The sequence below is a fragment of the Lacerta agilis genome, chromosome 9 (assembly GCF_009819535.1).
Source record: "Lacerta agilis isolate rLacAgi1 chromosome 9, rLacAgi1.pri, whole genome shotgun sequence".
Taxonomy (NCBI): Eukaryota; Metazoa; Chordata; class Lepidosauria; order Squamata; family Lacertidae; genus Lacerta; species Lacerta agilis.
The window spans coordinates 54,146,855-54,218,943 of record NC_046320.1 but is presented as its reverse complement, the minus strand read 5'-3'; the positions used below and the strand labels follow the sequence as shown (position 1 = coordinate 54,218,943).

The 72,089-nt window shown below is 42.2% G+C and overlaps 1 protein-coding gene across 2 annotated transcripts; it reads right to left on the bottom strand.

The window, feature by feature from the left end:
* Window positions 1–15,695: 15,695 nt before the first annotated feature.
* On the bottom strand, window positions 15,696–49,246 carry EMCN (endomucin). Of its 2 annotated transcripts, XM_033160744.1 has the most exons (12): window positions 49,171–49,246; window positions 46,246–46,293; window positions 42,134–42,229; window positions 38,221–38,286; window positions 36,992–37,096; window positions 31,970–32,020; window positions 30,988–31,083; window positions 24,758–24,782; window positions 22,190–22,251; window positions 18,482–18,560; window positions 17,852–17,928; window positions 15,696–16,044 (listed from the first exon to the last, which is right to left on the bottom strand). In XM_033160744.1, the coding sequence occupies exons 1-11, from the start codon at window positions 49,229–49,231 to the stop codon at window positions 17,901–17,903; spliced, it is 717 nt and encodes a 238-aa protein (XP_033016635.1). In that variant the 5' UTR covers window positions 49,232–49,246; the 3' UTR covers window positions 15,696–16,044; window positions 17,852–17,900. The 2 variants fall into 2 exon arrangements, with proteins under 2 accessions (XP_033016635.1, XP_033016636.1); XM_033160745.1 differs by lacking the exon at window positions 18,482–18,560.
* Between the last annotated feature and the right edge of the window lie 22,843 nt (window positions 49,247–72,089).

The window sequence follows — 72,089 nt, the reverse complement described above, 5'->3', positions numbered from 1 at the left end:
CTTAATATTATCTGTATGAGAAGGCAGAAGTTGTCTCGTCTGAAAGCAATGCAGAGTGGAGAATGGTCCATTGGAGGGACGGGGCGCTGCCCAACCAACCTCAGGCAGCCTTGTCTAGCCTGCTTTCTTACTTGCACCTAGTCCAAGGGGTAGCATTCCTCCTCCTTAGACTTATTGTTCCCCTTGCAGATCTCAGCATGGAGAAGGTTGAGGACAAAACTAAAACTAGTTGGCTGTGCCTTACATTGGCTCTAGCTCCACTTGCCATTGCTTATTCCCTGCTTTCTACCCAATGGGCATTAGACACCACTGGGAATTCAACACCCCTCAATTCTAGGTCCTTGTTTTCTCTTCTTGGGAGAGATCCTGTCTGAACAATAACTGAACATTTCAGGGTAGGAAACACTGAGGTGCAATAAAAGCATTTAAGATCAATATTTTAGGAATGGGCAGCATGCAGCAAAACGCTTCATTGCTATATTCCCCATATCAACCATTGTTATTTTATTTGCTTAACAAATTTCTGTCCAGCTCTTTGGGTAGAAAAGAAACCTTGAGGAGTGGCTAGCAAAATTAAAAACATAAAATAATGTAAAATCGCAGCAGCAAAGATGAAAACCAAAGTCCTAGATTAAACTGTATAAATCTCAACATCTTAAAAATCCCGGGCAAATGAACTATGTGCTGCAATGAGTAATGCAATGCACTGTTTGGGGAATGTGTTCAGTAAGGAAGGAGAGGGAAGAAAGTAAGTTACTGGGAGCAGGGAATTTTAAGGTAAGGCAGAGTGGGGAGTTGAAGGGAGCCTAGGAAGGTGGGTAGGAAATTTATACAGTTGATCCTTGAAACAGAGAGAGGAAGAGGGTCGGGAATAGAGGGGAGCAGGGCCGGCCCACACATGAGGTAAGTTGAGATGACTACCTCAGGTGGCAGGATCCACAGAGGCAGCAGATCCCAATGTTAATTTTTCTTCCACCTTTGTTCCAGATGTAGATCTTCCCTCACCCCTTCTTCCGCGGTAGGGAGGGGAGCACCATTTTGGGGTCTGCCTCAGATGCCAAATTGTCTTGGGTCGGCCCTGGAGGGAGTAGCTGGGAGTAGCTGGTTGGGAGTGAATTTGGAAGACACTTCTGTTCATTCCTAGATCATCCACAGCTGCTAAGTAAGTAACAGATCATTGTTCTTCTATCAAGTCCCAGAATTGAAGCTCACATCTCTCTCTAAGCCTTAACCAAATCATGGTGATCTATTCATTCATAGTCATCAGGCAGCAAACCACAACATTGTTTTTAACAACCTCTAGAAAAACCTGATTGCAAGGTTCTATGCAGAACATGATGGAATTAATCTGGTTCTTATCTGCTCTTTATACTTGACTCCATGCATGCCCCCCATGGCTTCAGATTTTTTCTATCTATCATCTATCTATCTATCTATCTATCTATCTATCTATCTATCTATCATCTATCTATCTATCTATCTATCTTTCCTTCCCATTTTCCAAGCCTCTCTCACACCAGCTACTCTGGACAGAACGATATGCAAACTGGATCTTTCCTACTGTATATCTTAATTGGCTTCAATTTACATAATTTAGCAGGCATTAAAACAAATCTGGTCTATAATGATGCAGCCAGAGCAGGTGCGGTTTATTTATTTATTTTATTTTTTAAGAGAAGCAGCCAGATGCTGTTTGGAGATCTGTATTTTGCTCTGTGTTTTGGGTATTGACATGGTTCAAAGTGAAAACCTCAGCATCTGGTCCCTAATATAAGGGGTGGGTAACCGTTTTCAGGCCAAGACACACACATTGACCTGTTGTCAACCCTCTGGGGAGTTGCATCTCAAAATTGGTGTGGCCAAATGACCTCCATAATCCCAGAGAGACTTCTTATTAATATAACATACCTGAATAGTTTCTTTTTCCTGTTTCTTGGGGTGGGGGAGCTTCTGGGTGGTGGACAATGTTGAGGCAGTATAAAAATGATGAAAACAAATAATAGGGCAACAAGCTGTTAAATTTGGACCTGGAAAGTTTCAGTTTAAATTTTTAAGCAGCAGACCTTCCCTGTGTCCCTGTTTTCCAGGGACAGTCTTGAATGTACAGAAGCCATCCCTGTTTCTGATTTGATCCTGGAATGTCCTGCTTTTCTTTAGGATGTCCCTATTTTCTATGGAGAAATGTTGGAGGGTATGGAGTTATGTGACCCCCCTCAAACCAGGGAAATAAGTGACTATACAACTTTTAGAAGACATCTGAAGGCAGTCCTGTATAGGGAAGGTTTTTTGTTTTTTAAAAAATGTTCTCATCAGGCTACTATGCTGTGCATAAGATAGGATAACCATGCCACTTGCCCTGATCCATAGGAATTGATGGAAATGTATTCTATAATGTTCTTAGGAAGCTCCTAGTGGTGTGTCATTGATCAGAGCTACACACACATCTTACTCAGGAACAGGTAGGTAGCCATGTTGGTCTGCCATAGTCAAAACAAAATAAAATAAAAAATTCCTTCCAGTAGCACCTTAGAGACCAACTAAGTCAGTTCTTGGTATGAGCTTTCGTGTGCATGCATTTACTACTTAACCGTGTTGTAGCTCATGTTTCAGTTTAATTTTCAAGAGCCCTGCCAAAGATACTGAGGGCAAAACAAGTCCCCAGCCCACCTGCTGCTACATGCATCTCTTATTACTGAAATTTGCTGTGCTATTTTTATCGTACTTTGCAGCTTGGCCAAACGGTGGTAGGTGGTTGTAGGTGGCTCCTTTTTGGTCTCTGGCTTGATGGCTTAAACAACTAAGATGTGGAAGATGATGGAATTTGGCTGGTTTTCATAGCTGCTTTTTAAGATCTTGTACGAGGACAAGAAAAATGCATCTATTTGCTTGGGCATCATTAATGCCTTACAGAATATTCAAGGGGCAGCGAGGGAGGGAGAGAAATGGAAGAACACTTCAGGTTAACTTGACTCAAACTTTTTCAGAATCAGGATCCAGAGAAGAAAATAATAATAATAATAATAATAATAATAATAATAATAATAATAATAATACCAAAAACATCCCTTTGTTGATTTGTAACTGCTGTTTACACCTGCACCTAACAGTTCGAAAGCATGTCAAAGTGGAAGTAGATAAATAGGTACCGCTCCGGCGGGAAGGTAAACGGCGTTTCCGTGCACTGCTCTGGTTTGCCAGAAACGGCTTAGTCATGCTGGCCACATGACCCGGAAGATGTACGCCGACTCCCTCGGCCAGTAACGCGAGATGAGCGCCGCAACCCCAGAGTCGGACACGACTGGACCTAATGGTCAGGGGTCCCTTTACCTTTACTTTTAACTGCAGTCACAAAGCTATGCTGCCTCTATGCAGATACATCCTGCACTGGGGGACAAATCATATTCAAATGTTTGATTTTCATACCAGTATGTAACAATGCTGATCTTTAAATACTGAAATTTGAGATTTGGATTTCAAGATTTGATAGTAAAATATGAGATCGTGAAGGATCATTCAGCTTCAGATCATTAGCATGAGCTTAAATTGCCCCCTCCATTTGGGCTGGCATTAAAAAGACTTAGGTGTGAACCAAATGCCCCAAATGAGAGGGTTTCTCTCTCACACTATTTTGAGTATCATGTGCTGCTTTTGAAATGTGGCAACATTTCAAAAAACATTTGTAAGTGGGAAGCCTGTTTCTATGCAAGAATCCTGCCCTTTGAAAGGCCCCTAAATTGTTTAACCATAGTATCTCCTCTCTTAGTTGGAACTTAATTTCAAACCCATTTATTAACTATCTTATTGCTAGTGAGCAAAATACATATGCATGGTAATGGCTGTTTGCACTCTTAACACTACAAAAACCGTGAAGCAGGGTGACTGTGTATAAATACACTTGCAGGGAAATTCTAAGACCTCAGTGGCATTAAGAGTACTGAATGGTTATTCTGAGTACAAACAGACTACTTTACAAACAGTACTACTTTAAGTGTGACTTGTGGTTAAGCCATAAAAAATAATGGCTTTGAGTATGAATCATTGGTATAAAATCAACAAAGCTAAAATTAGGTTCCTGAATACTGGACATGAGGATTGTGGCTGATCCTACACATATTGACAGACTGCCAGGTTAGCACTGCTGCTGGTATGAAATTGCAACTGGGTCAATCCTGCTTCTGCCCTGTAAACACTTAACAGCTGAAGTGGCAAGAGGGCTGGGAAAGATATAGCAGCTACAGGCACCCCCAAACTCGACCCTCCAGATGTTTTGGGACTACAACTCCCATCATCCCTAGCTAACAGAACCAGTGGTCATAGATGATGGGAATTGTAGTCCCAAAACATCTGGAGGGCTGAGTTTGGGGATGCCTGATATAGCATATCTGACTGTACCACAGACTTAAATTTGTTTAACAATCATTTCATCTCCCTAGGAAATCTGAGGAACTATAATTCTAAGAGGGTAGGGATATCTGATAAGGAATTCTTCAGCACTCTCGCAAAACTACAGTTCCCAATTTTTTTGGGGGGGGGGTGAATCCCAAGCAGGTAAACTTGTATAATACCAATATATGCTTGTAACGCAGATCTGCCACTAGGTAACATCTTTTTTTGCTGTGCTGGTTAACCATTTTCTTGTGAGATTTCTTTTCTCCTTTTCTGATCCTGCCCTTCTGCTTGACAATAGAACTTTAGAAGAACTGCAAAAGAAGTTTATGCCTGAATCAGCTTTCACTTGAGAAAACCCGGAAGAAGGGAAGAAACAATTCTGAATCTAGGTAAAGGTAAAGGTACCCCTGACTGTTAGGTCCAGTCGTGGACGACTCTGGGGTTGTGGCGCTCATCTCGCTCTATAGGCTGAGGGAGCTGGTTTTGTCTGCAGACATCTTCCGGGTCATGTGGCCAGCATGACTAAGCCAGAGCAGCGCACGGAAACGCCGTTTACCTTCCTGCCGGAGCAGTACCTATTTATTTAATTGCACTTTGACGTGCTTTCAAACTGCTAGGTGGGCAGGAGCAGGGACCGAACAACGGGAGCTCACCCCGTCACATGGATTCAAACCACTGACCTTCTGATTGGTAAGCTCTAGGCTCAGTGGTTTAGACCACAGCGCCACCTGCGTCTAGGTGGACAGCACTAAAAATGCTGGTCTGCATGGACTCTAATTGCTCATCTGCAGCTTTGTTGGTATGTATAAGATAAAAGAACAAAAATCATATGCATTTCTATAGCAATTTGCTGATTGCTCAAAGTGTTTTGCCAACACTTTCCCAGGAATCATTAAATGACTCTATGGGCCAATAATATCAAACTACCTACTGGGAATAGGGACATAGCCTTGGCTAATCCCCCATTTGTGAGTTCAGAGTAATCTGAGATTTGAACTCTTAAACTTGGATGTGTCTGCAGAGATGCCCCCCACCAAGGAAGGGTGATTGCCTTAGCAAGGAGTGGTTGGTAGCTCTCCGTTCCTCAGGCAGGCCCCAAAAGGTAAACTTAGTCAAAATCAGCACCTTGGAGAGAGCTCAAGGTAGGAATGCTCAAGACCACAGAGATTGCTACAGATAGACATCCAACTTTTCTCAACGAGATCCTGAAGCAACTGGCTGAGTTTTAGAGCATGGCTAGGTAGCCATTGCCTGGAAGCTGCTGGTTCAACTGCCTTCTGCAGTTGTTGGAACCTTCAAGGTTTCCAGCTGTGATGATCTCTCCTCTGGACTCTTTTGATCTCCCTAAGAGTCTGTGGTCAAGCCACCAAAATCTGACAGCAGAAGCATCTTTTTGGAGCTCAAGATTCCGGTGCCCATGGCCTCACATGGGATGGACCAGAGAGTGGGTCCGTTTCTTCTTCGGAGCTGAAGTTGCTGGAGGAGTGCTGATCTAGGGTTATCATTGGATGTTAAGTTCCTCCTGCATTCATTGGAGCCTCCCCCTTCATATACCACATTTCCCAAAGCACCCAGAGCCCCAGGAGCAGGTGAGGGGCTGTGGAGTATTGTAGAGTGAAGGATGTGTTGAGAAAGCCCCATTCTGTGAATGTGGAGGAAAGCCACACTATGCTACCTCTCTGCCACAGAACTGTGATTATCTGTTTGGGGAACTCTTGCCAGGAACTTCAGGCTCCAGTTGGCTGAAAAACAGCTGTTTCATCAACAGAACGACAAACCATTTCTTCTAAATCAGCAGCCAAGGCTAGAGGATGAGAAATTTAATTGAAAATTTCTTTCACATACAACAATCAATAGTTCCACATTGTGAAAGCTGTTGCAGAGATAAATCATCCTCTGCGTCATCTTTTATTACAGTCACGGTGTAGTCAATTAATTTTTTTTTAATAAAACAAAAAGCTTTGCAGCTTATCATAGTGTTGGCTCAGTACTTATCCCAAACTAGATGGCAGGAACTGAGAAAGCAAATAGAGTGGATATGGGTATCTCTTTTTACAGGCCCCAGTGCAATATCTGCTGTGCACATTGGCCTTCTGGCATCACCACCTGCGGAGCCAATCACCTGGAAAGACAGGGGAGCATTGTGGGATGTAGTTGTGGCTGTATATGTACAGAATGGGGAGATGCATGCTCGACATGAATCAACTACCCCTCAAAACTCCCACCTGGATGCACCCAAACAGGCAACGTGGTAGCCTACTCTTGACTGCTGTTGAATTCTGTTAAAAACCCAGTTGTAAGTGGAAATTGTAACAGTGCTACTGGAGAATAGTTTCTCAAAAACAACAACAACCCATGAAGCGGAGCAACTGAATACAAATGCACATGCACAGAAAATCAGAGAGCTCAATGAATGGGGAAAACTGTTTGCATTATGAAAGGGGAAGTGGTTCCATTTCCTTTGTTACCCTATGATTGCCCTGGCTGATGGGAGTTGTAGTCCAAAACAACTGGAGGGCATTGGATTGCTGAGAGCTGCCTTGTAGTAACTTGATATAACTAGCTCAGTATTTCTTAACTAACTGGCAGCAATCCTCAAGGGGTTCAGGAAGGGATTTCAGGCAACTCTCCCTGGAGATGCCGAGCATTGAATCTGGGGCATGCAAAGCATGTACTCTACTACTGAGCTATGGCCCATATGTTGCATCTCTCCTCAATGGTCTGGGATTTGTATTTTCACAGTTCTAAACAACTGCTGCAGATCATTATTCTGAATCTCCAGTTAAGGGGATTTTCCTTTTCTCCCACGCCCACTTCCTCCCCTGCATTCTGCACAGTCTGACGAGCACAGGTGAATTTAAATCTTTCACAATGTTCAGATCCTTAATGCTGCCTATAACTCTTTGGTGCAATCCATCAGATATGCTGTTTGTATATATTCTAGAATAATTAATGCAGCTTCAAAAGCGCGGAGAAACAGCCAATTTGCACATCAGACCAGGATAAGCAAAGGCGGAATGCATTTGCATAATGGCTACCACTTGGCTAGATTTAATGTTGGCTCTGAATACCAACAGCTTATTAATGATCCTATTCCTGAAGCTGCTGCTGAAAACCGAATGGGTCTGGAGTCTCATCTGAACATATTTGAAGGCCCTTGGACAAAAATGTTAGGGCATACCAGCAACCCCTTCCTTTTCTGAGCACTTCCCACTTAGAATATATGAACATTTTTGGGAAACAACAGTGATGGGTGCAGCTGTTTGGGTTGATTTCAAACCAGCTTGGTAATTTCAAGATTTGTTGGTCAGCATTTTTTTTTGGGGGGGGGGGGGGGCTTCTGTTTTCCCTTCTGAGAGTTCTGTGCTGGCTTGCAGTATCCGTATCATAGAATCATAGAATTGTATAGCTGGAAGGAACCACGAGGGCCATCTAGTCCAACTTCCTGCAATGCAGGAATCTCTTGCCCCATGTGGGGCTTGAACCCACAATCCTAAAATCAAGAGTCTCATGCTTTACCAACTGAGCTATCCCATCAATACTGACCAAAGTCAGCCCCATAGGAGCATTCAGTTTATGCTCTAGTTAGTAGTAGACCAGAGCAAGAAGGTTCTCTCTCAGGTCTACTCCCAGTCCCTGCACCCCCGTGAACATCAGCTGACCAATCCAGTTAGCTCCTGGGATGGGCCCTGTGTTACAGCACAACCAGCCACCCTCTGGGTTAGAGTAAGGTCCCAGAGCCCATGGGGCATGAGGAATCTTATCCAGCTCTTGCTCTGAAAGATATCTCTAAATCCCTCATCTGGTTGTTTCAGCTTGATTTGTTGTGGAGGAAGTCTAGACAAATCATGCCTTTAGAGAAATGAAGGGGAGACACACGTCTTCTTGAGAATGAACGCATTTTTTGCAGCAGCAGACAAGCTCCTTCCATTTTCACACGAGAAGTCGGATCTATCATTTCCTTTAAGTGCTCTCTCTCTCTTTCACTGCAGCACAATGGTGTATAATTTCTAATGATGGACATGAATAAAAGTATGAAATGAAAACTCTGCGATGCCTCAGAAGAACTTCTTGAAGACTAATTTAAGCATTTTAGATGGACGCTTTCAGAAGGCATTGTCCCTGATGGAAAAGGGGAAATCCCCAAAGATCAGCCAGAGATAGCTAATAAACTAAAAGCTGTAGCTCTCGTGTGCAGAGCCCAGAGAATTCGCAGACTGCAACCAGCTTCAACAAAGGTTGAAAGCGAATGGAAACTTTTCAAGCTTGAGCACCCGACCCCAGCTACTCATCCGGGTTCCATCCTCTTGTAAAAAATGGTGAAGATATTGTTTAAATTGTAATGGGTTGTATTCAACAATATCCTACTCAGATTAGACCCATTGAAGTGAATGAACCTAAGTTGGTAATATGTATTAACTTCAATGGGTCTGCTCTGAGCAGGAGTGTTGTTGCTTACCACCCTATGTTTTTAACAATGTGCATGAGGTGCCTTGGAAGGGTTTGCCCTAAGTGAAACCATTGACATATTGGAAATGAGGAATATTTGGGACCGGATTAACAATTAGTTTAAATACGTTATAGAGATGGCCCCCCTGCATAATGGCAGGGGGTTGCCTTTTTTGGGTAGTTCATATTTCCAGGTAGCATGCAAGTGAGACAAAGACCAGCTTTATACCGTTTGCTTATTATCACACAATGGTTGCAGCTTATTTACAAATACAGGAGAAGTCTGCTGGAGAATAAGACAGCAGCTTCTCTGTGAGTCAGCCCCATTTAATTCAATGGCACTCATTTCTGAGTCAACAGTGATAGGATTGCCCTATAAATGTTCTTTCTGAGGTTGATGAACGAATGCTGGAGGCCAGGTCTCCATGCGTTAAGCACAGAGCTTAAGTTCAATGGAGGCTTGAACATTTTTATTTTGCCTGACTGTAGAAATAAAATAAAATTCAAAACCAAAGGGGGGGGGGAATCAACTTATGTGGAGAAGCCAGTGTGCGAAATAAAGCAGGATTATCGGTTTGCAACAGATGTCACTAAGATAGCGGAACATATCCCTGAAGCAGATGCCTTATTATTGCAAAGACCTTTCTCTGAAGCGATCTTAGCAATGCAGTAGGGTACTTCTTAAGATCAGGAAATACTTTCTGGAACGGCATTTTTTTTTTTTTTTTTTAAACTCCCAGAATGAGTCAAGTAAGCTGAACTGAGTAAAGGATGATTAATGGAGAAAGACCTTCTTTGCACTGCATGTAACTTTTGATAGGAGTAAAGTATGCTCTCAATCAGCTTACTGCACATTCAGTCTGTATGCAACCATGATCCCATGCATATTCATGTGCAAGTCATCGCCATTAGTCCTGTGGTGCATACTTCCAAGGATGCATACATATAGAGCTGTGGCTTTATGGCAGACCTCTTGTGTCATGGCTGATCGCTTGATTAATAGTATTGGATGGCTGGCAGCTATTAGATATAAGATGCCCTACTGCATTTTTGGATGGGTGCCAAAGGGAATAGCTAAGCAAATCCCTTCTGCTTGGTAGCTGATTTCTGATCTTCCTGGTAGCTGATATTATTGTTGATTGTAATTTCATGTGGCTCATTTGCATTGTATTGACTATTTTGTGGACTAGGTACCCTACACGGATCTCAGTTGACATAAGCCAGGATGGAAATATTTTACAAAATAAATAAATTTGATTACAGCTAGGGAAGGAGGAAGGAAGAAGAAGTTACCCTTTAGTGTACCTAGCAGTCAAATAGATTCTTAGGTCTAAATGCTATTGCTTTTAGGGAATTCGGTGTTGTCTACCTTGTTGTTGTCAGTGTGCATCTCCCTATTCAGCTTGAATATTTGTAAATATTTCTCTTGAGGTTTTGAAGCAGAGGCTGGATGGTCACTGTTGTAGCAAGGGATATCCTGCATCAGTAGAGGGTTGAACTAGATGACCTTTTCGGGCCTTTCCAACTCTACGATCCTGGGATTTCATGCAGATATTATGCACATGCACACAAAATGAAAATTTATTTACTTATGTTGTTTCTCGAGCATCTGTTGCAGGGGTGGGAAAACCCTTTGACTCCATGGGCCAGATCCTTATCAGGATGAGCCTTGATAGAATGACCCATCTGTCAATCCCCTGATCTCACAATGATGGCACCATTTGGTGCTTTGAATGCCCAAACTTGCAACTTCAAAGCACTTTGCTAGCATCAAGGTGCTGCTAAAACAAAGGTTTCCCCCACTGCCTGTAAACCTGCAAATTTGCTGCTTGTTGTACACATTACCAAACTAGATGGGACTGTTCATCTGACTCATTATAAGGCAGGTTCTCCACCGATATTGCCATTTACTGAATTACCTCAAATGCATAAATATGATGAATGACAAATTAGAAATAATCACATCTCCCTCGCCACAAGGCTACTATATGCTTAGATAGAAATAATAGCAAAATGCTCAGTTCCAGTTACATTGCCAGCCGCTGCAGTTACCAGCAATTCCTGCAAACTAAAGGTCAGAGCCTGCATACTGCACCATCTAGTGTTTAGCGAGAGCATCTTCAGGTTGGCCCGCCAATAACTCAGTTTTCAATGATAGCCAATGCCCTGCTGAGATAGCTGGATCTCATTCATTGGAAGATTAACTGACATGAACATAAGGCTGTCACCAGTATTCACTTGGAAACAGCAGATTGCCCTGTGTCTTTCTGAATGTTATCAATGCAGAAGGCAAGAGAGGGAAACGACACACCGGAAAATACGTTCAAGGCCATTACAAGCCGTTTCACTTCACAATGAAATGAACACACGCACACTCCTTAACCCATCTGTTAATGAGACTGTCAATAAGCTTTTAGTATTGTTATATGGCAGGGTTGAGGAGGAGGTACTAATGAGATTGATGGCTATGCTTAGGCCTGTTAAGAAAGAGAATGAAGGAAGGAGCATGAACAATACACATTCTGTAATCCATTTTGGGTCCTGCATCAAAAGACTGCAATGGCTGTTACTTTTACGGCTAGGAAAAAAGTACGTGCAGGACCCCGGCAAGCAATTGCACAGAAAGCAATGAATTTTGTTGCCATAGTTGCTCTTTAAAAAATACTGCCCTTTTTTATATATCTGGCATGACACAAACATTTAGCATGCAGGTTTTGCATACCTGCAAAATGCCTGGCACCTTGGGAAGAGCTGTCAACCTTCCTTTTTTTTTGCATTGGGAAATGGCCATAGCTATCAACTTTCCCCTTTTTTTGCAATGGGAAATGGCACTGGAATAAGGGAATTTCCTGCAAAAAAAAGGGAAAGTTGACAGCTATGAGATGAAAATGGTATGCAAATGTGCAGCAAAGTGAGTTTGCCTGAGCAAACATTTAATAAGACTTCATAATTTCCCATTTCCGTTTTCCCACCCCAACAGCAATAATGTGGATTTTATTGACTTAATTTAGATGTCTGTCTCTTGGCTCAACAGCTAAGGATTTGCAAGCCTTATAGGATGTCTGGTGTAGGGAAGGCTGCTGTGGAGGGCATATTCATATTGGGGTGGTTCACCTTTGTGAACCAAAGGACATGTATGCAGAATTGGAAAGGTAAAGCTTTTTCCTTCTAGAGTTACTCTAGGACATGGGTAAACAAACTAAGGGGGCCGGATCTGGCCCAATCGCCTTCTAAATCCAGCCCACGGACAGTCTGGGAATCAGCGTGTTTTTACATGAGTAGAATGTGTGCTTTTATTTAAAATGCATCTCTGGGTTATTTGTGGGGCATAGGAATTTGTTCATTTCTCTCTCTCCAAAATATAGTCTGGCCCCCCACAAGGTCTGAGGGACAGTGGACTGGCCCCCTGATGAAAAAGTTTGCTGACCTCTGCTCTAGGAAATGTGATCAGCTTAGGTCATTGTCATACACAGATACAGCCAGGGATTAATTTGAACTGAGGGCCTTATCCTGATGCCTCTTTATGTGACACTCAGCACTGGAAAACTGAATTAACAGCATAAACTTTGCCTCTGCACATGTACAGAAACATTTTCTGAGAAGTTTGGTTTTTTTGGGGGGGGGTGCCTGGGTAGAAAAAGTGAGAATGGGATGTTTGTGCAAATTCTCCAAATGGCAGAAATTCCTTTGAAGGAATGGGAGTCTCTTATCAATGTTCAGTTCCCTTAACAAACTACAGTTCCCATAATTCTTTGGGGGAAGCCATGCCTGTTTAATGCAGCATGATGATGTTTTAAATGTGTAGTGCAAATGGGGCCAAAATCGTCTTCTGATCCTTTAAAGCGCTGCTTTTGACTAGTATACTGAACTGCCATAACCCAATAATATTATTTGTTATAGTACCTTCCTGGATTTGTGATGTGATGTCTTTATAACTGCATGTGCAATGCTAAGGTAAAAATAACATTGCAGGGTTCGGCATAATGGGAGATGATAGGCTGGTTTGAAAGGATTCCAGTAGAGTTAAAAAAAAAAAAAGATACCATAATAGCAGAGAATGGTAATGCTACAACATGAACCTATTGAAAAACTTTGAGATGCTTTCGAGGAAAGTACTGTGGATTGGATTAAGTATACCAGAATTTTTGTAGCAATATTTAGATACAACAGAAAACTCCAATATCCTACCTGAACACAATGGTTGCTGGCTTTCTGGAGCAGCTCTATTTAAAAACATCTAATATTTATTTATCCTTCTTCAAGTATAATCCCTTAAATAAGGTTTGGCTTCTGTTGAGATAATCTGTTCAGTTCTGAGTGAGAAATCTTTCCGATTTTGTACCCTTGTTTGCATAATGCTTGCAGTAGACAACAAAGTTAGCTGAAAGTGTAGATAAAACTATAGGGATTACCTTCAAGCATTTGCAAATTGTCACATCCGTGCCCTTTATGTGAGATTTGTAAGAAGCTCAGTGACAACTAAGCTGAAAAGCAACAGAGGATAAGGAGTTTCCAGCACAATAAATCATCCTCACTTCTCAATTTCGAAAGCACTGAGGCAGGTTTGGGTGATTATAAAACCAGGAGGCTTAACCTTTCCCATAATGACAAGAGAGTTGAAGTCTTAACCAGTTCTGCCTCCCATACAGCACTCATTATCAAATATTTACCTGCATTGCAGAAGTAGGATCCAGGTCTAAAATTCCACAAGTGGAAAGGCTGAAGATTATCAGGATTTTCAGGGTGCTGTGCCGAAAGCTGCCCTCATAAATTGCTGTTTTTATTATTTAAATTTGTATACATTACCACACTATACCCTCAGGTCTCAGGGCGGTTCTCAACAATATAAAAACCCCCCAAAATTCCTCTGCAAATAAGCTTTTGTTTCCCTTCCTGTTTCTAGGGGCACTGACAAAAAACCTCCTCAGCCACCTCAAATGTAAAATAAGCACAACAAAACCTATGTACCTTGCACATGAGATTTGCTTCAGAATTTTCTCTCCCCCCTGCTAATGTTCAAATGCAATTTCTTTTTCCCTCATGAATTGATAGAGAATGGTAAGGGGTGAGTTGCAGAATAAACTTTCCACACCCACCAGTCATCCAAAGTGCCCCATCTTTTATTTAAGTAGATGGACACATGAAGAACTCAACCTTCATCTAATGCTAGTCACCTGTTGTACCTGCAAACAGAGCAAACCTGGGCTGATCTCGGGCTCCCAATTGTTCTATTTGGGGTTGCAGCCCACTTGTTTTGGTGTTTTTGAGTGAGTTGATCAGTTGCTTTCCTTCTGCTCCCCTTTCCATGCCCTCTACTACATATGCCTGGTCCATATTTAATTGGCATAACAGAATCAACAAAATCAGCAACCAAAGTTGCTCCTCATGAACAAATCCAAATACGTGTGGGTGTGAACTACTCTGGTCTAATTCACATGGGGGAAATGTGGTATAAACAGCTAAATAATGCTCTTAATTTAGGAAAGACCCAAGTGGAACCCAAGCTGAGGACCATCCTCAGCACCTCCCCAAATTCTCCAATACTCTATTTTTAGTGCATTTATATCCCATCTCATGGCTTTGAAGCACAATTTGCACGTGTGATTTATTTCATTCACTTGCTCAAATGGATCTCTGTACATCTTTTTTTTGTTCCTGCCATATATAAGTAAATAAAATTAATGTATTACCCCCAAGCTTACAGAAACTTTGTAATTTTAAAGGATAACACAGCTTTAGAATCCAGCGTGCCTTGGTCTATTAGTTCAAAAGGTCATTTTTCCACCTTTGCCCTTGGAAAATGAAGCTCAGCATTGCTGAGATCCAAAGACTGGCCTGTGGCATTTTCAGTCGATCAAATAGCAAGGGATGTCAATCTCTCATCAGTCACTGAGAACAATTAAGTTTTAATGAGCTCGAGCTTTGAAAAGCTTTATCGAAGGAACTGGAACCATTTGTGATATTGGCCCAGCTGACAAATCATGTAAAACTTGGACTGAGGTAACTGTAACCCTCAAGTTGTCGTTGGGCTCCAACTTCCATCAACCTCAGCCACTGCAGCCACCATGGCCAACAATGAAGGATGATGGGAGTTGTGGTCCAGCAACATATTGATGGCCGCAGGATCTCCAATCCTGCATTGTGCCATAGTTTAAAATACTGTAAACAGTGGTTTCATGTGATGAGGCAGCATGCTCTTTCCCTGCGGAAGTTCTTCCCCACTCCTGCTGCCGCCATGCCACAGATAAATCAAGCCATAGCCTGGCTTGTCATGTTATCAAAACCTGAGCTCATACTTTGTTTCCTCCAAACAAACTATGAGTGGTAAGCCACGAATGAACCTTGGTTACCACTCATGGTTTGTTTGAGGGGAAACTAACCATGAGTACAGGTATGGATGACATGATAAGGCAGAATTTGGCCTGCTTCATCCACAGCATAGCAGCAGTGGGAGAGGAGTGTCGTGGAAACTTTGGAGTAGCGTGTACCCGGCATGTTGCTAGTTCACAATAAACCATGGCTTGTTTTTAAACTCCGGTTTATGTGATATGTGAAGCAGTTCATTATCTGAAGAATTAGATATGTGCTTGAAGAACAGTTCAAATAAAGCAGGGGGGAATTCTCCCCTACAAACACCCACTCCATATGTGGTACTCTGCCCCTGATCACACAGCTTTCTCAAGAGTCCCCCAACCACTGGGAGCTCCATTCCACAAACTCCTTCCTTTTATGGATGGAAAGTTGGGACACCAGTGTGCAGTTCTGTCTACACAAAGCCCTCCATGTGGTCCAGTGTCTGTGGTATGACTATTTAAAAAAAACAACAACTGGAAGTAAAAGAAAACATATTAACTCCCCCCCCTTTACAGGCAGAACATTTTTTATATATACAGAATTTTTCACCAACAGTCAAATATCAATTTGACATTAGTATTATAAAATGTGAACATTTCAGTGCTTTTACATACAGGGAAATCAATAAATATGTACTATACACCAGTTAACAGAGCCACTATAAAAAATATAAAAACAGCAGGCATATAAGGGGGGAAAGTGGCAATGTGTAGATAAAACTATTATGAAGTAAGTGTGCACATTCTGTCTGTAGATGTGGAGACGCCATGAATCCACACTGTTCCATTGGAATGTCTGCTTTGGTGAGTGGCTCCTTCCAGGAGGAATTCATGGAACAGGATATCTTCACACCTGAAACACAGCAATGTTACACAGGGTTATTTATTCCAGAAATATTACCGTATATACTCGAGTATAAGCCGACCCGAATATAAGCCGAGGCACCTAGTTTCCCTACAAAAACCTGGGAAAGCTTATTGACTCGAGTATAAGCCGGTTCACCTTTGCTGCTGTGGAGGAGGAGGAGGAACGAGCAGCCCAAAAGCAGCCCTTTGGGCTGCTCCTTCCTCTTCCTCCTTTGCCGCTGTGGAGCTCACCCTGTTGCGGGGTTTCGAACCGCCATTCTTCTGATCGGCAAGCCCTAGGGCTCTATGGTTTAACCCACAGCACAATGTTCCCTTGTGTTATACAGAGAAGGCTGGGATCCTGTCCTGTTTAAGCAGGATCCAGGGAAAGTGAGCACCTGTGGGGTTTTAATACTTCCTTAACTGATAGGCTTTCTGTCTTCTGGGGTCTAAAGTTTGCATTTATGTGAGCAGTTCAGGAATGGAATAAGCTGCCTGGGGAGAGTAAAGAACCGCTGTTCTTGTATGCTTCTTAAGGAATGGTTGACTGGGGTGAGCGGGTGGCAGCGGCACGAGTGGAGAGAAAGGGCTTCTTTCTCGCCGACCCCACTGCCTGCCTCACTCGAGTATAAGCCGAGGGCAGCTTTTCCAGCACAAAAAATGTGCTGAAAAACTAGACTTATATTCTGGATTCATAAAAGGAAGGTCAGCTAGGCTGCTTTTAGGGTGCTAAAACAAAACGAGCCCCGTGGTATCAAGCTGCAGTTATAAAGCTCAAATTCTCACATGGAGTTGGTTCATTTGGAGACATGGGCAGTACTTTGCAGAGATGTAAATTCCCACCACTCTATCTTATCTTAACATCTAGGACAAGTGAATGTAGAAGCCAAGTCCTTCCTAACCACAACCTAAGAACCAGTTGAGACATTACCTACACCAGGCACGTCCAACTCCCAAGAGACTGTGATCTACTCCCAGTATAAAAATACTGGAAGTGATCTACCCATGGATGGGGGAGAGGCCAAAGTTCTTGACCTCTTTTTTTGGTGGGGGGAGCCAAAGTTAAACCACGACGCAGCAGTAACGACTACTTCCGTATGCAAACTCATCAGCAACAGACGATTGAAGACTGCCCATTAGATGCAACAGGAACAGAGCACAGGGGGCGGGGCTTTCACTCCATTGTTTTTCTCTTCCACCGATCAATAGGGATCCTGCGATCAACCAAGATCAACAGTGATCATCGGGGGATCAACCTGTTGATCACGGTCGACCGGTTGGACACCCCTGACCTACACCATGACAAACTGTATACTGGTGGCAAGTTTTCTACCTCCTGGCTGTACTGCAAGAAATTCGTTGCATAAGTTGGGTGGGTCATCACACTTTGAATTCCTCCACCTGTGATTCACACCCATGCCATTGCCAGTGGGAGTGAAGAAACTCATTGTTTGATGGTCTCAGCTGATGAAGTATTCTGCTTCATGATACAGCTGGGAGGTGCCATGTTACCTTTATGCAGTGTCTTATGAGGCCCAAGTTCAATTCTGCCCAGCTTCTACCTAAAACTTCCACAAACAACCTTCCATTTTCTCTCTCCAGGGCTTGCAAACCCTGATGCTCCAAAGCTCCAAACAGCACCATATCCACCTTGCCATCGTAGTTCAGGAACCCATAGCAGAATTTGCTCCAAACCTTTTGAAGGTTTATCTAAGAAAAGGGATCTCTGCCTTTCCAAACGGAAAACATTTGATTAGCACTGAAAAGAAGAAATATCAAGGCCATGTTTAGCAAATGGAAGGTCTTGAACATACCCGTTTGTTGCCAAGGTGTGAAGAAGACGAATCATTCTGCTGCCGAGTTCTATTCTTCCCTTGAGAAGCCTGATCGCCTAAGAAATAGGAAGTACATGTCAATTAATTGGGCACAAAGGCGTAATCACACCAGAGTTTGCTGTATTAGCCATGGGCCATTGCAGTCAGTGGAGGGGAGCCACAGAAATGAGAGTTATCCAGAGAAATGTGGCCCACATTTTAATCTAGTATGTCTGCATTGCATATAGAGGCATAATTAGAAATGAGTTCTGCTACTCATTTGTACAGTAGTACTAAAAAGGGGTGGGGGGCGAAGGTCAATATTTTCCCAAGTATAGGTATATTCCACCACAGCTCAGAGGTATGTTTTGGACTACAACTTCCATCATCCTGTATAGTTTGTGATGCTAGCTGGGGCTGATGGGAGTTGTAGTCCACTGCATCTGGAGGTCTTACCACCTTGGCTTCCCTTGATGTAGCTCTACACATATATATTCCACCGCCATGATAAGTGTCTTCTGGAAGTAACTTAAGCCCAACCTTCATGGCATCAATTTAGACCAAATTTCTAACTACACAGTCAAATGCATTGACCTTGTTTGAAATCTTGTAACCAATGGGAGTACTCACATTGGTTTGAAGGGCTCCAAAGGTAATGACATGCCTAAAGGCAAGTCATATGAGGAAAGAGTCAAGAAACTGGACATTCCTGGCCCAGAAGGAAAATAAATGTTAACGGGGAGTAGATATATACCAGAGATGTAAAGCATAATACGAAATCTTATTAAACTATATTAGGTGAAAACCAAATCTGCTTAGTACCATCAGCATACAGAATACCAGAGGCTACAGATCATGAGCAGGAAAGTGTTATTGTGCTGACATCCTGCTTGTAGACCCATCTGGTTGGCCATAGTGAAAACAGAATGCTGGCCTAGATAGGCCTTTGTCCTGATCCAGTGGGGTGCTTATTATGTTTACAAAGACATTGCACTGTTTCTTGAATCACAGTTAAGGAATTCAGGCCCCACACAGATATTGGTAACATATCTGGTGTATTAACAAGGTTTTATGGAGCTTTCTGGCAGGGCTCTTAATGCAGACCTGCAAGAGTTCTCCCCATCCCCCAGATCAAGGAAAAAAGAGAGAGGATGGGTTGTGTTTTGGTTCAGGGGAAAATGCACAGTTAATTCACTGTCTTGAATATAAAGCAGGTACTAGATGTGCCACCACTCAAAGATGACTGACGGGGTCAATAGCCTATGTTATCTTATGCCAAGAATAGGGACGGGTGAATCTGTAATTTTTCTCTTCATTTCTAATACTTCTAATCTGAATCTGAAGTTCAGTTCTCCACATTTCTACGTCAGTGGTTTTTTTTAAGTCGTCACGAAAATTCACCTTCATTTTTTACGCTAATTTCTCCTAATATGCAATTTTGCCTAATATATTTTGCAAAACAATTTCTCCTAATATTTGTGTGTTCTGTATACACAAATGCATGCATGTTGTTGTGCTTATTTACCCTAGTATATTACTTGGTGGGAGAATAGCACTGCCAAATTCAGAGAAGTGTGAATTTCAGAGCATGGTTGTGTTTTGGTTCATGCTTTGCTTTGGAAAAGGTGGATGTAATGATCACCTTTGCATGAGAACTGAATCGAATTTCATTCGCATCCTGAGTCAAGCAGCGACTGTGTGAACCAGAGCAGAGATAACTCATAACCATAGTTAAGTTTTCTTAAACCATGGTTATGTGTTATATCTACACTTCGACACAGAACTGAGCTGTACCTTTTGGGCAGTTGCCCATCTTTCTGTGCATTTCCTGCTGTTATTGAACTGCTTTGACCTGGGTTGTGTACAGATCTCAAGAAATTAGCCTCGCTCCTTCAGAAGACACAGATAAAGGTGAATGTTATTACACATATGAAAAAGGAATATCCAAGGAGGATTTAGAGGGAGAAGAACCTCTACTTTCAAGCCCTTTTCCTGAAAAAAACCAAAAACCTGAACATTCTACAGGACCTGAAAGGCAAAAGTGGATTTTATACTTATGGAAATGTGTGTGAGCTGAAAAGGTATTAAACTTCTGAAAATTCAGCTGCAAAGTGTATTAAATATGAATCAAATTAGCTGGAGTGTGAGAGGGAAGTGGGGAAAAAATAATGTTTCTCGAGTGGTTATGACTCAGTTCTCTTCCAAATATAGTATGCATACAACATTGTTCAGTAACGAGTTTATCAAGCTTTTGCTCTGCAAAAAGAGGACTCAGAGCCAAGGTGGAAGATTCAGAAGCTCCCAGAGGCATTAGAAGCTCATTCCCAATTTCCTAAAAAAAAAAGAATCTGTCAGTGTGATTCTCCTGTTGCTGCAAGTTAGACATCACCAAGGCTAAGAGGAATACTTTGATGACTCTATAGTAGTGTTTTTTGAACTGCGTTCCACCGAGCCCTAGAATTTTGGGGAGGCTTTATTAGGGATTTTTCAGTGGGATAATCAATCTTAGGGTCTGGTCTGAAGGGACCATCTTGCTGGAGCTCAGGTGTGGGTCTGGTCAGTGCAGGGATGAGTGAGTCCCTGGGAACCACAGGTATACTTTCTTGTATTTTAATATTTGATGGAAGCCGCCCAGAGTGGCTGGGGAGACCCAGCCAGATGGGCGGGGTACAAATAATAAAATAATTATTAAATAAATAATAATAATAATAATAATAATAATACTGGTTGGACACAGAGGAATGGTAGGAGGAACCAGCTGGAGAACCCCCAAGGGAAGAAGCCTGAGGAGTGCTGGTGGGACAACAAAGAGGTGAGAAGACTCGGAGCATGTGTTGGAAGCTGAGGAGGCAACAGGGTTTAGTGAGCTGGGAAAGTCTGTGGCAGAAAGAAATCCAGAATCAGAGGCAGAAGCTGAAGAAGGAGGATGGGAGGAGAGAGGCCAAGAGGCAGAGATGAATCAGGTTGGTGAAGAGTCACAGGTGTCTCTACTTCCCTTGTCTCCCAGAACCAGGAGTGCCATGAAAAGGGTGGAGGTGGGTGATGCACAGACACAGTCTCTGATTGCTTGGAAAAAATCCTAGCGAGGAAGGGACTTAGACAGCTGTGGGGAGACAGGGACCTTCAGTCTTAGCAACTGCTTCATGGGGGCATGACCTACTGAATATGACTTGTTTTGCTTATGAGGCCTAACACTCCTGTGCAGGTCGTGTTTTTGCTCATAAAGAGTTAACTCCAATTTGCATGGCATGATTTACTGCTGGCTCACTCCTGACACATACCTAATTGGTTTCCGAATATCTTCCGCAAATCTAGCCCTAGGCTAAAACCTAAAAGCCTAACTAAAATCTCACCGAAATATCTTCCGCAAACTAAACCTTAACTAAAGGAAAAAACCCATCCAGCCCATCCAGCCCGCTCCCAAAACCCTTAAACTAAACTTGACCTAACTGAAATCCAACTAAACAAAAACGTAAATGAATGTGCCTAAGCGGGGAGCCTCAGCCTTTTATTTAGGAACAGATGTGACATCACGATCGACACCCCAACCAATAAAACCACTGTTGCTGCCCTCCAAAAAGGCGGGAAGCAGGGTTAACGTTCATTGATAACTTTGAAACATTACCGGGACTACAAATTAAAAGCGGATTAATCTTATTGGCAAACCGACTGTTCATTCTTACTTTCACATTCGCTTTTACGCGTAAGGATACTAAAAGTAGTTCTCAATAACCATTAAAATAAACAATTAACCGCGGATCTTTTAACGGATCCACGCAGTGTATTCCGACACTGACCCAAGATATTTTATTGCCTCAGGAAAAGGGCAAGATGGCGCCCCCTCCCACAGCATCTGCCCACCTGAGGCAGCAGACTCACTCTGAGTCTGGTAGGGCCAGCCATAGAGGGAAGGGATTGTAACTGTAAGTAAACAGAGAAAAGTATGACTGCTCTTCTCCTGTAATGGGGAGCCTCAGAGGTGTACTGGGCATGTTGAGGATGTGCTGTGGGCTGAGCTTCAGTTTTTTTGAGATGGGCTCCAAACCTCTTGCCCCATTCTGTAGCTTTTGAGAAACTTACTGGGTGAGACTCTATTCACCCAGCAGAGGCACTTATACACATAATTTAGAATATGCAATTTTAATGCAAATTTGAGTCACATGGGTCTCTGCGCCGAGTGCCACAGGGGTACACTCTTTTCATGCCCAGGCCAACTATGAAGTCTAATAGGAATGGTAAAAGAAAAAAAAAGATGTTTCCTTTAAACTTAACCAATTTTTAAGAAACCCACCCTTTACTAGTTCCCAGTATAGGCAGCAATGAGCAATTATGACTTACCACTTTCTGGAGAAGTTGTCTTCACAGAAATAAGCTTCACATTCTCTTTATCCGATGGGGCTCTGTTGGGAGATGTTGAAGGCATTTGGAGACATTTAAATCATGAGGGGGAAAAGAGTACATTTCTAGAAGAGGATTGAATTTAGCCAATCCAAGCAGTACATAAATATTGGATGGCAGTACATAAATATTGGATGGCTGTGGTCAAGTTATTCCAATGCAGGAATGGCCAGGACTGTCTTACCAACTGAAGCTGGTAAAAGAAACTCCTGGCCACAGAGGACACCTGCACCTTCTGGGACAGAGAGCTGGATGTTGCATCGAACAATAGTTATCTCACGTTTTTCAGTGTATTTTTCCTTATCAGAAAAAAGTCCATGGGGGGGGGGAGGGGGATAGATTTGTTGCTCAAGAGCATGGAATCAACTTTAATTGTGCAACCTTAATCTGCCAAACTACGGTTGAATACTGCCCCCAAATAGCAAGAGTCTAGAAGTACCTCTTGTGAAGGAAACAGTTTCTGTATCAATGCATTTTCAAGGTGAATACTCTCTTAAGTTACTGTAACCAGATAGGGACAGTGGAGTTTTGGAAAAACCAACTCTGTCTGAAAGAATAGCCAAATGGACTAAATTCATAATACTATTTGGAAAATACTGTTTGGGGGGGGGGGAATTGTCATTGGGGACCGTTACTGCACTGAAGATCTTCCAGAGGTAACAGTGAGCCGAAAAAAGATGTCAAGAATTTTATTGTTGTATAGTTTGGTATTTAGGTCAGCAGCAGAGGAATATGCCAAACCTCTCCAGGAAGTCCACCTGAATCAGCAAATAAAGGACTTAATAAAGGAAAAGGCAACTTCTTTCTGCACATAATTGATTTTTTTAAATAAAAAAACAGAATATAAACAAGGATGGACAAGGTATGGGCCATTTGAGAACTGGGAACAGCCACCGCTGTTACAGAATTTAAGTGTGTATTGACGATAGTAAGCTACCTGGGACTCTGTCTGCCAAATACATTTACAACATGAAAGCCATTCAAATTATAAGAAAGAGGATTTTGTATTAATGTGAGGAAAGACTTTCTGGCAGAATTAACAGCAAAGGCATATCTGTTAGGGCAAATGGGACACTGTCCCAATAAGTTAAATATGCCCTTCTGCCTCCCCTCTTACTTACTCCCATTCCAAGCAGTGGTCCTGAGGCAGCTGTAGCAGACTGTGAGGGTGGCACTCACATGACCTCCTGGCAGCAGAGTTACTGCTGCTTACTGAGAGGGAGAAAGGGAGGGTGGGGAGGGTGAGGTGGTGGGTGAGGTCCTGGCTGTCAACTTCCTCCTCCTTAGCCTTCTAGAACTCTCAGTAGGGAGGAGGATTCACACAGGGGTCAAAGTGAGAATTAGCTGACACTATCTGTTGTTGGAAGTGAGAGCTGGACCATAAAGAAGGTTGATCGCTGAAGAATTGATGCTTTTGAATTATGGTGCTGGAGGAGACTCTTGAGAGTCCCATGGACTGCAAGAAGGTCAAACCTATCCATTCTGAAGGAAATCAGCCCTGAGTGCTCACTGGAAGGACAGATCCTGAAGCTGAGGCTCCAGTACTTTGGCCACCTCATGAGAAGAGAAGACTCCCTGGAAAAGACCCTGATGTTGGGAAAGAAGGAGGGCACAAGGAGAAGGGGACGACAGAGGACGAGATGGTTGGACAGTGTTTTCGAAGCTACTAACATAAGTTTGACCAAACTGCAGGAGGCAGTGGAAGACAGGAGTGCCTGGCGTGCTCTGGTCCATGGGGTCACAAAGAGTCGGACAAGACTAAACAACAACAACAAATCAAGATCTCTTCCAACTCCATGATTCTATGAATCAGTTATGGAAGAAAGATGTTGCCTGGCTCTGTGTTGTCAGGGGAGTGATAGAAATCAATCTTCTCAGCTGCCCTCATTCTGAAGTTTTATCTCCCAAACAAGCCCACACTGGTTATTACCGAGGCCAATAGCTACTGAATATAGGAGACACGCTGATAGAGCTGCATAAATCTGTGCAGACATCAGGTGTGTTTTGTTCTCACGCAGTGACAAATATGAAGAGGCAATGCACGCAGATCAAGAAGGGCCGTGTCAGAGTGTCTATTTTTGTGAACGGACTTCTGCAGATCTCTTGTCTCTCTCTCATTTATTTATTTATTTATGGGAATGACCCTGACCATGTACTGTAGAGATGTCAAGACCTTCTTGATAAGGCCAAATTTGTATCTCAAAAGAAACTGTCAGAAAGCCAGTGTCACAGTGGGGTTCTTCTGATTTTGAAGAACATGCACGACTGGGTTGCAGGGACAGGAAATGCAAAATAGCTGAACTGCTTCTAGTGGCAGAGTGGCCTAGTTATTTTCAAAACCTGGACCGTTATAGCAGAGGTAGCCAACGCGAGGCTGCAACTCTCATTATGCTGGCTGGGACTGATGGGTGTGGAGGGTACCATCCTGGCTCTTGCTGCCTTCAAGGGACTGCTTCCATAAGGCACCTTTATATTAGCATAGGATGGGAGGAAAGGAAAACAACTTACTGTTCAGTTCCGTTTTCTTGTCTCTCTGAAAGGAAAAGGAAATTCACATGACACGAATATCCCAGTGCTAATTGTCAGGGAGTAAGATTCCTACCTAGTTTCTCCATCACCTACAACTCTTTCACATGCCAGGATTTCCTCCTCCTTGCATATCAGAATAATTGTGCAATGTGAGCATTCACTGAATTTGGCAATAAGGAATGATTTACTTGCCAGGGTTATACAGTTGTAAGCGATTTCTGGAGCAATAAGAATGGGAGCCTAATGACAACCTCTTTTCTGAGTAGGGATGGGTAAATATGTGAATTACAGTTTCTCACAATCCCTCAGGTTTCAAATCTTCAGTTCTCTACCTTTCCATATTAGTTTACAATAAAAAAGGTGGAAGAAAAATTGGATAATTTAGATTTGGAGCAGATAGAGAATATTGGAACACGACAGAGAACTGTTGAAGAGTCTCTCGCTTTTCTGCAACTACATCAGAGAGAGGGCAACATCCGCTTGAGGGGTCTTCCAGAACTGGAAGGGGAAGACCTAAAAGCCTATATTGTGAATTTATTCTCAGGATTTTGGGAGGTAGAAGAAGTTAACGTCTCAGCGCGCATAGTGAAGGCCTTCAGATTTGGCCCAAGAGGTTCCAGAGGAAAGAAAAGTAACAAAACAGTTAGTGACTGTTTGATTGTGTGTCACGACCGACACGATAGGGACTTTTTTCTGGACTTGCATTATAGAAACAACCTGGTGGTAGAGCAGAACAAAGTAATTTTTTATAAGGATATCCCCAGATTTTTCCTGGACAAAAGAATTCCTTACAACGACTTGGCAACTGAGCTTAGAAAAAGAAAAATCCCCTTCAGTTGGGAATTTCCAGAAGGCCTGGCATTCACGTTCGAAGGAAAAAAGATAAGAATAAGATCCTTGGCGGAGAAGCAAAAGTTTTTGGACAAGCATCTGGAACAATTCAAAGGCACACCACTCGACCCAGCACAACTTTACAGGTTCCCAGAGGTATTTCCACCACCGCCGGGACTACCAAGTCTACCAAGTCCAAGCCAGGAATCAGAGAAAGATAAGAAAGGAGAAGCAACTGGAGGAGAAGACTAAAGAAAGGAAAATGGCGCTCAAGTTAATGACATGGAATGTCCGGGGATTGAATCAGAGACCAAAGAGACGCAGAGTGTTTTATAGTATAGAAAAGAAGAATTTGGATATAATATGTTTACAGGAAACCCACATAGCCCGACGTCATAGAAGATTACTACAGAATAAAAAATTAGGCCAAGAGTTCATATCATCGGATAAGGTCAAGAAGAGAGGAGTAGTGATATATGCAAAGGAGAAATACAGCCCAAGACAGCTATTTAAAGATGAAGAAGGGAGATACATCGCAATTGAAATCAATATACAAGGCGAAAAACTTTTGATTCTGGGACTTTATGCACCAAATGATGGAAAGTCAATTTTTTATAAGAAAATACATGATCTGCTGTTGGACTATTTGGATTACAAATTAATTTGCCTTGGAGACTTTAATGGTGCAGTTTCCACATTAATGGACAGATCTCAAAGAACTAAATTAACGAATGATGGGAAACTCCCAAAGACCTTTTTCGAAATGGTGGATAATTTGAATTTGGTGGATTCTTGGAGGTTAAAAAACCCAACAGACACAGAGGCAACTTATTTCAGCGAATCCCAGCAGTCATGGTCGAGGATAGATTATATTTGGATTTCGAACGAATTGGCTCCAAAAATACAAAAGGCAGAAATTGGTCCTAAAACTCTTTCAGATCACAATCCGGTACAGTTAAATCTAAAAATGATTTCCAAGGATTCTTTTAGATGGAGAATGGATGACGCTTTGATGAGAGACACCAAGCTAGTAGAAAGAGCGGCGAAAAAGATGAAAGAATACTTCCAGATAAATTGGAGCTCCGAAGTGGAGAAAAGAATTGCCTGGGATGCAAGTAAAGCTGTAATGAGGGGATTTCTCATTAGTGAAAAAGCAAAAAGGAAGAGACAACAAAATGCAGAAATAGAGAGATTGTTGAAATCAATCAAAGAAAAGGAAAAAGAATTAAGAGGACACCCCAGATGTGTCAAAATCCAAAAAGAAATCAAATACTTGCAATCCCAATATGCCAATATAATGAATCAGGACATTGAATGGAAAGTGAGAATGATGAAACAAAGAACATTTGAATCGGCCAATAAGTGTGGAAAACTACTAGCTTGGCAATTGAAGAAAAGACAAAAGGTAAATGTCATCAATACTTTGGTAGTAAATGGAAAAAATGTGGAGAAACCGGAGGAAATCAGATGGTGTTTTCAAAGGTTCTACAAGCAACTGTACAAGGAGGAGAAGATAGATGAAGCAGAAATAGACCGATTTCTGGAAAAGAATGGATTGCAAAAAGTCCCAGAGGAAAAACTAGCTACTCTCAACCACCCAATATCGACACAGGAGATAGAAGACGCAATAAACAACATGCAACTAGGGAAGGCTCCAGGACCGGATGGATTAACAGCAAAATACTATAAGACATTGAAAGACTGGCTATCGCAGCCGCTAAGAGAAGTTTGCAACAAAATATTAGAAGGAGATAGGGCACCAGAGACGTGGAAAGAAGCCTTTATCACACTGATTCCAAAACCAGACACTGATAAGACTCAAATGAAAAATTACCGCCCAATATCCCTTTTGAATGTGGATTATAAAATTTTTGCAAATGTATTGGCTACAAGGCTGAAAAGAGTGTTGAAAGACTATATACATAGAGACCAAGCAGGTTTCTTGCCAGGAAGACAAATTAGTAATAATACAAGAATTATTGTGGATATTTTAGAAAAACTGGAGAGAAATATAAACACAGATGCGGCACTACTGTTTGTTGATGCAGAGAAAGCATTTGATAAAGTTTCTTGGACATTTATGAAAAAGAATTTGGAAAGGATGGGAGTTGGAGAAAAATTCTTGAATGGCATTAAGGCCATCTACACAGAACAAAGAGCTAAAGTAATAGTAAACAGTGTGATATCGGAGGAGTTTGAAGTTGAAAAGGGAACAAGACAAGGGTGCCCTATCTCCCCTTTACTTTTTATTACGGTCCTGGAAGTCCTCCTAAATATGATACGAAAGGACAAACAGATAAAAGGAATTCGTGTGGGAGAGAAAGAATACAAACTACGCGCCTTCGCAGACGATCTGATGTTATCCCTGCAGGATCCGGAAAGCAGTGTCCCCAGAGCCCTGGAAATAATTGAACAATTTGGACTTGTAGCTGGTTTCAAATTAAATAAGCAGAAAACCAAAGTTTTAGGAAAAAATTTGAGTGCAGAACAAATCCAAAGAATACAGGAAGGCACTGGCCTTAATTTTGTTAAAACAGTAAAATATCTAGGTATCAATCTCACAACCAAGAATTTGAACCTGTACAAGGACAATTACGAAAAACTGTGGACGGAAATAAAGAAAGATATGGAGATATGGACAAGATTGAAACTGTCGTTAATGGGAAGAATTGCCGTGATAAAAATGAATGTCCTACCAAGGATGCTGTTTTTATTCCAAGCCATACCAATTTTGGATAAACTGGATTGCTTCAAGAAATGGCAAAAGGACTTATCAAAGTTTATATGGCAGGGCAAAAAGCCAAGAATCAAGTTTAAGATCCTAACAGACTCTAAAGAGAGAGGAGGCTTTGCCCTGCCGGACTTAAGACTTTATTTTGAAGCAGCGGCCTTTTGCTGGCTAAAGGATTGGTTTAAACTAGACAATGTTGATGTATTGGACTTGGAAGGACATGATAATATGTTTGGCTGGCATGCATACCTTTGGTATGACAAGGTTAAGATCCACAGAACTTTTAAGTCTCATATAGTTAGAAAATCCTTGTATCAGGTTTGGACTAGATATAAAGACTTGTTAGAGAGAAAGACCCCTAGATGGATTTCTCCAGTGGAGGCCAAAGCCTATAAGAGACCGAACATGTCTGCAAACTGGTTAAGATATATGGACATATTGCAGCAGGAAGGGGACTCTTTTAAGCTAAAAAGCTACGACCAAGTGAAAAGTCAGGTCCCCGACTGGCTGCACTATCATCAGATATACGAAACATTCAAAATGGACAAAAAAGTTGGTTTTCAAGTAGAAAAATCAAAACTGGAAACAGAACTGATAGAATCGAACTTTAAGAACCTTTCCAAAATGTATAATCTTCTGCTAGAGTGGCATACGAAAGATGAACTGGTTAAATCGTCAATGATAGATTGGGCGAAAGATGTAGGACATAATATTATGATGGATGACTGGGAGAGATTGTGGCAAAAAGGCATCAAATTCACTGCTTGTCATAGTTTAAGAGAAAATATAATGAAAATGGTTTACAGATGGTATTTGACACCAGTTAAGATAGCTAGGATGAATACCAAAATGTCAGATGTATGTTGGAAATGTAAACATGCGAAAGGTACCTTTTTTCATATGTGGTGGTTGTGCCCAGCGGTAAATGCTTTCTGGGATAAGATTTATAACGAACTTAAGAAGGTAATGAAAGTTACCTTTTGTAAGAAACCAGAGGCATTCCTTCTGAGCATAACCAATGAAGAGATACCCAGTCAGGATAGAGTGTTTTTTATGTATGCCACAACAGCAGCTAGAATTCTATTGGCAAGAACATGGAAAGGCGAAGAGATACCAACGGTGGAAGAATGGCAGATGAAGATGATGGAGTATATGGAACTCGCAGAACTGACCGCCAGAATCCGAGACCAGAGGGAGGAGAAGGTGTCACGGGACTGGAAGAAATTTAAAGACTATTTAGTTAAATCAGTAAAATTGAATATTTGAGCAGAATTAAATAGACTAGCGGCTTTAGTAGGTTTATGTTAGATAAAACTGTTAGGAAGATATTTTTGTGTGAAAGATTTATTTGTTAGAAAATATGCTAAGATTTGGTGTTTAAGTTAAGATTTATATGCGATTAGGTATATGATTAAGTAAAGTAAAGCACATTAAAAATTAAGCAAATGTGAACAGAACAAGATACAAAGCTACCTAGAAGATATATATGATTTTGAAGACAGTGGAGGGAATGGGGGAAGTCCCCTAAAATAGAGAAGATAGTACCAAGAAAAGTAAGAGGATAAGTGTTAGTTTAAAGGTTTGTATATGTTTCTTTTTATTGTAATTGTTCGATTGTGTTTTTGTGTAGTGTTTATGTATTGTATTTTTGTATTGTTAATGTTGGTGTTTATGCTATGTTTTCTCTTTTGTCTTAATAGAAAATAATAAAATCCTATAAAAGTTTACAATTGTGATTTGTAAAAGCCCTCATGAAAATAAACATTTTTTTGTGAAAATTTCTTCTTCTTCTTCTTCTTGTTCTTCTTCTTCTTCTTCTTCTTCTTCTTCTTCTTCTTCTTCTTCTTCTTCTTCTTCAATTATTACCTGCCTTCAGCAGCAAGCCCCAGAGTGGATTAAAACAAATCAAAATTCAGAATAAAAGTAGTTATACCCTTAGTTTTTGGTATGTACTTTTGCCTAGTTGCAAAGTATATTTCCCCTAATACTTATAATTTCTATAAAAAATAGTGCATTTTTGTATGTTCTCTTCATGAATCTATGCATGTTGTCACATACTTTACCATAACATATGTATTGTTGTACACATTGCTTGGCAGGAGAAATGCACTGCAAAATTCTGAGAAGTGTAAATTTTGAAAGCTGGCTGTGTTTTGGTTTGCATATTGCTTCAGAAAGTGTGAATTAGGCAGATATGCCTTTAAATGTGAACTTAATTGAACCCCCCCCCCCCATACCTCATTCCCCCTTGCAGCTTAATATTGCTGATGTTCGGGATTCTAGCTACCCTCTGCAATCAGTCATTACTCTGCAAAGACTGAGCATGCTCAGTCTTCATTGGATTCGTTTCCTGTTCTCCTGCAAACCGTGGATTGTCCAAAAGCCTGCTGACAGCTCCCTCTTGTGGCAAGGAGGCTGGTTGATGATGCTTAGGCTGGATAAGCAACAACTCAGTGCGACATGTTGAACATCACGATTACAAATAAAGCAAGGAATTGCAAAAATCCCGATCAGTTCAAAAACATTCTAACAAATATGCTGCAGCTGAAATTACAATGGGAAATATAATTCAAACCCGTTTTAAATATTTTTTTTTAAAAAAAAGATTTTTGTTTGTTTGTTTGTTTGTTAAAAGTTGAATAGATACCTGGAGTTGTCTTCAAGCACATTCTGTACAAAGTCACCAGAAGGAATACGGAAAGGGATATGACTATCAAGGCAATGATGACCGGCAAAATAATGGCTGCATGCAATGGAGAAAACTGTTTTAATTCATACATGTCAACATCTTAGATTCTTTTTTAAAAGGAAAAAAAAAACAACGCAAAACAAGTTCCGCACTGACCACTTTCTACACAGTGCCTGCAGTGGAAATTCTTACCTAATTTCCCAGTTTTCCCATTTTCCAGTGCAACCACTAGGTGGCAGGCTTACAGCCATTATGAAAGACCATAACCTGACTTCCTCCCCGTTCAACCCTTCCAAAGGCCTCTGCAGTAAACGGCAGTAACCTTGCTGCGAGGCCTGCGTCCTTGACAGGCCTAAAGGTGTATAACACTTTTCCTAGGGGAATTAAGGATGGGATTACAAAAAAAAGTGTCAGCAGCAACTGCAGTAAAATTCCAATTTGTGTGTGTGCATTGCATCGTGTGTGCTTGTTTTGTTATGTTTTTATGCTATGTTACGTTGTTACGTTATGTTTGTGTGTGTGTATGTGGGTTTCTTTGTCCAGGACTGAACTGCTGCCTTTGACAGGAGGCAAATGCCACACATTGCTTTACCGATGATTTGTTAATTATTCTTTATGATTTATGTTTTATTTGTGATGTTATTGGGCAGACATATTCCCTCTATTCATGCTCTCTGTAAGAATGACCTGATCCAGAGTTAACACTTGCATGATATTGCGGCTTTGACCTCTATCCTCAAGAATAATTTCAGGGCTCAAAGGGCGAAAGGCGATGTCAGTTCTGCTCTTATTAGATCTTCTCTCTCTTGAAGATAGCTCTTATGCAGGCAGGTAGACAGCTTTCTGTAATTAGGTTCACTGTCCACCAAGGACTGAAGTTAAGTTGCTGACAAATTTATTTTGGCAGCTGCCGTAAAACCACCACACTCAGTGTACTTACTGGTATAAGAGGGGTGATCCTGGTTTTCAGAGTGTGCATTTGCAGTGTTGCCTACGAGAAAGAAAAACAGTGATTAATGTAAAACATTCACTTGCATGGTTTCTGCTTTAAAAAAATAATAATAATCAGCCAGCTGTTGAACACAACTGCAGCTTTCTTATCTCCTCACATCCCACTGTTGTCCTGTTCCAAGTCACCAGTAGACTGAAGAGCAATTATTATGATACTGTACTATTTGGCAAGAGAAGCTGCTTTGGTTCTGCCTCTTTCCTTTCTCATTTTCCCAGTGTCAAGGTCCACATTTCCACAGTAGTTTGCAATTTATTTATTTTTTTGGTCATTGGAAAATTCACCAGCATTTTAGTAACAAATTTATCCCAAAAATTTATCCCAAAAATAGCACTGAGCAGTTTTGCTCAGTGCTATTTTTCGAGAAAAAGAAGTGCCTCCACGAACACCTCCCTTTTTCTCTTAGAATGACAACGGCGCCCACTTGAGAGGTGCTAGAACTGCGTTCCAGTGAGTTCTGGCTGGGAAAAAAAAGCCCTGGCTTTGCTTAATGTGCATCTTTTTGCAAATCTGTTTCCCCATTTTTGCGTGTTATATTCACTAATATATGGGTCTGCACATTTTACCCTAAAGTATACATAAACTGCTTGAGCGATGAACTTTCTTGCAAAATTTGGAGAAGGATGGCTGTGCCTTCAGTTCATGTGTTGTTTTAAAAAGAGCAAATAAGGTAGATATGGCTTTAAATATGAACTGAATCAAATTTCTTTTCCATCCCAAGCTAGGAAAGATCCATAATTCAAATATTAGCCCAGTCCACTTGGATATAACCCAATTTCACTCCCCTGATTCCATTTTGAGTGCTTAGAATTTAAGCCAACTAAATATAATTTGCTTCCAAGAGATTTAGACTGAATTAAATCCAAGTACCTCAACTTCACAGATCTCTCCCCCCCCCATACACACACATGCACACACACACCCAACAATGGCATATGGTTTATTTAATGCTTTTCAGGGATTTTGTTATAGCCCTCTTCATTGACATTGCTGGTCTCATTAAAACTAGATTACATTTTTTGCTGATCCAGGTTCAACCTTATTGAATTAACCCAAATCTTATGCTGGTCAGCAGTTTTCTGCCTGTCTGCTATGTGATATTATTTATCAGAAAAATAATCTGGCATCCATTATTATGTTTTCTTGAATTTTCATATACACTTAAGAAACCTACATTCTAGGTGATGTTATTTTCTTAAAAATGCATCTGTTTTACCTTCTTTCTTGAGTTATAGCATTTCTCAGTCCACACTAACCTTTACCTTATTATTTGAATCCCAGGTGATTTTTAAAAAAAAATAAAATAAAAAGCCCACTGTGGCATTGGCCATTCCTTCTGAATAGGATTGTGCATGTGGAGACAAAAGGGGGCGGAGCTTATTTATTGGCTTTAAGACTCAGCCCGAAGGGGGGTTAGAAGAGTAGCAGTTGGAGTTAGCGGTGGGCAGTTGGTGTTGGTGGTTGTGAGGGTTGGTGTGTGGAACTTTGTGGTGGGGAGGTAGAGTGAGCTAAAGGCAGAAACGAGACTGAGAGGATAAAGTGCAACAGTGTATTTAATATTGAAAGCTTGTTGGTGTGTGAAAATAAACTCTTGATATTCTTTGTTTAACTTAAATCCTGACTGAGACTCAGTGTTTACCAGGGGAATCCTGGTTGGTGGCAGCTGAATAGTGGTGGCACAGGATCAATAGTCCGTGGAATGACCAGGGGCCCTGTGTGAACGCCACACCCACATATTAACCTCCTCAAGTTTTTGAGGTGCTTTAATTCCTATATTTTTGTCAGTATTTACCAAAATAAGGCATATCAAATGATTGCAACCTTACTATAAATCCTGTTGTGAATCGTGATCATTGTATTTATTCCTAGGGTTTCCTCCCCCCCCCCCATTTGTGAAAGGTAAGTTTGCCATATAGCAGAACATAAACTTTGTCTGCAAAGGCCTGTAAAACAAGGGTGTGGAATCACTAACTTGCAGGCCTTACAGAGCTCCTGCTGCCCCCTTTCCCCCCACAGCCGCCAACAGAGTCTCATCTGCCCCTCACTGATGCAACAAGGCTCGAAATAAAGCATTCTGTTGGAACCAATGGAAGGCTTTTCCCAAGCCTAACTGCAGTGTGATGGAGGCATTTTCAGGGTACTCACAGCTTCAGAGGAAAGGGAGGTGTTCCTGGAAAAAGCAGCAGAGGAGGGAATGGGTGACCATCCTTCACCAACAAGGCTTGGAAAAAGCTAAAATGCTCACATTGCCCAAATTCACTATTGTCTTGGCCATGTTCCCCTGAAGGGCTGACCAAGGGGGAATCCAATCCTTGGGCTGCAAAAACTCTCCCCACCCTTGCTATAAAGCTACAGGTTAAATTGCTGGTATCTCCCGAGGTCACATAGAGCAGGTGAAGGGGATATTTGGCCCTCCAGATGTTGCTGAACTACAACTCCCATCATCCCCCACCATTGGCCGTGCTTGTAGGGACTGAGGTTGGTTGTAGTTGAGCAATATCAGGAAGTCCAAAGGTTCCCCAGACCTGACCAAAAGGTTCTCCTGTAGCCACCAGACTGTTGCCATCAGTCAGAATAAGCACTACTGTGCTTATCTAAATGGACAAGTAATCTCAAGCTGCTGTTTATATCCTTATGCTGTTAGGCATATCTGGTCAACAGTATCATGGTTTTCAGTTCCCCTTTAATGAGCAATTTGCACCACATCAGTCATCGCTATAGAAAGACCAAGAAATTGACAATGACTGGCAGACTTATTGAACTTGTTCTATGCCTCTTCTATGTTAACCTCACGCTCCTTTGGGGTCTGTGAGTTTAGAGGGGCAGCTGCCCTATAAAAAGAATCTGGGAAGACTTCCAGACTCATTACTGAAAAATGAGGAGGGCAATATTGTCTGGAATAAGTTGTTGTTGGGCAATGAGCTATGAAGCGGGGAAGGAGAAAGCCTCCTATTTCCCCCCTTCTTTCTTGCATTGCTGCCTTGCCTCATTCTAGTACAGTAGGTGGTTAACAGACCAGCAGATGGCATGGGAGATGGAGACCCCAAACCAACCTCCCTCAATTGTGTTCTCAAATGGCCCTTTGACTAAACAACTGCAGTCTTCTTCCGTTTGTTTCTGTCTCTCTCCCCCCCTTCCTTTTTGGATGGCAACCAAATGAAGCTAAGCTCAAGTACACTCCTGAATGATTGCTCAAAGGGGATGCTAAAATACACAAAGTATGTTTCTGTAATTTGGAGGTGTAGGAGTTCAAACAAGATCTACACTTTTTCATTTTTTTTTTTAAAATGACACATACGTATGTTGTTCTAAACTTCCCAATTCTCCAAATTATAGAAATAAAACCTGCCAAAAGTGATTACAAATGAACCCACTGTGGGGAGGGTCCTTTATCCTGGACACTCTAGAGACCTGGAGTTTTCAGGAGGCATTTGAAAACATTCCTGTTTACCCCTGGCATTTGGTGGCAGCCCTAAGACTGTTGGATGGAAGAATATTTTTAACTGTAACTACTTTTTAGATGTTTTAAACTGTAACAGCTTTTAAATTGTTTTTACAGTGTTAAAATGTTTTTGTTTTTGTGTGTATCTGTTTTCTGCCCTGGGCTCCTGGGGGAGGAAGGGTGGGATAGAAATTAAATAATTAAAAAAAGGACAAAAGTAGAAGATCTCAAGAACTTAAAGCACAGACTGGCTGCTCCGTATGTGACTCATTTTTGAGTCCTGATTATCAACTCAGATTTGTAGAGCAAGCTGAAACCACAGTTTGCTGCTTTGTATATATAATATCAAAGCAAGAAGGAAAGGGGGGAATGACAGTGTGAATGGGAGAATGGAGTTCCAGAAAAACATCTACTTCTGTTTCATTGACTACGCAAAAGCATTTGACTGTGTCAACCATAGCAAACTATGGCAAGTTCTTAAAGAAATGGGAGTGCCGGATCACCTCATTTGTCTCCTGAGAAATCTCTATGTGGTACAAGAAGCTACAGTTAGAACTGGATATGGAATAACTGATTGGTTCAAAATTGGGAAAGGAGTACAACAAGGGTGTATATTGTCTCCCTGCTTATTTAACTTATATGCAGAATTCATCATGCGAAAGGCTGGACTGGATGAATCCCAAACCGGAATTAAGATTGCCGGAAGAAATATCAACAACCTCAGATATGCTGATGACACAACCTTGATGGCAGAAAGTGAGGAGGAATTAAAGAACCTTTTAATGAGGGTGAAAGAGGAGAGTGAAAAATATTGTCTGAAGCTCAACATCAAAAAAACTAAGATGATGGCCACTGGTCCCATCACCTCCTGGCAAATAGAAGGGGAAGAAATGGAGGCAATGAGAGATTTTACTTTCATGGGCTCCATGATCACTGCAGATGGTGACAGAAGTCACGAAATTAGAAGACGCCTACTTCCTGGGAGAAAAGCAATGACAAACCTAGACAGCATCTTAAAAAGCAGAGATATCACATTGCTGACAAAGGTCCGTATAGTTAAAGCTATGGTTTTCCCAGTAATGATGTATAAAAGTGAGAGCTGGACCATAAAGAAGGCTGATCGCCAAAGAATTGATGCTTTTGAATGATGGTGCTGGAGGAGACTCTTGAGAGTCCCATGGACTGCAAGATCAAACCTATCCATTGTGAAGGAAATCAGCCCTGAGTGCTCACTGGAAGGACAGATCCTGAAGCTGAGGCTCCAATACTTTGGCCACCTCATGAGAAGAGAAGACTCCCTGGAAAAGACCCTGATGTTGGGAAAGATGGAGGGCACAAGGAGAAGGAGAGGATGAGATGATTGGACAGTGTTCTCAAAGCTACCAACACGAGTCTGACCAAACTGCATGAGGCAGTGGAAGACAGGAGTGCCTGGAGTGCTCTGGTCCATGGGGTCACAAAGAGTTGGACACGACTAAACGACTAAAGAACAACAATTTGTCTTTACTTACTTTCAGTTGGAGCTTCAGTTACTTTTTGAAGCGTGTCTGGTATGCTTCTCTGAGTGGCATTCTCGTTGGGAGGTGCCCTTTCTGTTGTTGTCTTGTTATGTTGATCTGTAAGGAAGGCAATCTCATGTTAAACACAAACACTATCCTAAGGTTTAGACTCTTGTCCAGGTAGGAAGCACAGCTTGCAGTCAGAAACAAAGGCAGTTTCTCTCCCTCTCTCTTTCTGAGTGCCCATTCCAGACCTTTTATAAAACATTGAGCAGTCTGGTGAGATAGTGTGGAAGTGAATCTGGAGAGGCAGGGTACAGGTGAATCCCCTCTTTGCCAGTCCTCCACCACCTTCCTAAAACAACTTCCCCACCAGCTCCCATCTGTACAACATTTTCCTCTCCTTTACTTATCTGGCTGGTGGGAGTAGCCATGGCACATTGGGAGAGGGGAGAAGAGGAGAGGAGATCTATCTCTTCCCTGCCTCACCATGCTTTGTAGCAACATGCCAGGACAGAAAGGTGTAGTAACCCTTGGGGTCTGTAGCCTTCCCAAGGGCTGCTGCAGGATGACATATGAGCAGAAGAAACTTGCCTTAGACCAAGGTAGAACATTGGTCTATGTATAGTTTAGCACTGTCAACTAGTATGGATGCTTATGCATGGGGGGTGGGAATCAGAAAATGCATTACCCATAAAAAAGCACAGGTTTTCATAAATTGTGCATATGCTGCTTTATATGTATGGATGCAAAATTAGAAATAGTCTCTTTTTTTAATGCAATACATCTCATCACAGCAGGGAGGATAGTGACCTGGGTGCCTATTTAGTCCCCTGTCCCGATGACAACTGCTGGTGGGCAATTTAAACCAGGCTTGGAACTGGATAGCTTTTCAAGCAGAGCACTCAAAGGAAGGCACATGAATGCCCTAAAACCGACCGAAGGGACAGCACAGCATCCCCTGAAAGGTTATTCTGTTTGTTCCCTGGAGCATGCTAGGAGATGCTTTTCCTTGGACCCATCCCCTGCAAGCCTTTCATCAAGTTTACCCGACAGCCAGAAGCTACAGGGAAAAATCAACCCCGAAAAACCGCTGCCTGCATCTACTGCAAGGAAACTGAAGCTTTACTGAACATCGCAGCACAGAAGCAAAACCGCTGCTATAATACAGTCATATAATTGTTTAATGGGCCAGTTGTCAACACTTGATTATGAATTAGATTATAAAGGGGATGTCTTACCAGGAGTTGTTAGAGCCAAGTGAGATGAAGTCACAGAGCTCAGTGCTGGTGATTCAGCTGTCCCTGCTGATATTTTGATAAGATAAATGACAGTGTGTTAACTGCTGTTCTCAAAACATATTTGTCAAAGGAATAATCAGTATGCAAGTGTGGGGAAAACCAGAGTAATCCTGCAGAGCTGTTGTCTCAACATCCTCAGGTCCCTGCATCTTTTTCTTTAAAACTGTGCCTAGTATTATTATTATTATTATTATTATTATTATTATTATTATTATTAATGATGATAGTTATTTATTTCATTTATGAATCACTTCCTAAGAGGCTTCTTGAGGTGATTTACAATACAATAAAAACATTCATGAAACAATTACACATATAAAAGCAATTTAGAAAAAAAAATCAATTTAAACAACAATTTGAAAATCAATTAACTAAACAATGAATGATTTGAAAAAATCATGTTAACAGAGGAAGATTTTCAACAAGTTCCCAAACAGACAATAGGGATGGAGGTTATCTGATGATGTGAATTTCAAAGAGTAGGTGCCGTCACAATAAAGGCCTGATTCTGGCACTTGAGAATGGACCTCCCAATGAAATGCTAGTTGCATGATGCCTTCTTCTGAGATCAGCTGGGTGTGCAGAGGGTGGGATTATCTTTGGGGTGTTTGGTTCTAAGCAATGCAATGTCTGAATACCTGAAGAACGTCATCCCATAAAGAAAAAAGGGCCAGGAATGCCTTGGTTTGAAATTCTGATTTTCAGAGGAGAGACTTAGATATGCTGCAAAGCACATCTTCCCACGGCAAAATCTGCCAATCCTTCTTCAGACTATCAGTAACTTTTATTACCCAAGGGAGTGCTCAAGCTATCGGGGGCAGGCAGATAGGGAAGGAGGGGGATTTCCTTTGATGCCCGTTTAATTATTTAGTTGGTACACTTTTATCCTGCCCTTCATCTTACAATCATGGGGCATACTGGCCTGATTCGCCTCATCTGGATTAATACACTGATAAGAATGCAACTATTATTCAGATTCTGCACTCCTCCGAATGTCACAATGCCATTCTAGACAACGAAAAGTATCAAATTCATTTTTAAAAAGTGTTTTAGGATAAAATGCACATGGAAAGGTATATATTGAAATAAAATGCATTGATACATATCTTAAAAAATGGCTTTGGTACATTTTTAGAAGAGTCACAGATTGGTATGAAGTAGGTCTTACGAATGAACCCACCTGAAACTGAAAGACCAGAAATAGACTGTTCTGTTTATCCCGACTAGTAGTAACATAGTTATGTGAGCTGATCTGGGGAGGGGGGGGGGCGGTTTGCTGATGCCAGAAAGGGTGAGTAGTCAGCAGCTGCCTAACACTTGCACAATGCTGACTGAGGCTGCATATACACCGTACATGTAAAACACATGACATCCCCCAGAGAATCCTGAGAGCTGTCTTTTTTATGGTTGCTATAAAGTGTAGTTTTGGGAGCGACAGCTTTTAACCCCCTCCTAATCCAAATGCTGCAGCACTCCTCGGTCTTTTCTATAGCTGTTTTCTACAATGTTAGGGCAAAATAAATGTGAAGAACCCAGGAAAAGGTCTGCTGGATTAGACCAAATTCCTTATCTAGCATCCTTTTTCTACAGTGGCCAACCAGATGCCAATGGGAAGCTCACAAGCAACTCACAAGGCCTCGTCTGCCGTTGTCCTCTTCTCGAAACCCCTTGAGGAAGTCACTTGGAATGGGTGGAGAAGCTCAGTTTTGAAGCTGAACGTAAAAACCATCATCAATGGTATTGTTCTAGGTTGGTCTACTATGGGCAAGGAAGTAGTCAACTTCCAGTATTCATTCAGGGCACTACCATGAACTAAGCTGTAGAGACAGGCCTGCCATTGCTTATTAGCTTTTCCCTACATGCCACAAGCTTTAGCTTTCAGTACAGGTTAATTATAGGTGGTTGTGTTCTATGGATACCCTCAAGTGAGGAACTTCTCCATGACCTAAAAGAAAAGGAGTCACATTTGTGGGCTTTTCGTTTTGTTTTGTTTCTATCCATTAGGACTTCTGCTATAAAGTGGAACGACAAAAGCAAAACAAAAGCAAAAGCTTCTTCATAGCCTACAGCATTAGTTCTACATCAACAAATCTTCATTTGGTGCAGTAACAGCAGAGACAGACAGTTCAGTATTTTAGTGCTGTAGGTAAGTATAAAATAAAAGATGTGCATCTAAAGACTATGGTTAATTGAGATGCCTTTGTGTGCAATCATGTATGGGTACGTAATATTTTTTAAAATGTCTGCAGTATTCCATAATAATGGACACATTCACATACTAAAGGAAGGATGGGGGAACCTGTGGTCCTCCAGATTTGGTTGGGCAGCATCTCCCATCAAGGGCAGGCCCAATATATTTTGGCACCTGAGGCAATCCCTAAAATGGCACCCCCTCCCCACCAGGGTAGAAGGGGTGAGGGAATATCTACATCAGGAACAAGAAGGGGGGGAAATCAACATCAGGATTTGCTGCACTAGTGGCTGCTGCCGCCTGAGGCAGTCACCTCACCTTACCTCATGAGTGGGCCGGCCTTGCTCTCTTCAGCCCTGAACATTGGCTATGTTGAGTAGGGCTGATAGAAGTTGGAGTCCAACAAAATCTGGAGAGCCACAGTTTTCCCATAAGACACCCTTATGCAGAAGGCTGACGGTAACCATGCTTGAGTTATGAGAGTCATCTAGAATGACCTTCTGCAAAGAACTGAAGGGTCAGACTTTCCCCTTCATTAGGGGCCTTTCATATTCAGAGAGGCTTAGGTGTTGAAAGTTGAGCTGTGGACCCCAAAGAACTGCTCAGAAGCCAAATAAAATGTCTTCATCTAGCCTAATGAACCATGTGCAAGAAAATTGGGTTTTATTATCACTTGATCCCCAAGACTGAGGGCCAAACCAGAAGAGACAGTGGAGATTTGAAATCAGATCCCTTGCCATTTTACCTTTTGCCAAAATCTAGGGGACAGAGGAGTTCCCCAGCCTTGCTTCATATGAATTATGCCACTAACTGCCCTACAAAAGTAATATCCAGTCCAGTATGAGTTTTCTCCTTCTCCCCTATTTATTTTGAAAGGCACAAAGAACTGAACATTGTAGATTTTGGAAATGTATTTTTTTTAACTAGGGAAGCATCAATAGATTGCAAAATTACATATGCAGGTCTATGACCTTATTCCTCAAGATGTGTTCAGTGGAGACATTGCAGAGAGCAGTTTGCAAGCAGATATAACACTGGCTCTCTGTCACCATCATTTTTCTGCCTACCATGAAAAAGAGTCTTGCAGTGTGTTAAGGATCTAACAGATTTATTGCTAATGTGCCACAGACCTCTTTGTTGTCCCTGCTGCAGCAGATTACCATAGCTACCCCTCTGGAAATATTGTAGAATGATAGCATCATCAATTAATATGCTTGTTTACCACAGGGGTGGGCAGACTTTAAGCTGGTGTGGATCTACAGATTCCAGGCCCTGCATGTACATAGTCTTTATTTCAGCTGTGGCTGCATGAAGACTAGCCAACAGTCTTATGCCAGTACTCTTCACTCCCATGTTAACCAACACAGGGGTAAGAAGCGGGGTCACACATAGAAAACTGCCTTTTTACCAAGTTAGATCATTGGTTAATCTAGCTCAGTGTGGTCTATTGGTAGCAGATTTCCAAAGTTTCACATAGGAGTCTCTTGGAGATTCTGGGGATTGAACCTGGGAGCTTTTTGTGTGCAATGTATGTGCTCCATCAGTGAGTCAAGACCTTCGCCACAAACCAATGCCCTGCTTCACAGCCATGGTGGCCCTTTCTCACCCTCAGGTATGGCTTACAATGAATTCACCAGTGAGCCAGAGAAACACAATACCTACTGCTTGCTGTGTCGTTGGATGTTGATAGTGACCCATGTGCAGAGGCCTGTGTTGGTTGGGCTGCTGCTGAAGAATTCGCAGTAGTAGTTGTAATACCTGAAACAATGAACACATATTTTTCCCCCGTTACTGATCCTCTGCCAAATAAACATAGCCGATCTGCGACACACTTATGGTTTATTGCTAAAATTGCTTATGAAAAGACAACAGAACTCCAAGCATTCCATGCTGTTTACTTTCTGTGTTCCTGATGCAGCTCCAAGCCATTGTATGCATCCTTGTCACAGACAGAAATATTGTCCAAAGAGAAAGAACAAGAAATTCAGGTCTAATTATTGTTGCCCTGTAGGGATGTCAGAAAATTCACATGAGAATGAAACTGGGAGTGAAAACTGAAAATGTTCACACATTCATGTTCATTTATTTCTTTAGTCATGTTCATTCATTTCAGTAGGTCTTCTCTGAGTAAAACTTAGCTGAATGCCACCCAATGTAAATCACGTAAGTTATGTAATTTTGCCACAGTGGACTAACTTCACCCACTCCTTGTTGATGACGTGTTTTATTTCTGTTTCAGGATGTTTCTCGGGGACTTCTTCTCTTAAATTGACATGAATAGCATAGTTTTGGGCAGAAGATGGAACTGCTGCAGAATGGAAGCAGTGCTGCATGTGGCAATTACAGAATGGAATGGAAAGCGCTGCTTTCCTAAATCTCCATTTCTGTTAAAGCTTTGCACAGTCAGGTGCTCTGTGATTTCAATTCCACATGATGAAATCACTGTTTACCTGTTCTAGAAAGCATTAGGGGATTTTAATTTGGGGACGGACGGATGTGGAAGTGTAGTAAATTGCACCCAAGTTATATGGGTGATCATTGATTCATAGTGTGTGTGTCCCTATGATTTTTTTTTAAAGTTGTTTTAAATACTCACATAAACAGTAGTATACAGTATTTTTCGCTCCATAAGAGGCACTTTTTTCCTCCTAAAAAGTAAGGGGAAATATCTGTGCATCTTATGGAGTGAATGGTGGTCCCTGGAGCTGAATTGCCCAGGGGCCAAAAGAGGATCATGCTTTTTATTTTACAAAGAGAAAAGGGAGTGTTGGAAGGACCCCGCTCAGCAGCTGATCAGCAAGAGATCGGGAGAGAGATAAGAGTCCCGGTTCCCTTTCAGCCCTGCCCTCCATTGTTGAATGTGCTGCAGAGGGAGGTTGTTTGTTTCCCCAGCAACATGTGACTGGCTGATTAGATTATCTGTCTGGAAACTGTAGAAAAGGCTCCCTTTCCTTTAGAAGCTGCAGAAATGTGAGTTGAACCCCATAAAAATGGGGCTTTTCCTCTTTGCTTTTCCCCCTTTGCAAAAAAAGCTGCAAAAAATTTAGCTGATCCTAAAAAACAGGGCTTTTCCCTTTGCAAAAAAGCTGCAAAACTTTTAGCTGATCCTTAAAAAAGGGCTTTTCCCTTTGCAAAAAAGCTGCAAAACTTTTAGCTGATCCTCAAAAAAAACAGGGCTTTTAGAAGAGGAAAACCAGAAAAATATTTTTTTCTTGTCTCCTCCTCTAAAAACGAGGTGTGCCCTATGGTTCGGTGTGCCCTATGGAGTGAAATATACGGTAATTTTGAAGTCAGAGCTATTGAGAAAGCTACCTCCATCTACAGCTTCCATTTTTGCCCTCCTTTTCTGTCGCTGACTCTTGCAATAGCTCTGGGCTTCTCTATAAAGCAGGAATGATGATATTATTACCCACTTACATTGCAGAGGAGTTGCAAAAAATGAATTAGCAAATGCCACTAAAGCGTTTTTGAAAATGAAAAAAGTGTTCACCTTCATCAGAGTGCAGCTCTTCAAAGGGAAAAATACAGCCTCACTCGTAGACAGTGGCACAAAATTAATCACTTCAAGAAGAGTAAATGGCACTCTGAGGAAATCACTGCAAACATGATTTGCTTTTTTACTGCCACTGTTCCGGATGCCAGCACATGATTTCCCTTTAAACTGAGTATGTGTGTGTGTTTTTGCAGCTCCATTCCCTTCTTATGCTAGCAACGTTAAGTGTCAAAAACTCAGAATGGAAGAAGATACAGGAAAAGTCAACTAAAATGATAGGGTTGAGCCAAATATTCTCATTAAAAGTACGAAGATCGTCTAAAAAGAAGAGGGCTTGATTAGCAGTGGTACCCCAGTTACGGAATGCCCTCCCCAAAGGGCTTCACCTGGTACCAACCCCACTATCATTAGATATTAAACAGAAAGTGATTTACAGTGCAATCCCATAAACTCAGCGGGACTTATTCCCAGGTATGTGTGCATAGGATTTCAGCCTTAACTGTGCAAGTTTTAGCTGGTTTGCTGCTGTTTCGTTTGTTTCTGTTTAATGCTCTGCACCACCCTGATATCGAAAGGCAAGATGAACATGTTTTAAACTAGTAAATAAATACATATCTCAATTATACCCTACCTTTCAACCATAATGCATTGGGTTTTCTCAGGTAGGTTTCCCAGACGGCCCCAGATCTGCTTAGCTCAGGAAGCAAGCTTATTCCAAGTCAGACCACAGTGCCTACAGTACTGTTGTCAGAAACCAGGCTGAGGAGTACTGCTCTGATGATGAATGGTGGGAGCCCCCCCTCCTGACCAGGATCCTGAAGCTGCCCAGGAGCAATGGAGCAGTACAGATTTGGAGCAGTGGTTTGCAGAGGGGCATAGTTCTGAAGACAAAAGTTGGGACGAACTTGGGGGGGTGTGAACAGCAAAGTGAAGAAGAACTGGAAGAGAGAGAGAGAGCTAACAGAGTCTCTCTCTCTCTGGAAAGTGTCCGGCCTATCAGTCTAAGGTGAAGGAGAGCAGATAAGGTGGCTACACAATCCATAGTTTTCAATATAAAAATAAATACTATAGTTGCAGCCTCTTTATATTACATGTACAAAATAGGTCAGTCTCTCTTACCTGTTGGATCCACATAGAGCCATTTGTCATAGAATCATAGAATTGTAAAGTTGGAAGGGGCCCTGGGGGTCATCTGGTTCAACTCCCTGCAATGTGTTTATCTCTGTTTTAAATTCCAAGTCTTCAATTTGGCTTACCATTTTATTTTACTTTATTTTTTATATTGGTATTTGTTGAACTTGTATCAAATGAAGTATGCTGGTTTTCAGCTGTGTAATAAATTTTATATATATATATATATATATATATATATATATATATATATATATATAGTGTGTGTGTGTGTGTGTACTGGGGGGGGGGAGCACAGTGGTTTGCAAGATCAGATTGCAAGAAGCAGAAGTGACTAGGGGGGAAGTGGGTGGAAACCTGAATTGGAACACCTTCATTCTGAGAATAGCTGTGTTGTTCTTTTGATGTGATCATTAAAGACTCTTTAAATGGAAATCGACTCTTTTCGCTTTGTCCTGCTTATCTACGGCCAAAGGGGGGGGAGGGGAGCTGAGTCCCCAAAGCCTGACAACTGTCTAAGCTTGGTTCCCTCCCCAGATATTGTTGAACTACAACCCACACCAGCCCTGACCATTGTAACCAGCATGGATGGGAATGATCGGAGTTGTAAGTCAACAGCAGCAGCAGCATCAATAATAATAATTACAGTATTAATAATAATCTAAGTCCGCATCCACACCCTACATTTGAAGCAGTATTATCCTACTTTAAACAGTCACGATTTCCCCAAAAGGATCCTGGGAGCAGCTGTTTGCTAAAGATGATGAGAGTCGTTAGGAACCCTTTTCTCTTCATAGATGTACAGTTTCTAGAGTGGCTTAACAATCAATCCTGCTTCCCGGGCAACTGGAAATGGTACCTCTGGGAGGGCAGGAGGGGTCCTAGCACCCTTAATGGAACAACAGCTCCCATAATTCTTTGGAACTGTTAAAGTGGTATAGCAGTGCTTTAAATGTATGGTGCAGATGTGGCCAAGATATAGAATGTGTCCTTCAAAATTCACTGTAACTCACTTTCACAGTCAAACAAGGGTTTATGTGCAGCACCCCATGCGGAAAGCATCTGATATGGATTAATCAAAGAGCAGGAGCTAGAAGAAGAAGAAGAAAAAATAGCAAGCGAAAAATAATTCAAATGTTGAGGAAATTACCTGCAGTTGCAGCTTTGCTTGTGCTCGTGGAAGAGGTTTCTTGGCTTGCTATGAGAAGGGCAAGGTAAAGCAAAATGAGTTTTATTATTAAAAACAACCTAGTCCGCTTGAGGGAAAGGAGAAGGTTCAGATATGTTGACCGATGGTCTTTCGGAACATGGTAATACCTCAGGGCAATATATTCCGCATTTCAAATAAAAGTTACCTGAAAGCATATTTCAAATATACCATTCTAAATGTTCCATCTTGCAGCATTGCCTGTCCCTTTTGTGCTTGTATTAGGAGATGAAGAGAGCAGTTTTGAAATATGAAACCGCTGTGTCTTTACTGCTTTAATATACCTTTAAAAAAATAAAATAAAATCTATTCTCTTCCTGAGCTCAGCCAGGCATTTGACAATTTTTATTGGCCTCTGAAGTTACAATACCCTTCAATTTCACTGTACTTTATTTGAGAAGTAAAGGTCTTCATACCATGATACTTGAGGGACAAGGTACTCCTGCACACAAAGCTACTCCTGCACACAAATGTTCCTTTCATATCTCTGATTTAAGTAGAGAGCCTGGTTTTTTTAGATTTGGAAAAGTAGCCCCAGGAAGAAGACCTTAGTGACTGGGCAGATCTATTTGAGAGAAGGTGTTCCCTAAGATATCCTAAAGGTAAAGAGACCCCTGACCACTAGTTCCAGTCGTGTCCGACTCTGGGGTTGTGGTGCTCATCTCGTGTTACTGGCTGAGGGAGCCGGCATACAGCTTCTGGGTCATGTGGCCAAGCATAACAAAGCTGCTTCTGGTGAACCAGAGCAGTGTATGGAAACGCTGTTTACCTTCCTGTTGGAGCGGTACCTACCGGTATTTATCTACTTGCACTTTAGAACTACTAGGTGGGCAGGAGCTGGGACTGAGCAACGGAAGCTCACCCTGTCGCAGGGATTCGAACCGCCAACCTTCTGATCAGCAAGCCCTAGGCTCTGTGGTTTAACCCACAGCGCCACCCGCATCCCTATCCTAGTTAACTGCAAATTGCTATCAGCTTTATTACGAAAACATGAATGGTGGGTGTGAGTGCATGCTTCAAAATTCACTTCTGGATTCTTGATCATTATCTAAAGCAGGGTTGGGTGAACTGCCAGCCTATAAGATCAGCTTCCCACCCACAAACCCAAATACCAGCTGTATCAAAATGTAAGAAGGGCATATACAGTGGTGTCTTGGGTTAAGAACTTAATTCGTTCTGGAGGTTGGTTCTTAACCTGAAACTGTTCTTAACCTGAAGCACCACTTTAGCTAATGGGGCCTCCCGCTGCTGCTGCGCCGCCAGAGCACGATTTCTGTTCTCATCCTGAAGCAAAGTTCTTAACCTGAAGCGTTATTTCTGGGTTAGCGGAGTATGTAACCTGAAGCGTCTGTAAACCAAGGTACCACTGTATACACTTAGAATGAAAGAACAAAGCATCTCTCAGCCCAGGACTTTGTCTTCAGTACCAGAAATGAGGTCATAGTCCTTTTACACAAAAATCCTAGTCCCCCACCCCACAAATTAGAAGCATAATTTAGGAAGAAAGGTTGGTGCTGTTTTTGAACCACTGGGAGTCAGGTGTTATTGGTGATTAACTACACATAACCCAGAAATCTACAAATAGTAGGTTGAATCCTGACAAGACAGAAGTACTGTTTTTGGGGGACAGGAGGCGGGCGGGTGTGGGGGACTCCCTGGTCCTGAATGGGGTAACTGTGCCCCTGAAGGACCAGGTGCGCAGCCTGGGAGTCATTTTGGACTCACAGCTGTCCATGGAAGCGCAGGTTAATTCTGTGTCCAGGGTGGCTGTCTACCAGCTCCATCTGGTACGCAGGCTGAGACCCTACCTGCCCGCAGACTGTCTTGTCAGAGTGGTGCATGCTCTGGTTATCTCCCGCTTGGACTACTGCAATGCGCTCTACGTGGGGCTACCTTTGAAGGTGACCCGGAAACTGCAATTAATCCAGAATGCGGCAGCTAGACTGGTGACTGGGAGTGGCCGCCGGGACCACATAACACCGGTCCTGAGAGATCTGCATTGGCTCCCAGTATGTTTCCGAGCACAATTCAAAGTGTTGGTGTTGACCTTTAAAGCCCTAAACGGCCTCGGTCCTGTATACCTGAAGGAGCGTCTCCACCCCCATCATTCAGCCCGGACACTGAGATCCAGCGCCGAGGGCCTTCTGGCGGTTCCCTCACTGCGAGAAGCAAAACTACAGGGAACCAGGCAGAGGGCCTTCTCGGTAGTGGCGCCCGCCCTGTGGAACGCCCTCCCGTCAGAAGTCAAGGGAATAAACAACTACCTGACATTCAGAAAACACCTAAAGGCAGCCCTGTTTAGGGAAGTTTTTAATTTGTGACTCTGTATTGTATTTTGGTATTTGTTGGAGGCCGCCCAGAGTGGCTGGGGAGACCCGGCCAGATGGGCGGGGTATAAATAATAAATTATTATTATTATTATTATTCTACCTGGACCTTATCTGGAGATAAGGACTGGTTGCAAGTCAGAAGGCAGACAAGTGGGCTTCATGGAATCAAGGTTAGTGGGGCAGTGTCCATTTGCCCTAATGAAGCAGACTCCATTGCCCTACCGTGCTTCACTTTTGAATATTATATCTCCTCTTTCATTGTATTCCTCTCACCTCCACAGTAAGGAGCCTCCCTTTTACATGTACTATAACAGTAATCTCCATATATATCTCTCTCCATTTCTATTTGAAATGGAAACCTTGAAGCAAAGTCCTTGCAAATGAATGCAATGGAAACCAAATGCAAAGGCATTTAACCCAATCAAGTGGACCTTTCAATGGACAATGAAGTAAGCCAAAAACTATTGTTTGCATGAATTAGTATAAATGATATGCATTGACTTTAAAATTCCAGACAATTATATACCTGTGACCTTACCTTTAGTTGTTGAGATAGTTGTGGTTGATGTGGTTGATCCTGTACAAATAACATTAAGCATTCATTGTGGTGATTTATCTTGCAGTTCAGATTAATGTTACACTAAACAGCCATCTTAATATTAATTGTTGAGAAGGGATTTCATAAGGCAGGGGACCTATGCTAAAGGAAGGTTGTGGGAGTGTAAAAAAGAATACCTGGAGAAATAAAACAAACTGATAGGATAAACGATGATATGAGCACCCCAGATTGCAAGAACAGGGTTTCTGAAAGTTAGAGACCCCTGGATTTCTAACAATCCTTGGGAATGACAGAGGAGGCAAGGCCTTACATATTTACTATTACTCCTACTATTTACAACATTATACCCTACTTAAGGTGATGTATATATGGTTCTCTCCTCACTCTTTTATTCCCCACAACAGTCTTGTAAGGTAGGTTGGGAAGAGATAGTGAATATTCACCCTGGACACGAGAAGGGATTTACACCAGATCTTCCTGGTCCTAGCCCGACACTGTAACCACTAAGCTGACTGCACAGCTCTCATGCACCATCATAGCTAAGCCCAGAATCAGCAGGGACCCATGATGTGCTTTGCTGATAAACAGCAACAGGGAAGAAGTTGCTTTTTCTGGAACAAAGGCACTGTAATGTATGGGCCTGTTCTCAATAGATGGTTAAAAATAAGACAATAAAGGGTTGTTGCTTACCAGGACTTGTGTTGGGTGTTGTATTTGTGTCTTCTGAAGATTAAAAACAACAACACATAAGTATGAGTGTTAATCATTGTTCTCAACAATTTCTGTAAAATGAAGAATTAGCACCCAGAGGCGATGCCATGGAAGCAGAAGTCACTCTGCTGAGCAGCTGTTTGAACAGTTGGTAATGCTTTCCTTTGATGGTTTATTGATTAACCTTTTCTGTTATAGCTCATCACTTATTTAATGGTAGAAGGCAAGACCATTCCAATCACCATTTGGGTGCATTTCCCTATTATCTACCAGTACTGGAATGTGTTTGGGATGGCTTGTTCATTTTTTGGGGGGAAATTTTACAACTTTGATCTTTTCCATCCTCTTTTCCTTAAAATGTGGGCAGTTGCTAGTTGTGTTTTGCTGGTATTCCTTACTGAAACTATGATAATTTCACAGCTACAGTAGGAGATACCAGGTTTGTAATTTTAGGAAAAGACCAGTTTGCAGAAAGAGCAATAGTTTGCTTCCTTTTTATGAAAATTGTACTCTCTCTCTTTTTCATCTCCAAAACAGGAACAGGAATTGGGTGGTGCCTTTAAGTGGAGGCTTTTTCCTGGACTTGCACCTATAAGCAGAAGTAGATAGCATGGCTGCATAGCCAAAAGAAGCTAGGCTAAATATATAGGGAGCTGGGCTTTGTATAATTTCTTTCCAGTAAATAGACTTAAGTGCCCCTGTTCTACACACATTGACTTTGCTGTGCAAGGGGTCAATCCACTATGAAAAGCTTAATTATATGGCAGTTATTACAGTGTGAAAAGCAAATTATAGTAGCAAACCCAGACACAGAAAAAAGCCATTGCCGGTGATGACAGGTCTGAATTTTTCGGTGCAAATGTGCAATGTAAATTGCAATCCTTATTGCAGAAAATATATAGCAGCACAGGAGGAGATATTTGGGGAAATCACATAGGCAGAGAAAATTATGTGACATTTGAACCATCTTATTACTTCATGAATGGATAAAAAGGCTGGTTTGCATCTATAGAAGAAGCTGAAGTTTATAGGATTTTAAGCAACTTTAGTTGTGAGCCTCTCCCTTCAAGAGCATGTCATTTCAGAGACTTTGTTTATTGTCAAGGCCCCTGATTTGTTGGGGGGCAATTTTTAAGTTCACATTTTAACAGCTGATTCACTCTTAAATGATGTGTAGAGCAATCCTATGTATGTTTACTCTGAATAAAGTCACACTCAGTAAGAGGGGGTTGCTCCCTGGTAAATGTAGACAGGATTGCAGCCTAGAGATAGAGATGTAAGAAGGCAGCAATTTCTGTTCCAATCTGTACTTATCACAATCAGTGCTGTTTCTGGTCTGCTGCAGTTCAGTTTCTTCCAATATTGCATTATTCATCTCACTGTCCACTATGTAACGTAAATTACATAATTTAAGTATTTATGTAACTTCTATAACTTACATTAATTTCAATGTAAAGGGAACATCAATGTAGAAAAAAACCCATAGTTAATTATGTATGGACTTAAAACAATTATGTCAATGAATATCAATCATAGCCACTTGACTGATTTCCATTTCTAACTACAAATGCAAACTGCAGATGTGAACACAAAGACTACAGCAATGTCTTATTCTTTTTCATAATTCTCTGATATCTCTACCTGAAGCTTTCTGCCCTGTTTCCCTATCTTATCATGCTTACTATTTATGTCAGTAGCCCTTTCCTATAGGTAGTGAAGAAATGGGCGGGTCTTTCAAAAATGTGGTCCCCACTTCAGCCAGGAAACATCCTGTGCCCCGAGATCTGCAGATGAAGGACGGTATACAAATTTAATAAATAATACTAGTAGTAAAAAAAGTGAAAGATAGCCATTTACTCTCCCAGTGGTGCCAGTTGGTCTAGGTGCCCCAGAGTGGACCAGAGGGAGAACTTTACTCCTCTGGTCCACTCAAGAGCTCCAAATAAAGCTCCTCGTCCATGATGAAGAGCAAGGATGATGAGGAGCAAGCTGATGACAAAGAGCAAGGATGAGGGAAGGGGGCTTCCAATGGGGGCTTCATATCATAAATGGGTGGTTGGCAAAACACACACACACACGTTTTCCCTGGAAAGGGTAGATCTGGAATGGTCTGGGGAGGAATAGGGCTGGCATTTTGATGTCAGCAGTATTGTGTGGATGCTGCAAAAAAAAAACAACCCAACAACAATTGCACACATGAGCACCAGAGTCAACAATGATTGTCTGTCTAGGAGCATCCACAGAGTGGTTACCAACAAGTCAGCTATTTTGCTTAGGGATGGGACTAATCCTTTAATCCAGGTGAGAGGAACCTGTGGCCTTCCAGATGTTGCTGAGATGCAACTCCCATCAGCCCCAGCAAGCATGGCCAATGACCAGGGGTGACCAAGGCTCCTCATGCCTGCTTTAATTCAAGGGTGGTTCCCCCAGATGTTGCTGGACTGTATGTATGTATGTATGTATGTATGTATGTATGTATGTATGTATCTAGAAGGCTCATGTTGGGGAAGGCTCTCATAGAAATATAGGAAGCTGTCTTATACTGACTCAGACCATTTGTCCTCTAGCTCAGTATTGTCTACACTGACTGGATGCAGCTTTTCAGGGTTTTAGATAGGGGTCTCCCCAGCCCTACCTGAAGATGCCGAGGATTGAACTTGGGACCTTCCACTTGCAAGGCAGATGCTCTATCCACTGAGCTATGGCCCTTCCCCTCATTTGTTCCCCTTATTTGTCACAGTCATAGAAAGATTGTCCGTCCTCTCGTGGCCTCCTCTATTTAGCAGTCACCTGCTTATTCCTCCCCCAGCCTGTGCTTTTCTGATATCCCTTTGGAGTCCCTTTGGCTGCAAGCATTGAGAGGAAAGGCTCTCTTGGGCTGCATTCGGCAGGGATTTGCCATCCCTGGTGGAAGTGACTAGCAACATTCCCACGGAAAGCTTAATGTGGGAGTCCGGCTCTGTTCCCTGATCCCAATGCAGTCACTTCCAGGAATGTGTCAGGGGGAGAAGTGTGGTGAGGGTGTGGCTGCAGGGAGTGCGTGAAAGATAACAGGATATGCTAAAAATACGAGCATTACACTCGCAGCTGCAAGGTCAAGCCAGCAACACACCGAGATACGAGCAAATAATGCAAAAAGAACACCGCCCATCATTTGCTACACAACAGAAGAGCTGTTCCCCCACCCCATCTGCTGACTTCTCTTACATGTGCAGATCTGTCCATTTTGGTTCTCCCACCATCCCAGTCTTTAGCTAGGTTCTGCACATTTCTACATCAGTTTGTGGCAACCCCTCCCAAAGATCCTCATGAAATTCCAACCGCATTTTAGTGCAAACGTCTCCTAATATACGTGTTTTCAATGCACTTTTTGCCTCATGCACACATTTTAGCAAAGCAAATATAATGCATTTTTCATGTTGTTTGCACTAATATATGTATTTCTGTGCACACGGTGCCCTATATCATGCGTTTTTGTACAAAATTTGGAGAAGTGAGAATTTCAAAGGATGGCTGTGCTTTGATTGGCAAATGGTTTCAGAACGTGTCAATTAGGTAAAGGCAACCCTATCATTTCTACTCACAGCTCCTCTGCTGAATTCCTTCACACCATCACACAGACATGTTCGCGGATACAGCAACCTTTATCCATATGAGGAACAGTTAGTGCAGTGGCGGAGCTTCATGCTCCGGCACCGGGGGGCGGAGAGCAGGCGGGGGCAGGGCTGGCGCATGTCCTGGAGGCGGGGCACACTGCCTGCGGGGGTGGGGTGCCCAGCGAGGGCAGGGGGCAGCCGTGATGGCTGCCGGGGACGGTACGCTCCCCCCGCACTCCTCTTCCTCCGCCAGTGAGTTAGTGTGAACTGAGGTAGCATGTCAGGAGTTATTACTGTGGTTCCAACTGCATTCCGCCCCCCTCCCCGAGATAGCTGCCCACTCCTGTTTACAGATTTATTTATGCTCAGTTTTCTCCAGAAAGTGAAAACTTGAGTTTAAAGTTTAGTGGCTGCTTGGACAAAGAGGTGATCTCTGGGCTCAAGCGTGCTGGCTTGAGGAGGGGACCAGGGCCATGCGACATGCTGATGTCACTCGCGTATGCCATGCGATGTGCTGATGTGTTGCCCACATGCTGCATGGTTTGCATGAGTAACATGCGCATGCCATGCGGTGTGTGTGTGAGTGGTGTGAGCATGTTGCATGTTGTGCATGACCAGCATGTGCACAGTCATTGTGGAATACTGAGGGGGCTTGGCCCTCTCCTTGAAGTTTTGGGAGGGCCCTCAGCTTCTCGGCTCCCCAGATGGCATCCCTCTCTGGGCTCATCCTGTGACTGCCATTAAAATGAGTCTTTGAACAATGTATGTACTATACTGGGCAAGAGACTTTGGGTATAATACTTACAGCATGGGAGAAGTTATGGAATTGGGATTTAAAATTCACTGCATGTTGCATGTTGAAAGAATTTTTTTAATGAAAATGATGTACCGTTGGTATTTAGCTCCTAGTAAATTAGCAAAAATGTATAAAACGGGATCAAATGTATGCTGTAAATGTAAGGAAAAAGAAGGCACCTTTTATCATATGTGGTGGAAATGTAAGGTAGTAAAAGAATTTTGGGAAATGATATATAATGAGTTGAAAAAATGTTTAAAGTAACCTTTTCTATATATATAAAAAACCCGAAGCCTTCCTTTTAGGAATTCTAGGTGCCGAAATCCCAAGGGAGCTGATAAGACTATTTATGTATGTGACCACGGCTGCACGGATGTTATTGGCCCAGAGATGGAAAGAAGACAAAGCCCCCACCAGAGAAGAATGGCAGATCACGTTGATGGATTATGCTGAAATGGCCAAAATGACCAGAAGAATCAGAAATCAGGAAGACCAAAATTTTAATAAGGAATGGGGGCAAATTATAACTTATCTTAGAAACCATTGTAAACAGTTAAAATCATTAGTAGGATTGGAATATCACTTGTGGTTTAATGGTGAGTTTTGGACACAATGGAGAGGTAAAAGATTTTGGATTAGATGCAGGAGGAAATGATTAACAATAGGACCCACAAAGGGGAGGAGGGAAGTCCAGGAGATTCCTTTGAATCTTGTTTTTATGTTGTAAGTTGGACATGTGACTGTAAAATTTTAATTTGAAAAACCAAATAAATAATTTTTTAAAAAAGAACAACATATGTACAAAGTGCTCTGAGTGTGTATGAACAGCTGCATCACACGTCAAAATATCCTAGATCAGGGGAAGGGAATGTTACTGTCAGGCAGCATCTCTGCTTGTACACTTTTATGAAATACATAGCTGCAGGTTGTATCAAAGGTTCTGGCTGCTAATCTGCAATGGGAAACCTCAGCACTCCTGCAGGGACCCACAGGGAAGATGGCAGCAAGGCAGATGCTCTACCATGGTCCTTCCCTTGTAAACAAAGGAACGTAGGACCCGGCCTTACATCTACTGGTCTATCTAGTTCTATCTGGGACCTTCTGAACGCAAGCCAGATGTGTTGCCACTGAGCCATGACCCAGGTTAGCCTGGGTCCTGTCCCCCAAAGCTATGAACACAAATGTGGAACATGGCACGTTACAGGACACTGAAAATACACCCAGGTCTGCACCTAGAACAGGCATAGGCAAACTCAGTACTCCAGATATTTTTGAGACTACAATCCCCATCATCCCTGACCACTGGTCCTGTTCGGCAGGGATGATGGGAGTTGTAGTCCCAAAACATCTGGAGGGCTGAGTTTGCCTATGCCTGACCTAGAACTTCTAATCATCCAGATGATGGTTACATGTGAGCAGCCTTTGGTAGCAGATAGCTAAATGAAGAAACAAAGTGACATCTGATGAAAGTCAGTGAGGTAGGAAGGACCACAGGTTGGTGACAGAGCATATGCTTTGCAAACCAAAGGTGCAAGGTTCAGTCTCTGATACCTCCACAGAAAAATACCAAGTAGCAAAGAAGGGAAAGATGTAAGCTTGACAGCCTGGAGAGCTGATGCAAGTGAGAGTAGACTGTATTGAGCTGGGTGAACAAAGAGTCTGACCTTGCTTTGCATTGTCCTCCTGAAAGAAAAAGGGTTCCATTGCATAATGAATCCAAACTCTTGACATTATCGTTCTCCCCCCCCACCCCATTGAAATCCAACGGCTTATACTGAAGGCTTTTTTGATAGATGGTCAGGGCTCTCTCTTCTTAATTAAACTTACAGAAAGATAAGCTCCCTGAAATTCTTGGGCAGCAGGGATGAGCAGCCTTGTTGAAGGAGCGGAAGGGGCACTTCCACCACAGTCTCTTGCGCTGAACAGCATTCTCTGTGTGCAACTAGTCCCCTCAGCAAAGAATCACTTGTAGTTTCCGTGTAAAAGATCTGCTTGTTCAAGAGAGCACACTTTGGCCAGCCCAGAGGATTATGGTAAAGCCATTTCAAAAGCTGTGGGGTGCTCTTTTTTGTGATATCTGGAGAGACAGACGTAGGCTGAGGGAAAAACAAAACAAAAACCCAAACTCACCAGACGCCCTAACCTGGGATTTAGCCTCATTCTTGTACACTGGAGTTGTGTGTTTTCAGGACCTAGTCTATTCTTGTGACAGTAACCTAATCTAACTGTTTTTAATTCTGAATTTTAAATTATTACGGCCATTTTGGGCGCCATGCTCTTGTGTGATTTAAGGATGCAATCTCATCCCCGAACAGTACTTTTCCCAGGGCCATAATCTCATACAGGTCACAGGTCACATGACTTGCATGGGAATGCGGCCCCAGAAGATGGCATCCTGGTTTTTCTGTGTTGCGTTGGAAGGTGTGGACTTGGTATCAGGCAGCTTCCTACGTTTTCTATGAGGCTACTTCGAATAAAATGGCAGAGATAACAGCCTGCTGCACTCAGAGCTTTGTAAAGGAAGCCCATGCTTCTAAAAAGCATCTAGTAGAATGTTGCATGTGGCTATTACTGATGATCAAAAGTAATGACTTGTGGGGATGCAGTTGGGTCACCCCTTCTTAGCAGGGTGTGCCGTTTCTCAATATGACTGGGCTGAGAAGCCCAGCTAAGGATGACAATTTCAATAAACCCCCACAAAGCACCAGAAGCCCAAAAACCAAAGTAGGATGGAAACTAGATAAAGGGAAATGGGATAACCATTACTCAGAGCAATGGGGTGGGTTTTTATTTTTTTTAAACAGTCATAGCATTCATTTAAATGGAATATCACCCAAAATAACCATGTGGTGAGGCCCATTACATCAGCCTGTAATGAAAAGAGATATAGATAGATGGATGGGGAGAGAGAGAGAGAGAGAGAGAGAGAGAGAGAGAGAGAGAGAGAGAGAGAGAGAGAAGCTAAATCCCTTGGTATTCAAGACATATAAATTGAAAACCTTGATTGGACAAAGCTGTGGAAAATATATTCAAAGGAGGAATATGTGTGTATGTGTGTATTTTTATATATATACTGCCTTTCAAAGAGCTGGATAATATGCCTAAGTAGGTCAGGTCATTTTAATCTCTAATTAATGAAAAATATGGAAGATGCTACTAGGTCAACACAAATAGGATTAGGGTAATTGTGTGAATGGTTTTGCTTATTAGCAGCATGTCTTAAGGACTGGATTATTCCTAAAGCAGCTTTAATATTGCTGTAATTGATGCCAACAAGGAAGAGAAGAACTGAGGACAATGGTTACTAATTGCTAGGGGCATTGTCCACACAATTTAGATATCTTTATGTACAATTAGGGATGGGGTATGTATTTACAAAGGGGAAGGGCCTTGAAAATGCAAGCCCCTCCATTCAAATAATACCGCAGGGGTGGGGAACTGGTTGCCCTACTGATGCTGTTGGACTACAACTCCCATCAGACCCAGTCAGCATGGTTAAAGGCCAGGAATAGTGGATGTTGTAGTCCATCAACAATTGGAGAGTTCCAAGTTCTCCATCCTTAGCGTAGGCTGTTCGTTTAGGATGTGGGGTGTCATGGAACTCAGCATTAGGCAGTTTTGGTTAAGTCACTATCCAAAGTTGTCATTTGGCTACCCTTCCACTCTGAACTCAATTGAGGAAGAAGTTCTAATGGAGAAGGCCTGCCCAAGCTGAAATATACCTCCCCAATCTGTAGTAATTACTCACCAGTTTTTTTTTTTTGGGGGGGGGGGTGCAGCCATTGATTTGGAAAGAAGAGAAATACTTAGAAAATGAAGCATGGCCACAGCAGGGGACAAACATCAACAGAACCAACAGAATAGAATAGAATAGATCTTTATTGTCATTATCCCCTTGTGGGAAACAACAAAATTCCTCAGTTGCTATATCAACTCAAATAAGGCACTCCACATAATTTAAAAATACTGATAAACACAATACAATACAGGATAATACCGTGTTTCTCCTAAAATAAGACATAGCCATAAAATAAGCCATAGCAGGATTTCTATGCATTTGCGAAATATAAGCCGCTCCCCGAAAATAAGCCATACCCCGAAAATAAGCCATAGTGACGCGGCACCTCCCATTAAAACAGCCTGGAGAGGCGTGGCACCGATGCGACACGGTTAAAATAAGACATCCCCTGAAAGTAAGCCATACTGTGCTTTGTTGAGGGGAAAAAAATATAAGACGGTGTCTTATTTTAGGAGAAACACGGTATAACAAATAAAATAAGATGACTTCAGAGTCCACTTTCTGGGTTGCAATGGGGGATGGTGGGGGGAATTAGATTTTATTTGTATTTAAAGGTAAACCTATCTTTGCACCTACACTTTCTGAAACAATACATGAATCAATGCAAGTCATCTTTCAAAAGCCACACTTCTCTGAATTTTGCAATGCAGTTCTGCAGCCAAGTAACATGTACAAAAGTGCATATAATGGGGGAATTGCTCAGCAAAAATGGTATATTAGGCAAACTTGCATACAAACACTAAAATGCTTTTGATTTTAAAAACAAAGTAAAAATAATGATAAATAAAAATAAGAATGTGCACCCCACCCTCAAGACCATTCCACTGTAACTGTCCAACCTCCCAAAATTTCAACACCTCTTGCGATGCTTTGACTTTTGATTTTCTTGAGGATTTTTTTTTTTAAAAAAAGAGTTTGCAAACTGATGAGGAAACGTGGAAAGCTAAAGACTGGAAGGATTGAAATTGACCAATTCCCCCAACGCCTACTTTCTCATAACCAGGGCACCGAGCTGTGTCTGCTACTATTGATCCCTTTCCATCTTGAATTGCAGGAGTCATACAACCCCTTCAAAGTTTAACCATGGCATCAGGGCTCCATCTTCTAAATGCTGAAGGACACCAATGGGGCTCCAATGAGGATTTTCAGAGTGTATGCTGACATGACATGGGTTTGAAAGCAGATATTTCAGTGATGATACCATTGGTGCCAGCCTCCTTGTCAGCATTTTGAACAGCAGCGAGCCTGCCCAGCAGCATGGGCTATGCCACACCAAGCTTCTGTTTATTTCCATTCTAATGAGTAAGCCGAGGAAAAGACTTTGATCCAATACTTGTGATGACTTAGCAGCAGGCATTCGGCTACATGGTTAGTAACCATTCAATCAACTGGTCTATTTATAATATATCTGTGAAAGGGTATAGACTTTGCTTCTTTTTAAAGGAGACAACTACACAAAACAGCACCTTCTACAAAAACAACATTTCCTAGCGTCAAATGGAATTACTGTATTTTCAAATAACAGCTCCAGTTGTTCTCTGGTTATCAGCCTTTGTTTTGCTTTAAAACTGAATACTGTGGACTGTAAAAAAACAAAACAATTCTGTACTACAAAACTGATTGAATGGTATACAATGATTAGAATCCAATGTTTAAATAAGAAAGAATCCTAGATCTGCATAGTCCCAATGACACCTCTATGTTAATCTGTGTGTTTATTTCTTATTCTCCATGTCCCTTTCCCTTCAAAATTAAAAAATTAAAAAACGACACTGCAATAATGCAATGCTCCCCTTTCAGTTTTACTCTTCTACCTGTTTCAATCTCCTTTGAACAATACTTACCACTCTTAACAGTACGAATATCTGCTTCTGTATTCAGAAGCAATTTCTACTACCTTCAAAGGGGCTTACTTCCCAGTAAGTATGCTGAGGAATGCAGCTTTATTCTTTGCTTGTAATAAAAGGTCTGATGGGGTTAATCTCCAGGAGGTATGATGTGTTCAAGGAGCTACCAGTTGTGGTGAATTAGGCTAAGTGACCATGCCTAAGGGCCCTATGCAACAGGTAAATAAATCAGATTTTTCTGCCCACTCTCAAATACTAGAGCTCCAGAAGAGCTGACCAGCAAGATATATTTTTCTCTGAATACACTGAGATCCATAAGAAATAATCTTCTTCCTTCCTTCTCTAGTCATGCAATCAGCCAGTCCATGCATGTGTGGCAATGAAGCACTCCCTAATATAGCCCAAGAAAAAGCAGTATAGCAGGCAAGCATTTTCCTAGCCAGGAACCCCTACTTGTCCCCAGCTGCTCTAAGCGAGTGAGTGAGCAAGCAAGCAAGCCAGAAAAGAGTAGCAAAGAGGAATGTACCATTACCTCCGACACAGCAGAGGGTCAACAAAGCCACAGAGAGGAGGACTCTTCCCAACAGCTCCATAGTGCTTGTTCTCTGTGCTGCAGGCATTCCTTTCCCAAAGGCAGTGAAGCACAAAACTCTCTCCCCATATGAATGGCCACTGCCCAGTCCTGCTTATTTTTGGGAGCTTGATAAAGAACAGGAGGAAACACGACAGACTCCCTCTGGGAATTCAGATTTATTGTTTCAGCCCTTTAGCAGGAACTCCTTTTCCTTGGCAGGCAATCGTGTTTTTGTTACTACTCTAGTTTGTTCTTCTTCAGCCTCAGAGGTCAGGAAAGGTTCCAAAGGGAGCAGATCTTGCTTGAGAAGAGGACCAGATTCACAGTTTTTATATATCTATATCTATATCTATCTATATCTCTGTTTATCTATGCTCACACACACCTTCAGTATGTCCACATTCAGGTAACATGCAATTTCAAATTGATTTTTCTTCACTCCTCATATTATTTTTTATCATTGTGGGGGAACAGCTTATTAAAGCAACCGAGAGGAAGAAATAAGCTGAGCACTTCTGGAAACAAAGTGATGAAAGACAAGCCATCAGTTTGCTTTCCTGCCTTCAGACCAATTTTCCATCTTCCTTTCCTTAGCCCCTGCCCTAAGGACTGAACCAAGAGGTTAGAGAAGAGGGGACCAAAAGTAGTTTCAGAACCTGATAATCTAAGGATTAGCTGGAAGAGGTTCACAGGAGAAGCTAGAGGTGATCTTCAGCCAAGCAACTGATTGACTGGTTAATGCAGTCATTGTTGTTTTCATCGCTACTTCTTCCTCAGTCATCTCTCCTAGGATGACAAGCATCTTCACTCCCATGACTGGGTCATTCCCCACCTTGCTGAAGCCCCTCAGCCCCTCCACATAATCCTCAATGCAGCCCAGTCCTCATCCTTGTTCTTGGCAATAATTTACATCAGGGGCAAGAGCTGCTCAAAGCTCAGTTGTCTTCCCTTGTCAGATACAAATTTAGTAGCAGGGAAGCATGAGTTGCAACATGGATTGATTACATTTCAAGTAGTATTAATTGAATCTTGGCTTGTTTTCACGGCTCTTTTTGAGGAAATGAGTGCTTGATGCCTGCTTGACACTCTAGATCAGGCACCCCCAAACTCAGCCCTCCAGATGTTTTGGGACTACAACTCCCATCATCCCTAGCTAACAGGACCAGTAGTCAGGGATGATGGGAGTTGTAGTCCCAAAACAGCTGGAGGCGGCAGCTATGTACTGTAAATGTGCTTTAAATGTATGGCGTAGTTGTGATCTTAGTCCAGAGGGCGTTATTGTTCATTTCTCTGTGTGCCAACTGGCTTCTTCTGTTTTAAGCTGTTATTTATTTATTTATTTATTTATTTATTTATTTTTACTGCTTTGCTCATATTGTTGAATTTATAGTTTTTATGACAATTATCTGTAAGGTGTCTTGTGGGGTGTGCGTGGAAGGCAAACTAGAAGTTTGTAAGTAAGTAAGTAAGTAAGTAAGTAAGTAAGTAAAAGTAATTAAAAGACACCTGCTTCTTGGGAGAAAAGCAATGACAAACCTAGACAGCATCTTAAAAAGCAGAGACATCACCTTGCTGACAAAGGTCTGTATAGTTAAAGCTATGGTTTTCCCAGTAGTAATGTATGGAAGTGAGAGCTTGGATCAGTCTTCGGCGACTGATCGCCGAAGAACTGATGCTTTTGAATTATGGTGCTGGAGGAGACTCTGGAGAGTCCCATGGACTGCAAGAAGATCAAACCTATCCATCCTTAAAGAAATCAGCCCTGAGTGCTCACTGGAAGGACAGATTCTGAAGTTGAGGCTCCAATACTTTGGCCACCTCATGGGAAGAGAAGACTCCCTCGAAAAGACCCTGATGTTGGGAAAGATGGAGGGCACAAGGAGAAGGGGACGACAGAGGATGAGATGGTTGGACAGTGTTCTCAAAGCTACTAACATGAGTTTGATCAAACTGCGGGAGGCAGTGGAAGACAGGAGTGCCTGGCGTGCTCTGGTCCATGGGGTCACGAAGAGTCAGACACGACTAAACGACTAAGCAACAACAAGTAAGTAAGTAAGTAAGTAAGTAAGTAAGTAAGTAAGTAAGTAAAAGAGACCTTTTGTTGAGTGCCAGCCCTTATCAATGGATAAGGCAAAGAGCAATATTCTTGGCATTGCAATGTGTAAGATTTGGAGGATAATTTAGTTTAGTCCATATTTTAATGCTTACCTACCTAATTTGCGGATGCGGGTGGCGCTGTGGGTTAAACCACGGAGCCTAGGGCTTGCTGATCAGAAGGTCGGCAGTTCGAATCCCCGCGATGGGGTGAGCTCCCGTTGCTCGGTCCCAGCTCCTGCCAACCTAGCAGTTCGAAAGCACGTCAAAGTGCAAGTAGCTAAATAGGTACTGCTCCGGTGGGAAGGTAAACGGCGTTTCCGTGCGCTGCTCTGGTTCACCAGAAGCGGCTTAGTCATGCTGGCCACATGACCCAGAAGCTGTACACCGGCTCCCTCAGCCAGTAACGCGAGATGAGCACCGCAACCCCAGAGTCGGACACAACTGGACCTAATGGTCAGGGGTCCCTTTACCTTTACCTAATTTTCAGTCCCTAGACTTCTCTGCAAATCAGAATGCACTTTTTAATCAACTTTTGTGCACTGCTCCAAAGTTTGCGATATAGTTTTGGTTAAGAAAATAACCTCATCCTACTCTCCTCCCAGAAAATGCATTCAAAGCTGATTATTTTTAGGGAGGGAAAAGCACTTGAAATGTATATATTTTAAGGGAAAGTGCATACACAAGGGAAAACTCCATGCAATTAAAACACACATTTTAAATGTTGTGTCTTTTAAAAAGAAAAAAGGGGGCAGAGCAGACTTATGACTGAAAGCACGCAGAGCTGACATGGGAATAGGTTGATCTGTTCATCTTTAGCAGCTCATCAGAAGCAAAACCTGATACATCATTAAAGAAAAGGTTATTGGTTGGCTGCAGCCAAACAAAACATCATGCTTAGGAGATTGGAAGTCTGAGACAAGGCAAAGCAAAACTGAGGCCCACAGACTCTGAGAATAATTGTGTCATATAAAGTCCCCCTTCCCAATATGTGTTTATTAGCCCCACATCCTGATCCAGCTAATTAAATCGGAAACAGTGAGTCAGTCTCCTTGGCATCTTTTGTTATTCGAAATGCATGCTCTGATTATACTCTTGGCTGTCTCACACGAAGCAAAACAGAAGCTGTGTGTCGGGGCCAGGCCTTAATTTTCCAAAAGACTGTGCAAGCTCAACCGCTATCTATCTAAGTACAAATCACATCCTAATGCTAATGACATACTACGTGAAAACACGAATGGAATTGGGGAGGAGAGGATGGGCCGGTTGGGTGAAAAAATATTTAAGCTAAATGGACATGAGCAATGATAACTCAATTATCTTGTAAACATTTCAGCCCTTGTGGTCGTGGAATAAAATCACAAAATCATGACGGTGCTGTGGCTTTTGGGAAATAAGAGATAGTTGATGTCATTTTTATGTGAGCCCCTAAGCAGTTGATTGATTATTAATTGCCTTCTGGCTCACAAGAACACTCCCCCCGGCAACCTGGCGATATAACACAGATATTATTATTACCATTATTATTATTTTTAAACTCCACTTAAACAGGACAAAACCTTTATTGGAACAGAACTGGAGGGCACATTGTTTTGAATCAAAGGCCAGGCAAAAGAAAAAAAAAGTTTTTACAGCCTGCTGAAAGTTTTGCAAGTTCAGGCAACTTCCTAGAGAGGATGTTCCACAGTCTGGAGGGGTGCTGCAACCAAAAAGGCCCTGTCCCAGGTACCAATGAGCCTAGCCCTAGCTTATCCTAATTGTGAGACATACAACAGGGCTTCTGATGAAGATCATACATTTAAGGCATGCTCGCAAGAGATGGAGGTGGTTTTTCTTGGTCCTAATCCATTTAAGGCCTTATAGGCAAGAATGAGCAACTTGGAAGCCAGTGCAGTGGATAAAAGATTATTCTTCAATAGTTCCATAACGCACACGTCAGACAACCATCTGGTGGCTGCATTTTACAACCCCTCAAGTTTCCAAACTGTCTTCCAGGGTAGCTCCATGAGAGTGCATTGCACAAATCGAAATGAGAAGCATGTATCACCGTGGCCAGATCTGTATTCTCCAGGAAGGGGCACAGTTGGGGCATCGTAGCCAAAGCCAGGCAAAAGCACTCCTGGCCACAGCACCTTTTACACACTCAAGATCCAATCCTGTCACCCCAAGGGTGACTTGCTTTAACCACTCTAAATATTTCGGAGGTAGGGCTTTTACGGAGTTTATATGCAGTCCCTGAGCTATCTGGGGCTTCCTGTGAGTCGAGATACTCTAGCAGCCTTGGTCTTCACCCAGCTCAGCAGACACCAGGAACAACTGAGGATTTAGTCAGTCTGCCTTTTTAAGCAAGCCAACCTGATGATAGTTTGTGCATTCCATTGCTGCGATGACTTCTATGCCATTGGTGTGTGTGTGTGTGTGTGTGTGTGTGTGTGCGCGTGCGCGCCCACGAGCCCACACTCCTGTTTGTTTGTTTGTTTGTTTGTTTCAATTCACTGGGTGTAGCTTTCCACTTCAGAATACAGCAATTCTGTGAGTCAGGAAATGATGCCAACACCTTCCCTGGGCCAAAACCCGTCAAAGCCAAGTTTATGTCATAGAGCAGAGGCCATATCAGCGCCTTAGCAATGCAGATAAAGAGGTACAACTTCCTTCAGTTTAACATTGTTAGCTGTGCCTATCAGCTGTCTCTCCTTTATTTTGGTGCACAAACCAGGCTTACATTGATAGTGGCTTAAATTGTTTTTCCACAGCTGCAAATCGTTGCATCATTGGATCTCTTGCCATTTCTCCTTTCACACAAACAACAACAGCAACAATAACAACAACAGCCCCCTCTTGAATCTCACACTTCACAGATACAGGTAGGTAGCCGTGTTGGTCTGCCATGGTCAAAACAAAATAAAAAATAATTTTTTTCCCTTCCAGTAGCACCTTAGAGACCAACTAAGTTTGTTCTTGGTATGAGTTTTCATGTGTATCTGAAGAAGTGTGCATGCACACGAAAGCTCATACCAAGAACAAACTTAGTTGGTCTCTAAGGTGCTACTGGAAGGAATTTTTATTTTATTTTTTGTTTTTGTTTTGACACGTCACAGAGTTCAATCAGTAGGCATGACTTGATGTTTTATTTATACCCCATCTTTTTTCCCAAGGTGCTCAAGGTACAGGGTTCCACCTCTCCTCATTTTAGCCTTACAACAACCCTGCCAGGTAGGTTAGGCGGAGAGACAGTGACAGCCCAAAGTCACCAAGTGAGGTAATCATGGCTGAATGGGATCTAGAATCCTAGTCTCCCAGGTTTTAGTCCAACACTCCAAGCACCACATCACACCACACCACAATGGCTCTCCACAAGTGTCCCATCACCATATGGGTAAGTTAGCAGCTCCTGGCTCCAGTGCACACTGTTCAGGGATGGCTTGAGGCATCAGCCAACTGGCTGGCCAACCATCTGGGATGGAGCTCTGGACTGTTGCTTCCCAGCTGTTTTGCCTCCCCCTTTAAGGAGGAGTCTAGTTATCCTGGCACCTCAAAAAGCAAGCCATGGTGCAGCAGTGAGCAAAACATTGATTTGGATTTGGGATACCTAGATTCCAGTTCTCATTGAGCCAATGGCTTTGGACCAATCACTATTTTTCAGCCTAAAGAACCTCACAAGATTGTTGAAAAAAATGAAATGATTTTATGTAAGGAAAATTTCGTGTAAGGAAATCTTGTGTCCCTTGGAGGAAAGGTCAGAAACAGTTGTGCTAGATAGAGATATATATTCATCCATCCCAATGCCCAACATGAGATGCTAGGCTTCCCCTCCCTAAACATACACATATACAGGATGCTTTGGGATTTTCAGATTCCTGGTCTACCTATTGAAAAAGCTTGGGCGTTTTGTTGGGAGCTGCCCAGAGTGGCCAGAGAAACCCAGCCAGATGGGCGGGGTATGAGTAATAAATTATTTATTTATTTATTTCGGATGCCAGATCTACTCATTAAGTACTTATATCATTAGTCCACCTTGATAGCATTAGAATGGTGTGTGGTGGTGGGGGGGGGGGGGAGGAAGGAAGCAAGAAATAGCTTATTTTCTGAAATTGCCGGTCTATCTCTTTAAATTTTATCAACCTGCATTTCAATCCAAATGGAATTCACATTAAAAAAAAATGTATGTGGCAATTATTAGGGCTGCAACAGTGTGTGTATGGGGAATTGAAGCCTTCATTTGCCTGCTAAAATCGTGAGGAAATTCCCTCCTCTGAAGTGTTAGCCTTGGGAGCAGATGCCCCATTAGTGCTGTGTGGGGTTTGCAGATTTCTTCCCAGTGCAAAGTTTCAGAGGACGGCTTTTTCTTAGGACTCCAGCAGGGAAGGAAATGGTTACATTTCCCCCATCTGCCTGCTGCAACCCTCATCATTATCACACACCCCCTTCAGCTGATGTTATTTGCCTTTTAAAAAAGGCATATAAATGCAAATATGCACTTGTCATGTCTTGTTTGGCCCTCAGATTGGAAGAATGCGTGTATGTGTGTGAGGTGAATATTTTAATTTACCATGCATAGTAAAAAAAGTAATAATTCAGCAGGTTCCACAAATTTCTAGCAGTTACCACACACTGGTGACTGTGGAAATCAGCCCAGAAAACCTAACAGCAACAGGCAGAAGTTCTGTTGGTGTTCAAAAAAACACACACCCCAAATACATCAGCTGCTTGGTGATCAGCTTTGTATCTGCTTCCTTCCAGCTATCACACCTCCCCCCACCCTTGCTATCTGTGTTTCCACTTTCCAATTTATATAAGACATATAAAGCAGGATGAAATATTTTCCATGCCATGGAAAGCTATCAATTGTGCCAGTAAAGTAACCAGCCGAAAATCAAAAGTGTTCAGGGCAACTTGCTGAAAGTCAGTATTTCAAATTACCCATAGAAAGGTTGAAAGTAGAGACGATTTTTCACACATGCACACTTATAGTAATTTATGACACTGCTGGGCTTTTCATCGTAACAGTATATTCTAGCATGCACTCATCTGTTGTTGTGGCATTTCTAACTAGCCAGGGTTGGAAGACAACCTTTAAACTAAGCTACTGGGTAAAGGAAGGAAGGTTTTGCCCAGTATCTTCTCTGTGTGATGGGCTCATGGGAAAAACCTGTCCCATGACCTCTTGCTGAAGAGGGGGAGGGAAAGCCCATATAAGGCTGCTTCCCCTGGAGCTTTGAGAGCTTTCCACCCTCCCACCCTCAGGTTAGAGCAATTTTGGGTTGTTGGTTGACAGGGCTGGAAAGGAATTTTCTCTCTCTCAACCTGATTGGCAATTGGTTGGGTCCCCCCCCAGCCCTTCCCTCAGTGAAGTTATGGCTTTCCTCTGTTAGGCAGAAGAATGTTGTTTGTATGAGGACAGAAATGGCATTGGACAGGATCAAAGGGGCCTGAGGGGATGATTGACCATGGCAAATCCAAGCGTGGGTTCGGCATCTGCCTGGTTGGAATCTGCAATGTGGTCCCGCAGTGAGACCTTGCTTGCTTGGCTTGCATCTGACTCCCATTGTACAGGTTTGGAGCGCTCCAAACCCAGGGGATTAATTCCATCAACGTGGGGTTTGTGGAATGATGAACTGATTCTGGGCCCCAATGTCATGCCAACCCTTGCCCTGCCTGCTGCTGTCAATAGAGATTTCGCCTGATTTTATCCCATCACCGTTGTACAGTCTGGTTATTTTGCTGCTCTCATGGGTCACATAATGATCCTGCCTGGGCAAACGAGTATCAGAGGGCAAGTTATTTCATTCAGGAATATTTTGTGGAAATGGAAACTAATTCTAGATAAACTGTGGATCTGTCACATTTACCTGGGATTAAATCCTTTAACTCAATGGGACTCTCTTCTTTACAGTCCTGTAGAAGGCCTGCACTGTAAATCATTTACATCCTTATATTGCTCAGACATTTTATGTGTATCCATGAATGGAGAGCATTGGCCAAGTCTGCAGCGGACTTTCTTGATGTCCCAGTGCACTAGTATGGCCAATATAAGTTGTGCAGTGGTTTGTCAACACTCAGATAAATCTTATTGAGCAAAGGAAATTCCTTGCAGGCATTTTGCAAAAAGTGACAGTGGGCTGTAAAAGCGATTCACTAATTTGATCAAAGAGAAAGCTTTTGGAAGCTGTTGTTTTTGTCGTACTTTGTCCTGGTAGCTTAACTGGTCATGCTGTATGCCTGTGTTTCAGACATTTTTCTTCTATCTGTACTGTAAGCAATGACCTATGGTTGCAAGAAATAACATTTATTCAATTGTAACTGCACATTCACTGTACCAAATTCAGAAGTCAAAACAAAAAATTGAGATTTTCATGAAGAGCACTGCTGGAGCACAGTGACCAATGATTTAGATGCCTCTGGAAAGTCTATAAGCAGGTCATAAGGGCAAAGTTATCTCCCGCTTTTGTACCTCAGTGACACGTTACCTGAAGGTAATGCAGAGTATTTTGAGGGAGGGAGAAAAAAAACTCCATCTCTGTCCAACTTCTTCACACCATACCTCACAAGATAGGGTAATTCACAGACCTGCAAAATCCGGGCATAAATACACATCTGCATGAGCAGTAGTTAGAAATCTTGTGTTTATGAAGGTGTAATTTTGAGGGAAACAAGCTTTTTAATCACATCAAAACATGGGGATCATAATTGCTCTGAATTCAGTTCACATTGTTTTAGCAAAAAAAAAAGGACATTCTCCTCTGCAATCTGCAATCATTCTTCTTGCTGGGCTTTTAGAAACTGGGTATCTTGTGCTCTGAAAGATGGATAATTTAATCCATTCAGGTAAGTGTGATAACAGTACATTACAGACCTGAGCCTATCATGTGTCATTACAAGAGCTGGGGAAGCTTCCATAATAGCTTCATCCATCGAGCATGTCAAGCTTATGAGTTAACAAAGAATGGATGGATGGATGGCCCAAAGAGAGGTTTAATGCAGTAGAAAAGCCAAGCTAGCAATGATTTCTGTGTTAAATGAATTAACTGAGTCACACATATGCTGTTTCTCCTGCCACAATAAACAGTTAAAAGAATTGAACAAACTGCAAGTTCAACACCTTTGTTCTCTTATTGAGATGTATCCACAAATGTAGTTAGCATCATGATTTAAACGCTTGAACCAAAACTTTACCGAGTTGTGTTGCTGAGCTGGTAGTATTAATATTATTACAGGCACCTGGCTAGTGCCTGCATTCCTCCACCCCTCCAGAAGGCAAAGGTAAAAAGGTAAAGGACCCCTGGATAGTCAAAGGTGACTATGGGGTGCGGCGCACATGTTGCTTTCAGGCCGAGGGGGCCAGCATTTGTCCACAGACAGCTTTCCAGGTCATGTGGCCAGCATGACTAAACTGCTTCTGGTGCAATGGAACACCGTGACGGAAACCAGAGCGCACGGAAACGCCGTTTACCTTCTTGCCACAGCGGTACCTATTTATCTACTTGCACTAGCATGCTTTCGAACTGCTAGGCTGGCAGGAGCTGGGACAGAGCCATGGGAGCTCACACAGTCGTGGGGATTTGATCAGCAAGCCCAAGAGGCTCAGTGGTTTAGACCACAGCGCCACCCGCGTTTGCCCACCCCTCCAGAAGGGATGAAAGCTGTCTCATTGGTTTATGTAGGAAATTAAATCAGGAAAATGGGGTGTGTGTGTCCAGTGGACAAATAAGCGGTAGGGCAATCCAGCAAGTAAAGTGGCCCGAAACCGTTAAGGGATTTGGACACTAATAGTAATGCCTTGACCTTGGCTTGGAAGCAAATGGGCAATTAGAGGAGATCTCGGAGAAGACCTGAAAATTCCCTAAATAATCAACTCAATTCTGGTAGGCAAACCAGGCACTAGACCCCAACGTAGTAGATCTAATTCAAGCAACAGCCTAGGAAAGGAGAGCGGGGGAGGGGGTGCGGGGGGGGGGGGAGAAGAGGCTTCTCACTGTGACATCATGATTAGTGGATCAATAAGCAAGAGAGATTAAAGTACAGGAAGTAGGATGAAATTTGATAATAGCTATATGAATCCATTTTCATGTTTGGCTGGAGTGAATTTCTTCGCTGTTTCTCCTAGCAAACGCAGCAAAATTTTACCCCCAGGCAAAAACAGTTTATAATTATTTCCCAGGCTCAAGAAGACCTGTCATATTGCAACCATTTGGGGAGAAAAATCAAACTTTATCCAATATGTGTGCATTGCTTTCTTTGTCCATAACATATGGCTGCCAGGAGTACATAGCGTATGCAAATAAGTAAGGGTCACTAGTGAAAACAGACAAAAAAGGGAAGGAAAAGGTGACTCAACAAATTACTTCATTAAGCCTGCAAATAAAGCTGTTTTATAAGATGTAGATTCCTGTTTTTTCTTACAACACTTCTAAGAAAACATCCTTGGCAAATGCTCAAGGGCTTGGTTTAAAGCTTTGCCCATTACAAGAAGCTTTTCATTAAGGTGTGAAAGCACTTGAGTCAAGAAATACAAAGGGCTCTTTGTCACTGTCCAAATTAGCCACTGTCCCCTGCCGTGCGGTCCCCTGTGTGCCAAAAAGTTTGTTTCTTTTAAAAAAAAGATTTGGATGCTAAAGACAGGTGATCACATTATATACAACCACTCTTAATGAAAAATGCTATATTTTGTTCACTGAGACCTCCCCCCCCCCAGAATAAACATTTTATTCTCACTTTCTTTGTCTGCTCCAAAATACACTTGTTTGGAAGTATTTTATTTCTGGTTTATCCATTGCATCAAATCCTTCATTCCTGGCTTCTCCTGGACATGTCTCCTGACTCTTGCTCAGTGGTTACCTATTGTCCAGCACGGCACCCACAGCAATTTGTCCTGGCATAGAGTTGCTGATGTCTCATGGTGGTTCCTGGGCACACAAACAACCTTAGTACCTTACTGGATGGATGGGTGATGGTCGCTAATATCTTCTGATACATTCAGACCCTACAGCAGGTTTGGAGCCTTGATACAGTGCTATATAGCCTTATTCAAACGAATATTTGCAGATCAGAATGTTATATATACATTAGGGGTGTGAAAGCCCTTCTCTATGCCAAATGTGGGCAGGCATTATCCAATCCTCCCAAGCAGCAGCTGTTCCGTGGGGAGCAGCTGAGAGAGAAATGGATTTTCCTGGTGTGAGAAATGTGCTGCTGCCGAGTCTTCCTCTACAAGAAGGTTAAAGCAGAGAGGGAAATATCTGCAGATTTGGGGCGGATCTACACTCATGGTTTATGAAGTTAAGGAAGGGTTAAAGAATGATTTCCATAACCTAGATGGACGCATTACGTTTTACTTGTAACGTTAATAAGGCGTTATTAAAATGTGACACCAGAAGGCACTGCTGAGCAACCAGGAACCGGCAGTAGGGAAACTGTGTTTAGACGGACAAAACAAGGTAAGGATCGTTTTTAATTTACCAGTATGCCTTGTGACGTTTTAGAA

Coding starts and splice junctions, on each gene's coding strand:
- EMCN (XM_033160744.1), bottom strand. CDS start 49,231: ATGCTTAATGTTATTTGTACAGGATCAACCACATCAACCACAACTATC. Junction 24,783..30,987: donor GTGCTTGAAGACAACTCCAG/GTATCTATTCAA, acceptor TTTTCCTTTCAG/AGAGACAAGAAAACGGAACT. Junction 18,561..22,189: donor GACAACTTCTCCAGAAAGTG/GTAAGTCATAAT, acceptor CTTCTGGGCCAG/GAATGTCCAGTTTCTTGACT.